Source organism: Lynx rufus, unplaced genomic scaffold (genome assembly GCF_022079265.1).
Source record: "Lynx rufus isolate CCGP_SWC_20201006 ecotype Redwood Valley unplaced genomic scaffold, mLynRuf1.p SCAF_10, whole genome shotgun sequence".
NCBI lineage: Eukaryota > Metazoa > Chordata > Mammalia > Carnivora > Felidae > Lynx > Lynx rufus.
In genome coordinates this window covers 19,770,105-19,841,675 of record NW_025814824.1, presented here as the reverse complement: position 1 = coordinate 19,841,675, position 71,571 = coordinate 19,770,105, and the positions used below count along the sequence as shown (strand labels likewise).

Below are 71,571 nucleotides of genomic sequence, written 5' to 3'. Positions count from 1 at the left end.
AGTCACTCCAGGACCAACTTGACTGATAGGATATGGAGCAGTGGGTGTTGAAGGCCTTGAAAGATGGTAGGCTTTAGATTACTAAAGGGGTGGAGGAGGCATTTTGAAGAGATAGAACACAAGCCAAGATCTAGCAGCAGAAACAAGCCTCCTGTTTGCCAATAGCTAGGACAGCCCCGGCCCTGACCAGGGCTGCAGGAAATAGGGCTTATTATAGGGTGGAGGCTGGCCATAGAGGAAAAGCTAACAAGCTGCCTGAGAAGTTGATTTGCTACCTCGGGGAATCATTTTAGGGTCTTGAGTAGGAGTAACAGGGTGTTCCAACAGGAAGGAGAGAACTCACCCCAGGACTGCTTTAAAGAACACACTCCCCTTGACACTGAGTCAGTGATTTCATTTGCACTCAGCTTTTCAATATCCTGTCTCAGTGGTTCCCATCTTACAGGCCACAGAGTTACGGCAGCGGTCCCCAAAGTCAAGTAAGCGCTGCCTGGAGAATGACTTGCTCCCGGAACATGGCCGCTATCGTGTTCTCATAAGCGTAGACACAGTGTGAGACCTAAAATGCAAATTCACTGAAAAGCAACAGTAACCAGAGTCACCCCAGGCACCAGCCCCGGTGTCACTGGCGCCAATCTTGCCCTATTCAACCGTACTTCAGCCTCCACCAAAATGCACTCTTCAAATAAATAAAATGACCCACAAGCATTTCTAGGAGTTTCCGGGAATTTTGTACCTGTGCCTGCAAATGAGTTCATGCTCTCCAGACAGCCGCTGGGTGGCGCTGCGTCTGCAAGGCTCTGTCTCCAGCTCCTTCTCGCACCCCTTGCCCCAGACCCCTGCAGGGCCAGAAGCTGCAGGATGGTTGGTTCATCGAGAGCAGGGGAAAACTCTGCTTGCTTGCTTGCTTTTGAGCTACCCCTCCCAAAGCGGGCATCTTTGTGCCACACATACTATTTTACCAAGGAATTTTTTTAAGATTTATTTTTGAGAAAGAGAGGGAGCATGAGCAGGGGGAGGGGGATAGAGAGGAGACAGAGAATCCAAAGCAGGCCCTGAGCTGTCAGTGCAGCAGAGCTCAATCTCACCAACCATGAGATCATGGCCTGAGCAGAAGAGGGACGCTTAACACACTGAGTGCCCCACCAGGGAATTTTTTTTTTTTTTTAAACAAAAAGACTATTTCTAAGGTTTTCATTACAGCCCCTAAACTATAAATGACAACCATCGGATACAGGTGGGTCAGGAAGACAAATACCAGGGACAGATCCCATTCTATGCTCATCATGGTCTCCCATACACTGCTGTCAGAAAGCAGATCCTCTTCGACCCAAATGAAATATCAGAGCGTGTGAGTGAAAAGTGTGGGAGGATGTTCACTACAGATCCTTAGTTAGCATGCCGAAGAATACCAGGTATAGAAAGGGTTGTGACATTTCTATGGTAGGATGACAGGGGGCTATTAAAAACGAGGAGGTTAGCTCAACAGTACTGCTATGGAAGATCCAAGGTGCATTCAGTAAAACCAGTCTGTTGAAACCGGTAACCAAAGAGTTAACACGGCAGGTAGGCACAGCCCCACGCTTTTACCCCAATCTGCTCATTCTAGGAATGCAGCATACTACACGTTTCTCCCAGATTCTTGCCTGACACCATGATAGGCAAGTGTTAAGCGTTTTTGCAGATACTCAGGTTTCAAGAAGCTGGCCAGAACCAGTCAGGACCACTGACCTCCTCTTTGAGTACAACAAAATGAAAAACCCTCCCCCTACTTAGTAACTTCCCTTATCTGATTTTGAGTCACACAGCTCCTATCCCCTTCACCCAGACCCTTTTCCACATGCCTTTAAAGATCATGGGGGGCACCTGGGTGGCTCAGCTGGTTCAGCACCCAACTTCGGCTCATGTCATGATCTCGAGGTTGGTGGGTTCAAACCCCACATTGAGCTCTGTGCTGACAGCTCAGAACCTGGAGACTGCTTTGGATTCTCCCCCTCTCACTACCCCTCCCCTGCTCACACTCTGCCTCTTTCTCACTCTCTCAAAAAAAAAAAAAAAAAAAAAAAAGATCCCGGACTCTTCCCCTTCCCAGAGGTGGATTTGAGGCTTACCATCCTGTCCCCTCCTGTGGCTACGTCTTGAATAAACCCCTTCCTGTGTACTTGATGTCTCAGTGATTGGCTTTTGCTGCATGCGTGGACAAACGTGGGTTCAGTTATACAATCAGGAGAGATTAGGCATAATGTGATCCCATTTCAAAACGGAGGATGGTGGAGGAGGAAAGAAAGAGGTACATATGGTATACGTCAGGAACAAAGCCTGTTGTAGTACTGACATTTCCCCCACCCCCATTGCTAAAGCGGAGTGGTTTCTTACTACACGGATCCATTTTAGAACTTACCTGGGAGACAAAGACAAGTGCTAAGAGCCCTCAGTTGGCTGAATTGTCTCCAACTGCTTAAAATCTGGACCATGGGAGGAGAAAAATCTGGCTGAAGTAGGATGTAAGCATCCACCACTTGGGCAAGTCCCATGTAACCCCTCCACGGAGTCTGCCGATAAACCCATGACCAAGATCTAGAACACCAGTGAGGTTTGGGAATCAGGCTTGTGTTTCTTTTGCCTGTTTCTGTGCTGCCTATGAGGTGAGAATAAGGAGCCTAGTCGAAGGCTGCAGGTTTAAGAAAGGACCAAGGAAAGACATTCCAGAAATTGTCCCAGTGGTTACCTCTGCAAAGTTAGATTAGGTACTAATGGACTTTGTTACAATGAACACGTATTATATTCATGCTCTTAACAGCTCTATCTCTTACTAACACTCAGACAGGAATTTGGGTGAGGCAAGTAGGGTGCACAGTTTAAGGAAGCATTGGGTCTCAGGGTCTTGCCAGCTCAGTCAGCAAACGCCCCCATGAGGGACTGCTTGCTTAAATTTAGCACCCTAGCCACCCTGCTGTCCTCACCCCAGTCCTTGCTTTTCCAGTTAACTCTCAGAGCTCTGAATCCCAATTTTTTTTTTTAATTTTTTAATGCCTATTTGAGAGCATGTGAAAGCATGAGCACAAGAGTGTGCAAGCAAGGGAGGAGCAGAGAGAGGGAGACACAGAACCACAAGACTGTGACCTGAGCTGAAGTCGGACACTCAACCAAATGAGCCACCCAGATGCCCCCTGAGTCCCATTTAAATTCAAGCTGGATGCTATCTGCCACACACACAATACAGAGCACGCGGTCATTGCAAAAGTATTTTCATATACCTATTTCACTGATTCTTTACAATAATCTTGGAGGAAAACAAGATAGGTATTGTAATTCCCATTCTACAGATGCAAGACTAGAAAGGTTAAGACACCCATCCAAGGGCGCACTGCTAAGTGGCATAGAACTCAACCCAGTTCAGCTGACTCCAATGATTCCCACCCCCTAGTGTTTCCATGGCACTGGGCACACACGAAAAAAATGATACTGTTCTCGTATCAAAGAGAAGTGAATCTCTGAAGCGAAACGTAACCCAGATATTCACATCTTCCATCAAATAAGGCTGTGCATCCGCCTTGCTCCCTTAGCAACCACAGCAAGCAGAAGCCCATAGAAGATGAAGGCACCCTCCAGTCAAGATGGCCGCACCACCAGGAGCAACCTTTCATGAGGGCTTACAAGCAGGTCCACGGCTGTGGGTTGGGACCAGGTGCGAGCCATAGAAAGTTTTTGCAAGCCTGGGGGAAGGGGTGCTCTGCCCAGGAGACCTTAATCTAAGAGAATCTGAGTTAGAAAAAGCTAACAGGAATGCAAGCCACTACTGGTGGTCAGCACATCCAGTGTTTCTCTTAGACATTAGCAAAAGGGATAATATAGCACCATCAACCACAAACCTAAAAGCTCAGCCAGGTGGCCTGGTGACCTGGAAGTTTGCTTAGGGAGTTAGTTCAGGCAGCCCCTGAATGGCCCTTTCTGTCCAGCGCCGTTTTAGGGTATTGCAAGATCCCAACACTGCACTTGATAAAAATGAAGTCTATCTCTCCCCCCCTGCCTTCTGAGGATTTGATTTTTCTCTGTTCCCAATGGTACTCTTTTAAAACTGAAATAAATAAGAAACCGGAAAAATACTCTGGCTTGCTAAATGTGTGTGTTTCCATTCACGGAGGCTGTATCACAGCTGGCAGAATTCTTCCTGTTCTTGTTTACCTGCTCCTTTAAGAAGAAAAACAACTCATTCCTCTCTAACCTGGGGTTCAAGTATACTGTTTAGCCAAGTCTTTGCCTCCCTCTTCTGTTGAAAAGAGAAATAACATGCAGCAAATCCAAGTTCCAAATTTGAGAAAACTCTTGCGAGGAACTCTACCCTAGGATGTTTACATAAGCTGTGTAAAGTGGCTTTAAAGAGAGTCTGGTATTACAGTGTTATCCATATAACACTCAGATTAATACTTCCAAGAAAAAATAAACTTTAATCAGAAAAAATCCGGGTAAATTGCACACCACCTGGGTAACTGAACAAAATCAATGGAGAGATTCCTTGGTCACTGGACTAAAAGATTCAAGATTGATTTTTCTCCCCTTTTTAGTAAAATACGAAACTCCCCAGCAACCTGAAGTATGACTGGAGGCTTGTAACTTGCAAGAATTTATGCGGCAAAGACATAGCAATTTATCTAAAAACTTTCCTTCAACAGCTATACAGAAGGCTGAATTTGCATGATCTCATCAGGCAATGATTTTTGAAAGCATTATCTTCAAAACTGAGGGGGGGGGGACTCAAGTTTCCTGCCAAGTATCGAAATCTCTTTTTTGTAAACTCAGTTATATCCTAAAATAATCAACTGTGACCTCTTGCAATATTCAGGGATACGCAGGGCACTGTGAATTTTCTAAAGGGCCTCATGCTTCCATAAAGCCATGGAAGATTCCTTTTAAGGGAGTTTTTCTTTTTGAGGCAGATGTCCGTGCACCATGGCCTACTGCTGGGCCCACTTTAATTACGAACTGTTTCCACGGTGGGGTCATCTGGTATCCACACAGTGCTGCTCCTGACCACTACTGAGCATTGTATTAGGCACCATGCACATATACAATGAGTCATGATTATTTTCTTTCCCAGCCTAAGAAACAGAATTTAAAGTAACTTACCTGAAACGGCAGATTAGGTGAGAGGCAGAGCCATGGTCCTAGACAACGGAAACCGGATGTCTGTGCTCCTGAGGGCAATGCCGCCTCTTTGGGTTTTTTTAAGTTTATTTACTTCATCTGACAGAGCGTGAGCATGTGGGAGAGAAGGAGACAATCCCAAGCAGGCTCCATACCGCCAGCACAAAGCCCGCTGTGGGCTTCAACCCACGAACCTCGAGACCACAACGCACGCGAGCCAAAGTCAGAGGCCCAACCAACTGGACCACTCAGATGCCCCTACACCACCTCTTTTAAAAGCTCCTCCCTTACCAGGCAAGAAAGCACACCTGAGACCAGTATTTCTCTGGTGATAAGAATCACCTGGAAAGCTTATCCACTACAGTTTCCTGAACTCCCTGCCCTGGAGATTCTGACTCCTCAAATACCAAGAAACCGTGGTTTTAACAAATGATCCAGGTGATTCTTATCCTGAGAAAATTACGGGAATGGTCTCAGACCAGGGGTCAGCAAGGTAAAGGGCCAGAGAGTATTTTTGGCTTTGTGGAACATATGGTCTCTCTCACAACCATTCAGTTGTCATGGTAATGCAAAAGTAGCCAGAGAAATTTCATAAATGAATGGCGTGGCTGTGGTCCAATATTTAATTTACAAACAACAGGTGGCTGGCTCTAGTTTGCTAGTCCTTATCTCAGACGTTCATGGTGTCGTTAAGAAGAGCCATTAATGCTTGCTGTTTGTCACCGTACTAAGGTTGCTTCTCAACTGGGTGACTGATCCAGTGAAAATCTCCCCAACACCATGAGGCATCACCTACATCAAGAGGTACAGTCAAAGTTGTGTCTTCCCTCCCTCTTCGGGGAGCAGCACTTCTAATGTCGGATGCAGGTTTGTGACCAACTCTGTCATCTCAACTCATGACATAGGGGAAGACATACGTAGGTCAGGCACAGGCCAATAGGCAAAGCTTTCACTTCCGCCTGTTGGTAAGTGCGGTAGGCAGAATTCTCCGATGGCCCCCACGTTTTCCAGCTCCCTGAATACACACCTTCTTCCAATTATCCGATTACACAGGAATTTAAGTGCCTCTCTGCAGCAATTTTGCAGATGTAATTAAGGCCCCAAATCGGTTAATCCATACCTTAAGATATGGAAATCATCTGGGGCGCCTGGGCGGCTCAGTCGGTTAAGGTCCTGGTTCTAAGTTTCAGCTCAGATCATGATCTCACAATTTCATGGATTTGAGCCAACATCAGGCTCTGAGCTGATGGTGCAGATCCTGCTTGGTATTCGCTCTCTCTCTTGCGTGCGCGCGCTCTCTCTCTCTCTCTCTGCCCCTCCCCCAATCGCACTGCCTCTGTCTCTCTCAAAATAAATAAATAAAACAAAAACAAAAACAAAGAAGGAAATCGCCCTAGTGAGCCTGATCAAATCAATTAAGTCCTTTAACCCTGAATCCAGAAGTCATGGAGTCAGAACCAACATGAGAGGAAGATATGACTTGAGGGAAGAGTCTATTATTGGTGTTACAGATAGAGAGGGCCACGAGGCAGGAAAAGTGGGTCACCTATAGGAGCTGAGAGTTGCCCAGCTGATAGGCAGCCAGGTTAGGTGTCCTCAGTCCTACAACCATAAGGAAATGAGTTCTTCCAATGACTAGTGAGTTTGGAAGAGGACACGGGACCCCAGGTGAGCACCGAACCCCAGCCAACACCTTGACATGAACTGGGTGAGACTCCAGCAGAGCAGAAATCCAGCCACGACATGCCTGGGCTTCTGACCTCTAGAAACTGTGAGACAATAAAGTGATGTATGGAAAACTGCCAACTTTGTGCTCATTTGTTACACAGCAATAGAAACCTATTACAGAGAGGCCCAGGGCTTTGGTGCCTCCATGACTGTTAGAGATTTTTAAGTCCAACAATTTCTGGGTTTAAATATAGGTGGATGTGTCCTTTATAGCCATATTCATCCATCAAGCCTGCCTTCTGTGATGCAGGCATGTGTGCACTGCCCACCTTTCAGGAGTCTAGTTAAAGATGCCTACTGCAAGGGGTGCCTGGGTGGCTCAGTCAGTTAAGCGTCTGACTCTTGATCTGAGCTCAGGTCATCCATCTCACAGTTTGTGAGTTCGAGCCCTGCATGGGGCTCTGCTCTGATGGTGTGGAGCCTGCTTCGGATTCTGTCTTTCCTTCTCTGTGCCCCTCCCAACTTGGGCACAGCTCTCTCTCTCTCTCTCTCTCTCTCAAAATGAATAAACAAACATAAAAAAAAAAAAAGGTGCCTACTGCAATGATGTTTATCCAAGATCAACTTGCAGGCTTCTTTCAACACACCTGTCATATGCAAAGCATCAAACCAGGTATTGGGAGGTGGATGGGAGATCAGCGATGAAGTTTACATCTTGGATGAGTGAGGGACAGATGTTTGAAAAAATAACTGCCAGGGAGGCATTATAACTGAAATGTAAGAAAACCGTACAGGGGCTTGGAAAGCAGGACAGTTAATTCCCATCAAAAAAAGATGGGATTTACCTGAGAGGCCACCATCTAAGCCAGAGAAAAGAAGTGCACAGTATTTTAAAGAACTAGAATGAGGTTGTAAGGGTAAAATGTTAGAGATGGTGGGGGGCTTTGGACTATGTTCTTTGGGTAATGGACCCCAAGGGCCCCCAGATCTCTTCCTACATCCTGGTTACTAGTAGCTCTGGCCACCAAGTAATCTTTCAGGGCACCTACTTTTCACTCCTATATCAGGATGACTGATACTTGGCTGAAGCCCAAAAAGCATGTCATGTGCCTGTTGTCCTCTGGGGATGCCCCTGCCCAAAGGCATGAAAGGTCACTCAACATCACAGACCATTCAGCCACGAGTGTGAGGGCCTCTGTCACCTTATACAGCTTACAACAGCCAACAACCTCTTAAGATGTCCCCCCAGTGCAAGACACAGAGGTGGGAGGGCGGGTGGCAAGGAGGGTGTGTGGCTTCATACAATGGAGTTTCTACTGGCATCGACTCCCAAGCAACCTTTTAACAGAGATGTTTAATTGATCTTTATTGAGCAGAACCTTCCCTTCTGCTTATGAAAGAAATGATGGCTCTTCCCCCTGGTTCTGTCTGGAAGACTTAATAGCCCCAGTTTCCTCTTGTAGCAGAGGTACTTAACGACAGGGAGACCATCATAAATAGAGCTCATTGTCCGAGACACAAGCCATGTTCTAATCAGCCTTCACACTGAGATGACTTTGGTTGTGTCTGTTGATTTTTGAAGGGGCTTTTTCCCGGCTGACAAGTACACTGCGCTTGTCCATTCAGGGTCTGCTGACAAATTAACAATGGCTTCAGCAAAATAATCCATAGGGCCTTGCCAAAGACCCTTGAGGATGCCGGAATGGGTATCGATTGGATCCCCTCGTGCAGTAGCTCCTAGATGAGGTCCAAGAGCCCAGCCATAATCATTTGCACACAGTGTGCACGGATACACAATGCGTGTGCGGGTAATGACCACCACACCAAGTCTCGTTAACATCCATCGCCTTGGGGCGCCTGGCCGGCTCTTGATCTCAGGGTCACGAGTTCAAGCCCCACATTGGGTGTAGACAGTGCTTAAGTAAATAAATAAACTTTTAAAAGAATCCATCACCTCACATGGTTGCAATTTTCTTGTGAGGAGCACTTTTCTACTTTCTTAGCGATTTCCAAAGAAACAACACAGTATGAGCTACAGTCACCATGCTGTCCATTACATCCCCAGGACTAATTTTAATGTTTTTTTTTAATGTGCGAGTGGGGGAGGGGCAGAGAAAGAGGAAGACACAGAATCCGAAGCAGGTCCAGGCTCTGAGCCGTGAGCACAGAGCTGGACAGGGGACTCAAGCTCATGAACCATGAGATCATGACCTGAGCTGAAGTCAGACATTTAACCGACTGAGCCACCACGGCGCCCCTCCAGGACTTATTTTATAACTGGATATTTATACCTTTGACACCCTTCCCCCACATCGCCCCTCCCCTGCCTCTGAAAACCACCAGGCAGTTCTCTGCCTGTAGAAGCCCAGTTTCCTTAGATTCCACATGTAAGTGAAAACATACAGTATTTTTCTTTCTCCGGCTTTTTCCACTTAGCATGATGCTCTCAAGGTCCATCCTGGCTTTTTCAGTTGGTATCACAGTTAAACATTAAGGACCATGTTGGTGTTATTACAAAGGTGCTTGTCAGGTGTTGTGGGCTGAATTGTGTCTCCCCGACTCATATGAAGCCCTAACCCCAGTACTTCAGAATGGAACTGTATTCAGAAACAGGGCCTTCAAGGCGGTAATTAAGTTAAAATTAGGCCACTAGTCCACTCTGACTGGTGTCCTTATAAGAAGAGGAGATTAGGACCCAGGGATGCCCACAGAGAAAAGACCGTGTGAGGATGTAGGGAGAAGGTGGTTGTCTGATAGCCAAGATGGGAAGTCTGCAAAGATCCTTCTCACAGCCATCAGAAGGAAACAACCTCGCTGACACCGTGATCTTGGACTTCCAGCCTCCAGAACAGAGCAAAAATAAATCTCTATTGTTTATACTACCCCAGACTGTGGTGTTTTGTTATGGTAACTCCAGCAAACTAATACAGTGCCCCAAAAATGAACATGGAAGGAAGTATGGGACAGCCGGTACATGACAAGCACTGAACTAAACACAAGGCACTATTATTCTCAGCCCCATTTTACAGATGAAGAAACTGAGGCACAGACGGGTTCAGTGAAGTGCCTAAAGCCATATGTCTAGCATGTGGAAAAACCGGAACATGAAGCCACTTACTGGTCTGGGAGTTCTATTTTTCCTCAGATTTCTGCCGGTGGGGTGCCTGAGTGGCCCAGTTGGTTAACCATCTGACTCTTGATTTTGGTTCAGGTCACGATCTCACGGTTTGTGGCTTCGAGCCCCACACTGGGCTCTGTGCTGACAGTGTGGAGCCTGCTTGGGATTCTGTCTCCCATTCTCTCTCTGCCCCTCCCCTGCTCTCACACTCTGTCTCTCGGAAAGTAAATAAATAAACTTGAAAAAAGTTTCTGCCTGTATCTCCCTAACGGCCATCTACAAAACCTTTCAAAACTGGTCTAGGAGGCAGCATGGAAAGCAAACGAGAGGATACCGTGCCGCCTCTTGAGAGGCTGGGGATCGCCAGCTGGGTAGCATTGGAGAGACCAGGAAAGCCGGCTCCTCTTGAAGGCCCGTGGGACGGAAGGAAGCTCCACGTGGGCCTGATGCACTGAGGGCCCAGAGGCAGAAAGGTCTTCCCCACCATGGCGGTCATCCCGAGCCATAGCCCTGCCGGCAAGGGGCCTTGGGCTCTTCCAGGCACGTTGGCTCCAGTGGGCACATATACCTGATGTGGACTCAGAAGTGGCTCCCTCCCTCTCCAGCAGCTATTCCTCCAGAACGAGCAGGGGAAAAGATGCCAGACTGAGAGGCAGGGAAGACTGCCTTCATCCTCCAGGCCAGTTTTTTGACCCTGGCTCTAGTGACAGTTTGAGCTAGATCTTTGTTTGTTGGGAGTGGGAACGGTTGCCATGTATGCTGTAGGATGTCTATCGGCACCCCTGGCCCCTACCGACTAGATGCCAGTAGCACACCACCCACTTGTGACAACCAAAAATGTCTCTGGACACTGTCAAATACCCCCTCGGGGATAAAATCGCACCCATTGAGAGCTTCTCTATCCTCTAAGAAAAAGAGCAAACAGTACTTCCTCAAGACACGACTTCCATCTGTCAGAAAGCTGTCATAATAACACAAGCAAATGTTCTACATCAGTGTTGTTGTAGAGTGCACAACCTGCCCAAATGCACAGAGCAGTCCTCTTCCTCCTCGTTCCCTCTCAAGACTCAAAAGAGAATGAGGCTAATCTGCCCCACACTGCATCATTCCTTTCTATTTCCCATACTTCCAAGACGCTATGAGGAACCTGAGAGCTGACTACACTGTCAAAATTCTAGCTTCCTGACCTAAGCTTGGGGTCGGGTTTGGGATTGACCTTTCTCCACCCTGAGGTAAAGATTAAGAAAATAAAACCCATACTAATCCTTCTGATTTTCTAGTCCAGCCATTAATGTGACAGGCATGAGGTGCTAATAACACTTTTTCTCCCTCATTGCTGAAGCAATAGATAAAACAATTTTATAGCTGTGTTCCCCTACCCCTAAAGCAGGAAGTATTAATTAGGAAATAAAGCAGTGACAGGGTGTGCATTAATAGGCTATTAATGCCTGCCGTGGGTGCCCGGCATGGTCTGAAGCCAAAGGCCAGGCAATTTCCACCGCCCAGTAAGCGCGCTAATAGCCAATTAAAGTCTGTCCTAAATCGGCTCCTTTCTCTTGGTCGGGAGTTTTTTCAATTTAAAAAGTCGTGAAGTTTCCAAGTAAGCATAGGTTTGTTTTAATGCATGCTCCTTCTCTCTTGCAATAAAAGGTGAATCCACCCACAGAGGAGAAGGGGAAGAAATGAAATAAAGAACAGGAATGACAGGGGCTGACCTTCTGACCCTGAAAGCCAACCTTTGACCCTGCCTGCTGGAGGCGAGAGGCCCTTGGTGTGGACTTATTTACGCCACCAATTTCTCCGCTGTGCGTCCCAGCTGCAGGAGGCCAGAAGGCTCACATTCTGTAGGAACGTTTGTCTTACAGATTCCTTAGTTCTGCTGACACCTCGTCTTCTAACAGTACTTGTCTCCTGGTAAAAATCAGAGCTAAGGTAACACAACCTGGGTGTTCACTATGTGCCTGTGCTGTTATCTCATTCAATCCCCATAATAGCCCCTGGGAGATTATGATTATCTCCATGCTGCTGATGGAGATACAGACACAGAAGGTTAAATAATTTACCCAGGAACACACAGCCAGGGGATATGAGAGCCAGTTTTTATTTGTATTTTTATAATGTTTATTTTTATTTTTGAGAGAGAGAGAGAGAGAACGCGAGCAGGGGAGGGGAAGAGAGAGTGGGAGACACAGAATTCGAAGCAGGCTCCAGGCTCTGAGAGCTGTCAGCACAGAGCCTGATGCGGGGGGCTCGAACTCACAAACCCTGAGATCATGACCTGAGCTGAAGGTCAGAGGCTCAACCAACTAAACCACCCAGGTGCTCCTAGTTTTTAAACCCAGACTCTCTGCCTCCAATTCCAGGTGCCGGAAACCAGACCCACAGCCTACAGGTCTCTTTTGCTCTCCTTGACCTGGTGGCACAGGCCTCTTGCCTGTGAGGGAAATAGGTTTCAGAAATCCCATTACAGGGGCACCTGGGTGGCCCAGTCGGTTAAGGGTCCGACCTTGGCTCAGGGCATGATCTCACGGTTCATGGGTTCAAGCCCCGCGTCGGGCTCTGTGCTGACAGCTCAGAGCCTGGAGTCTGCTTCGGATTCTGTGTCTCCCTCTCTCTGCCCCTCCCCCACTCATGCTCGCTCTCTCTCTCGCTCTCTCTCAAAAATAAATAAACATTAAAAAAAATAATACTTCCCATCACAGAAGTTTTTTCAGCAGCAGACATCTGGTGCCGGGACAAAGACAAGAGCCCATCACCTTTGCCGTTACAAGTATGGTCCACGATCTAGCAGCAGGACCATCACCTGGGAGCTTGCTGGGAACAGATCCAGGCCCCACACGAGAACTACTGAATCAGATCTTGCATTTTCACAAGATCTACAGGAGATACAGACAATATTAAAGTTTAAGAAGCACCAAGCTAGAGTCCAAGTGGCCCATCCCTAGGGCCAAGTTCTTCTCTGCCACTCATTAAAAGGAGGAAAAGATTCATTCCATGCCTACTCTGCCTCAGTCACCTGGTACCACACAAGCTCACTGAACCCCCCCCCCACCCCAGGACTACAAATGATACCGAGGGTCAGAGTGGTCAGGCACCCAATGTTCCACCAGAGAACGTGACCAAGGCACACTGGAGCCCAGAGCCCCTGTCAGAAAGGCCCCTCAGCACAGGGCCACAGCACAGCGGCCCAAGCCGTGCGTCAGGACGGCGGGTTCACACCACTCTGCCAATGTCCTCAGCAGAGCACAAAACAAAGGGGAGAAGGAAATTCTTATCATGGAATCTCTGAATTTCGAGATTTAAAGAAGAAAAAAAAATCTTTTTCTGGGCTGGCTAAAATAGTGCTACCAGGGAGTAAAGAGAAGGTGTCTCAAGGCCCTTTCTGGATGGAGAATTTAATACCTATTTATTGAGAACCTCTCTGTGCATTTGCTCAGTACTACATCAAAATGGACTCGTTCTCTGTGCCCTAAAAGCTTATGATCTAAAAAGGCCACAGAAATGGGGGAGACGTAAAAAATGCCAGAACAATGCAACAGCCTTAATCAGACCATCTTTGCTTTTCTTTGCTTATAAGTCACTGGCTTTAAATTTAATATAGTGTCATGTCTTCATTTTTCTTGAAGTTTTCTTAAAAGACCATATAAAGATTTTCTTCCATGGTAAGACTTTTATATTGTATTTTTCTTAAAATGGAGTATGGTACATTTACCCTTCATCAGATGATTGCTTATAACTCACCTTGCTTTATTAAGAACACTGCTAGAGGCTTCTAGGCCCCTAGTAATAAAAATGTATTTTCAGGCCCATTCAAACCAATGAAAATCTGAGTTTGCAGAGCACAAGATAATGAAAATTCTCTAGATCAGTGTCTTTTACTACTTTTAATCTGTTAACAGACCCTGAGCGTCTCAGATGAAAGGTACTCTAGCGTGAATTGCTATCGTTAATAGCATTCCATACAGGTAACTCTTGATTATTCCAATTTCTCACAAATTTGGACACTTTTACTACCTCTATAACATCTCTAGGGGGTGTGAAAGAAAAGAGGCCTGTACAATTTATTTCTCAAAATATACACAGAAATATAATTGCTCATACACAGAGGGAACCTTCTCAATAATGTATGAGGAGTGGTAGGATGTCAATCCCAGAACTCCTCATTTGGAATGACAACACCGGTCTCAAAACGCCCCCTCACCCAAAGTGATGGGGAATCTTAAGGGACCACCAAACCAGAGATGGAGAATTCTAGGAATCTGAGAGGTCTGGAAAATGAAGGTTCCTGACCACCACTTTAAGGCAACAGTTGTCTTCCAAAACTGCAAAAATGGCCCACATGATCTCCTTGTATCCTCATCCTTGGCAAGGTGACTTTATAGCTTCTCCCATGGAGAGGTAGACGCGGTTTCCCCACCCTAGAATCTGGGTTCACCATTTTGCAGGCGATGGCCAGTGGAATGTAGCAGGGATGACGGTGTGCTAGTTGAGAGCCAGGCCTCGAGACGCAGTGTCTACTCTGCCTCCTGGAAGCCCGCCACCACCGTGAGCACAAGATCTGCTGAGGGATGACAGACACGTGGCCCCAGCCCCACTGACAGTCAGTCCTGAGCTGATCCCACAGGTGTGCGAGCAATCTCAGCCATGATAAACTGGGTTTTAAGGGATAATTAACAGCGTACCATATGCTGTATAAACTGTTCTGCAAACAGGAGTGCTGGGTGACTCAGTCGGTTGGGCGTCTGACTTCAGCTCAGGTCATGATCTCACAGTTCTTGAGTTCGAGCCCCGCATCGGGCTCTGTGCTGACAGCTCAGAGCCTGGAGCCTGCTTCAGATTCTGTGTCTCCCTCTCTCTTTGCCCCTCCCTGCTCACATGCTTTCTCTCTCAAAAATAAAGTTAAAAATTAAAAAAATATATTTAAGCTGCTCTGCAAACGTAAGATACTACTTTTTATTTATTTATTTATTTATTTATTTTTAATGTTTCTTTATTTTCGAGAGAGAGAGAGACAGAGTGTGAGTGGGGAAAGGGGCAGAGAGAGAGGGAGACACAGGATCCGAAACAGGCTCCAGGCTCCGAGCTGTCAGCACAGAGCCCGACGCGGGGCTCGAACTCACGGACCGAGAAATCATGACCTGAGCCGGAGTCGGACGCTTAACCCACTGAGCTGCCCAGGCGCCCCAAGATACTACTTTTTAAAAGCATTTTACTGTTGTTGTGAATCCTGCATGGGCATCTTAAAGGCAGCACTCTGGTCAAAGACTACTGAGAGTAAAATACACCGAGCACAGCCAGATTCACGTACGATTTTTATGAATTAGTAGACAATCGTCTGAAGAGAAACAGATTTCGATGAAAAAAGAATCCAAAGAACAAACGAGGGTGAAGAAACAGGTCGGTATAACACCAACCATGCCTGAAGGATAAAATGGAAAGTATATGTTTGGTTCTTTGTATAGTTTTGATCACAAAAGCGTGATTTGATTTGTATATACTTGGAAGAAAACAAAGCATTAAGATTATCTGTTGCTGGTGGCTCAGTCGATTAAGCATCAGACTCTTTTTTTTTTCACATTTTATTTTATTTTTTAATTTTTTTTCAATGCATGTGTTATGCCCAGAATTCGTGATCCCCAAAGACCACTAGGGAGCCGAGTCCGATGTAAAAGCAAAAGAGCCTTTATTTGAGCTAGCTCGAGCTCAATCCCCTACCTGCACCGACGCAGCCGTGAGATACCAGGGAGAGAGAGCGAGTTTCAAAAGCACAAAGGTTTTATAGGGGTCTAGGGGCAGTTGGTGAGGTAATGGCTGTGGCCTCAGCTGATTGGCTGGGGAAGGGTCGGAGTCCTGTTACGCAGGTCGCTGGGCGTGTTTTGATCAGGAAGTTTGAACGGGTGAGCAGGAGGTTACTCAAGGGGAGGAGGCGTGGTCTAGGTGAAGGACACAGAACAAGATGGAGTTGGCAGGCGTAGGCCCGCCCTTTCAATATGAAATTTATTGTCAGATTGGTTTCCATACAACACCCAGTGCTCATCCCAAAAGGTGCCCTCCTCAATACACATCACCCACCCTCCCCTCCCTCCCACCCCCCATCAACCCTCAGTTTGTTCTCAGTTTTTAAGAGTCTCTTAAGCATCAGACTCTTGATTCAGTTCAGGTCATGATCTCATGGTTTGTGAGCTCAAGCCCCGAGCTGGGCTCTGTGTGGGTGCAGAGCCTGCCTGGGGTTCTCTCTCTCCCCTTCTTTCTGCCCTTCCCCTGTTCGTGCTTGAGGACTCTCGCGCGTGCACGCTCTCTCTTTCTCTCTCTCTCTCTCTCTCTCTCTCTCTCTCTCTCTCTCTCAAATAAAAAAATAAACTTAAAAAGAGTACCTGTTGGTTTGCATACTGGCCGCGGCCATGGAGGTCGGGTAAGACAGAGGACAGGGGCAGGCCGCTGCAGACGGACAGGTGTTGGTCTTAACAAGCAAGGGAACTTACGAGGCTGGTCTTGGGCGGCCGCGAGGCAAGAGCGTCTCTGCCAGAATCTTCAGAGTTTATGTTGAAGCCTTAACAGGGTTCAGAAGTTCTCAGCGACATATTGCTCTCCTAAGACTGTGTGCCGCCGTAGGAATGGCTGGCAGGAGGGTGTGGAGCGAAGAGCCTCCGCTGGCCCAGACCCAGCTTGCGGGTCACCTGGGGGTCATGACCTCTCGATGACCTCCTCCAGCAGTATCGACAAGAACAAGGAAAGATACCAGGAAAGATAGCCCAGGGCAGGAATCACTCGCCTCATTATAAAGAATGCCAGGGCAACCCAAGTAGGAGGTAGATACACAAGTCTCATTAGGGCTCGGAAGTAGGAAGCATTTGGGGACTAGACTTGGGCTGGTGCTGACTTCCGTCCCCTGAAGGACAAGGGCAGCAGAAAGCCGGATGGGATCAAAAGAGAAAATGAAGAGGGGCGCCTGGGAGTCTCAGTCAGTTAAACGTCAGACTTCGGCTCAGATCATGATCTCCCGGTTCATGGCATGGGTTCGAGCTCCGCATCAGGCTCCACACTGACTTTGGATTCAACATGGAGCCTGCTTAGGAGTCTCTCTACCCCTCCCGTGCTCTCGCTCGCGCTCTCTCTCTCTCTCTCTCTCTCTCTCTCTCTCTCTCGCTGTCAAAATAAATAAATAAATAAACTTAAAAAAATTTTTTTAAACAAAGAGACAATAAAGAAAGGCAAAGCTATGGGGCACCTGGGTGGCTTAGTCAGTTAAGCATCTGACTTTGGCTCAGGTCATGATCTCACAGTCCATGAGTTCTAGCCCTGTGTCAGGCTCTGTGCTGACAGCTCAGGGCCTGGAGCCCGCTTCTGGTTCTGTGTCTCCCTCTCCCTCTCTTTCCCTTCCCCACTCATGCTCTGTTTATGTCTCTCTCTCAAAAATGAATAAATGTTAAAAAAAAATTTTTTTTTTAAAAGGCAAAGCTGGGTGTGGATCCAAGCACACCTGTCTCAGAACTGAAGCACAGCCCACCTGCTCTCTCTCCCGTTGCCCTTGACCCCCATCCGCCGGTGCATAGACTCAGGGCTGGCTCACTTGGCTGCCCCATCACCTCCCCCTACCTACGCTGTTGTCAGTTCCTTGCCTGCAGTGAACCAATCTCAAGGGACCTAACAGCTGCCAGGGAGGGGTGAGACCACCAGGAGGCAGGGGAGAGAGCAAGATGTCAACGAGGACCATTCGGGCAAGAAAGAAGCCACGCACAGTGAACTGACAGTGGACTGAAGAAGTAGGGTCCAGCTCTGAAGAGCCAAAGAGGGCAGGTGTCAAAACCGAGAAGGGAAGGGGGATGGTGAGGATACAGTCAAGTCCCACTATATGGACATTTAATTCGCATACTTAATACAAATTCTGTTAGATCTGCTCTGAATAAAAATGAGATGAAAATGATCATTTCAGCCACGTCAGTGATTGTACCTCTCATTGTGCAGGAGGAGCTCACGGACAGAATGAGAGGGACATGGGGTGTGAGTCTGCCGTCCTCTCGGGAAACCTCAGGGCTTGCAGGCTCACACCGAAGTGTCTCCCCTTTTGCGTTTTTTTAAGCAGATACCCGCCGTTGCTGCCCCACCACTTGCCTGAATGTGCTCTCCTGGACGCCCGGTGATTTCTCGGTAGATGGGTTCAAAGCTGTGCTTCTCAAGCCTCATCTATGTGACCTGTAAGCAAAGTTACAATCTCACACAGTATCTATCGGGACAGTATCTTCCTCCCTTGGTTTCTGTGCTGGCCAACCCTCCCCAAGGTTTTCTCTCTCTCCCTGCCCTGTCATCCCCTGAGACCTGGTCTCAGGCGGCTCTCTGCCCTTCTTCCCCTACGCTGCCTCTCAGAGTATCTCACCCATTCCCCCGGCTTCAACTACTGTGGAAACCCACCTCCATCAGTCACCACTTGCTGCAGCTTTCCACCTGTGGATGTGACCACCTGTTGAACAGCTCCATTTAAATGTCTCATGCAGGCCCCTCAAACTTACCATGTCCATATTACTCTGTGGCCACTCAGAAAAATAGCCCCCCGGGGCACCTGGGTGGCTCAGTCGATCAAGCAATCCAACTCCTGATCTCAGCTCAGGTCCTGATCTCTGGGCTGGTGAGTTCTAGCCCTATGTTGGGCTCTGCACTGGGCGCGAAGCCTATTGAAGGAAGGGAAGGGAAGGGGAGTAGAGGGGAGGGGAGGGGAGTGGAGGGGAGGGGAGTGGAGGGGAAGGGAGGGGAGGGGAGGGGAGTGGAGGGGAAGGGAAGGGAAGGGAAGGGAAGGGAAGGGAAGGGAAGGGAAGGGGAGGGGAGGGGAGGGGAGGGAAGGGAAGGCAGAGAAGGGAAGGGGAGGGGAGGGAAGGGAAGGGAAGGCAGGGGAAGGAAGGGAAGGCAGAGGAGGGAAGAGAAGGGAAGGGGAAGGGAAGGAGAGGGGAGGGGAGGGAAGGGAAGGCAGGAGAGGGAAGGGGAGGGGAGGGGAGGGGAGGGGAGGGGAGGGGAGGGGAGGGAAGGGAAGGGAAGGGAAGGGAAGGGAAGGGAAGGGAAGGGAAGGGAAGGGAAGGGAAGGCAGGAGAGGGAAGGGGAAGGAAGGGAAGGGGAGGGGAGGGGAGGGGAGGGGAGGGAAGGGAAAGGAAGGAGCCCCAAGACAAACAGTTTGATAGAGCAACTTTCATCCAGTGATGGAAATCTAAAAAGTCAGACGGAATGGCAAGACGGCCCAGAGTCACAGCAGCAGAAGCCACAGTCACCTCATGGCTGGAGGGACAAAGAAGCGGATGGTGTTGCTGAGGCCAGAGCCAGGCTGCCAGGAAGGACCTGAAGGCGCAGTGGGAATGGCTGCCTGGTGGGCCAGGGACTCAGAAGCCCAGCTGCAGGTGCCCCAAGAGAGAAGAGGGCCCAAGGGAGAGTTGCCCTGTCTTCGACCTTCCTCTCACCCTCCAAGCCCCTGCCAACGCTTTCCATGGCTGACCCTGTCTGGAAGAGTTGGCGAGCCAATCTGAGAGACCGGTTGCAGGGGCAGCCCCAGCCCCGAGCACAGCAGTGGAAAGGCAGGGAGCAAACAGGCAAATGACAGCACGGTACCTCCTTCTCCCTGCATCCCCCATCCCGGTGAGTGGGACAATCTTCCACTCTTCACATCACACTTGACCGTCCCTTCCCCTCACCTCCCACATGCAGTGGGAGCTCGTCCATCCCCCTCTCCTCCCCACAGTCACCACCATCACCCACCGTCTCCCATCTCCAGACTCCCCCCTCTGATCAGGACCTTTCTCGAATGCACATCTTGCATCACTATGCTGCTTAACGGCCTACAATGGCTAATGTCTGTGCTTAGGATCAAGTCCAGATTCCATGGCAGGACTTCGCTGCCTCACTGTCTTCCTTCTATGACAAAACTCCTCCACCCACCATGTCCTGAACTTCATGTCCCTGAGTTCCCTGGGGTGGCTTGAGTCCCGGTCTTCACACACGCAGTACATCATGCTCTTCATGGAAGACTGCCCTACCCCCGCCCTCTCCCTACTAACCCCTGATGTGTGGGCCTCCATGGAAGTTCTAGGAAGCTTTCACTAGCCCCCTTGTATGTGTTCCTTTGCACCTGACACTTTCCCAGGTGGTGGGGTTACCAGATTTAGCAAATAAACCATGCAAGTTTCACTGGACTTCTTGTATTTTATGTGGCAGCCCAACTTGGTTTTGCACTTGACCCGGAGTATGACAATTGCACATAAACATTTTCATTTTCCTACCAGGCTCCAAATTCTTTCAGGATAATGATCTTGCCAACACTGTTCCCCATTTTGTTAAATGAATAGGTAAGTGAGTGCCTTGGTGGATGGATGAATGACTTGGGTGTGGGATTTTTACTCAAACTTCTAAAGGACTGGGGGTGCCTGGGTGGCTCAGTTGGTTAAGCATCTGACTTCGGCTCAGGTCATGATCTCACAGGTTCATGGGTTCAAGCCCCACGTCGGGTCCGTCTGCTGTCGGCATGGAACCCACTCACTTCGGATCCTCTATTTGCTTTCACTCTGTCCTTTCACACCTTTCACTCTGTCCCTTCCCTTCTCATTCTCGGTTTTCTCTCTCCAAATACATAAATAAGTTTAAAAAATTCTAAAGGCCTGGACTTCAGACCTAAACAGGAAAGACACTTCAGGTACTAAAAGGAGACCAAGCTGGAGAGGGTCAGTTCTGGGCCAGCCTTTCAGGCCATGAGAGGAAACTGTAGAATGAAGGGGAATGACAAGAGGGCATAACTGGCAATGATGATTTCATGCTTTCAGGCTGCACAGAGCCAACAGACCGACGCCAATTGGTTTGGGGATTGTTCTAGCTCAGTTCTGAGAGTCCTTCACACAGCTATAAAGCTCGTTTTTATACTTCTGCAAAGGTAAAAATGGCGGAAGAGGCCAGAATGGTGGTACCAAGGATAAGATGTCTTATGCTTTTTGCCTTGGGATGGTTTTCTATTAGAAAGCTTAAACCTTGCTATTTGCAGACCCAGTACCCACGGCCAGGTGGGTAACAAATATGACCCCAAAACTGGGCAAGGTAGAAGAAAGGCAAATTAGAGCCTTTCTCACCATAACAAGCAGCATCTACTGGTTCCAGACGTTTGTCACCACACCAGGCCAGAATGTTTTACCCCTTCAAGAAAAGACAAGAATCAAGAATGTTCCTTCTCATGATTTTTTAATGTGGCCATTAATTTAATAATAAGTAGTATATGGTTCAAACAAAACACAACTGAATTTATAACTCTGTATGGGCTTCCAAAACTGAAAAACGCAATCAACATGTATCTCCATGCTTAGAGCCCCTCACCCTGCAAACCTCGGGCAGATGTTGATTCAACTTCCAGAAGCTTCTAGTAGAGAATCAATGCCTAAGACACTTCAGAATCTAGGGAAGCGTTTGCTAATTTGTTCTGGGGTGAAATCTTCTCAGTATCAATCAGGCATGAACGTAGGCTATTTTCCAATGGCTGTCAGTATAGTCATCCCTATGTTTAGTCAACATTTACTGGATATCACATATGGAAGGTTTGGTGGTCCCTTGACAGTGGGAAGAGGCTAAGAAGAACAAGATATGCTCAGGGTTGAAATCCAGCAAGTACACACTCTCCTGCTATATAGTTGTTTACCTACTTATCTACTTCCATCCTACATAGTTCACTGTCACCATCCAAGCCCCAGCCCTGCTGGCCCTCAGACCCCTGCAGGAAAGGGAGCACCCCAGGCACCACAGTGGCCAATGCAGGGTGCTCATCCCGCCCCCTGTGGTTGTGGTCACCTGTGGTTAGCTGGTGCTTTCCTGCAGTCGTCCTCATGTGGTCACTCATATGAACAGCGGCATCATGCACCAACTCTTCCAAAAGAAAATAAAATGATAAATGTTCCCCCCAAAGGCCCAAATGGCTCTTGTCTCTCCCTGACCTCTTTTCTTGATTAACTCCTGCTCTCCCATTCAGATATCAATTCAAACGTCACTCCCCACTTCCCAAACCAGACTGCATCCCCCTGGCAGAGTCTCACAGGTCCATTCCTTTATTTCATATCTTGTACCCAATTATTTATTTACTGTCTGCCTCCCCTACTAGGCTGTGGGCCCTATGAAGGCAACAGAAAGCAGAATTGATTTGCCAAACCGCACAGGCTTCCATATGGTTTCGGTGTGGTTGGCCACCCACCCTACTATTTGGTTCAGGAATGAGAACCTGACTAGGACAACCCCAGCAGAGCGAGCCTGGACACTCTCACTGGGGAGGCGGAAACACAGGTCTGTTGTCATCCCCCGGTCAACCTAAGTACTAAGAGCCGATGTCTGGAACTCACATTGCCACAATATTATCATGAAGCAAAGCAAGAAGGTCTAAAGGTCCTAGAAAGGTGAACCCAAAGGCTACACATCATGGGCCTCTGGAGCAAACCAGACCTGGTGGGCCTTGCCCTTGAATGTTTCAGTTATGTTAACCAATGGATTCCTTCCTTGCTTTTTTTTTTTTTTTTTTTGCCAGTTTAGATCAATTTTTCTATCCATTGTGACCAACAAAATCCTAAATGATACAATACCTTGATTATTTGGCTTGCCCCTGTATCCCAAAGAATGCTCATGGAAGACACTGAATTACATATCCACTGACCAATGTGCTACCAGGAGACGGGAAATGTCTTAAGGGGAAAATGACTGGGTGATAGTCAGCTGGAGCCTTCATTTGAGCAGATTTCTTTAGAAAGTGTGTAAGATTATCCTAGATTTATTTTTTTTTAAGTTTATTTATTTTAAGAGAGAGAGAGAGAGAGAGCACAAGCAGGGGAGGTGCAGAGAAGGGGAGAGAGAGAATTGCAAAGACTCCAAGCTATCAGCGTAGAACCCGTTGGAGGGCTCAAACTCATGAACCATGAGATCATGACCTGAGCTGAAACCAAGAGTTGGATGCTCAACCAACTGAGCCACCCAGGTGCCCCACCCTAGATTTAAATGCATCAAAAATTCAGAAATATTTCCCCCAGTGTATTTTATAGAGTGGTTGCTACCTGAGGTTATTAACTTGCTTACCTGTCATTTCCTAAGAACTCCTAAGGATTTCTGCTTCAACCCCTGGACTTTCACCCTAAAGAAAGTGTATTTTTCAAGCGGGGGAAGGGAACAGGAAAAAATATTTAGCTGGCAGCAGCCTTCTACTCTGCTGAATAAGATCATTATTTTTCCTCCCAGAATGACCTATAACCTCTTATGTTTCTTACATTTCAGCTTCAAGTTTTATTTCTCAGTCATTTAAGATGCTTCCGGCTTTTTACCTGCCTAGATGGAAGCTGAGATTTTATTTTTCTCTTGGGGGCTCTTCTGCTAGGCCAGAGTCTTCAGAAGCAACCTTAACTTTAGGTTGTTATATGGTATCTTTCAAAGTATAATGAGGCTGTGTGGTTCATGATCCGGCTATTAGATTAAAGGTCTGTGTTGCCAAAGCCCTGTACTTCTAAAAATATTGAGATATAAACAAACTTGACTGGACAGAGAAGAAAAGTTCCACAAGTTGGCCCCTATATCCTGATAAGATTTTTTCCCCTTCTTTCCTGGTTCCCCAAAAAGCACACTTTACCCATACTATTCACATTTCCAAAATACATTTGTTACTCTTCAGGGCTCCTGGGATATATATCCCCAGCTGTTGGCTTCTGACTTGCCAGTATACTTTCTTTTGCACACCTTTGCTTATATTTTAGTGTTTTGTTTTGTTTTTCCCTTTGCGAGAGAGAGGAGTAGGTTGTAGAATTACTGGTGGAACATCAGCAATAAATCACTTTACCTTTTCCATCATGAAGAGCAGAATAGTCGAAATAACTCTCCATAAACTACTTACTAACCACAAAGGGACAAATGATAACTTGGCAGTGGAGAAACCTCATGGCACCACCTTAAGCAAGACACCGGTGAGGCAGATAGACAGCAGGTGCCTCTGGCGAGGACGCACGGAGGACATTGTATCACTTCTGCCAAAACAATCATGAGGAAACAGGACAAACTCAAACTGACACTATCATTTTACACTACACGCAGCTTACACTCTTCTCACTCAATAGCATGAAGAACAAAGAGGCCAGACCAAAGAACTGTTCCATATTTAACTGAAACAGACATGACAACTAAGTACAGTGCATGATTGTGGGCTGTTTCTCGGGCTAAAAGAAATAGCTATGAAGAATGTGACTAGAATAACTGGCAAAATTTGAAATATGGACTATGGATGAGTCAACGGTCTCAATGTTACATTTCTGATTCAGATCATCGCATTGTGGGGATAGAGAATGTTGCCGTTCTTAAGAAATCATCGCCAGTTGGAGGTAAAGGGGCACAATGTCTCCAATTTATCCTTAAATGGTTTGGGGAGGGGGGGGAATGTATCTATGGAGAGAGGGGGAATGACAAAGCAAATGAAGCTAAATGTTAATAATTGGTGAATCTAAGTAACACAAGAGTTCTTTGTACTAATCTTTCAACTTGACTGTTTGAAATTCTATCTATCTACATCTATACCTCTACAACTATATAGATATATAAAACAAACGACAAAATTCAAAATAAACTCATCACCCAGTGCAGCAACCTAAACTCCAGTCTATTTCTCAGGCACCATTAGGCAATCTGTATAGAAACAAGGATAGGATACCAACAGTGACCGGGTCAGCAGCTTCATTAATTATGGCCCTGTCTACATTTCTAGTACCACAAAGTATGTTTCATTTGAATAAAATGCATGGGACTTCCTTAAACTTAGTGCTAATTGCTAATATGCTTAAACACTCCAAGTACAAATTCCATACTTCCCCCAGTGGGGTCCAAGGTTGTCAATATTCTCATGCACTAAATACTATAGCCTAATTGCAGAACTTCTGTGCACGCAGAGTTTTTCTAATATGCCCAGGTCCCTATTTTCCTAGAAAATCCAATTTACATCTCTGGGATGTCAAATGCCACAAATACCATGCTGTTGTTTTTATCACATCAAATAAACTATTTTATCCTTTACCTTCTTAAGAAGAAATTCAATAAACCTTTGCTCACTGCTGGCTTTTCTACCTCTTCCCCAATATCTCTTTCTTTTATCAAGCTTTTCCATCCACTCTGGAATAATCCAGAGGTAATTAGAACTTCTTACCTTCTTTAGGCCCAAAAGGAGCCAATTTATCACAAACTGTCATGGATTCCAATTCTAAATTACCAAGAGTCCAATTACCGACAGAGGCAAGGAATCTTCTTTCCAATTAAAGTGATTGATTTCTTCCCAAACCCAGTAGCATTTCACTTTTTAATTATGTTCATTCTGATCAAATGTGAGAAAATTCTTCCTCATTTTATTTTCCTTCCAAAGAACACATTACAACAAACATTAATCATGAAGCCAGACCAGCTAATGCCTTCGGCAGAAATGAACATCTCATCTATCAGTGGGTCTCGTCCATTTCATGGGTCTTAGTGGCGCGTTCACCTCCAAAGGAGGTGGGGGCGAGAGAATTATCATTTGTTACATCGCATAGTTCACCAAAGGGCTTGTCAAACCTTCCAGGATCAGCTACATTGTGATGAAGCGGCATTGAACATTCAGATAAACATACAGTAGCAGGGGAATGAAGACTGGGACAGAACATGAATTTTGTTTCTCGTGCGAAGAACAGAACCACAGTGTTGGAGACCAAATAGTGTGCGGAGATAAACACGAAGAACATGGGAACGATTTTGTTTTTTCTCACTCAAGTGGCATTAGAATGATTTAGGTATGGGCAAGAATTTTGAAGGAGAAAAGTAAAACTCCAAGTTCAGTTTGGAGTGAGTAGACTTTGGAGCATCTGGAGGAATGTGAGGCCACTATGCCTTACAGATTGACCAAGGTCTGAAAGAAACTTGTTTTATCTGCTTTGCTTTTAATCTTAGAGGGAAGACCAGCCAGTTCTGGTTCCTGCAGCCTGCTGACCCGGGAGCCTGCATCCCCTTCCACCGCTCTCCACGTGCTAAGCAGGTTGGCATCAGTTCATTCACTTGAGACAATACAAAGGGCAAGGTTTTCACTGGACACACACCTCCCAGCAATCGGAGTCCCAACAAGTCGCTCCCCTTGGCACTCATACAATGCTGTTGTGACCATTTCCCAAAAGCGTTCACAGATTTAGAAGAATGGGTCTGGGAGCCCTCCAAGATTTTAAATCTCCCCATTCAACCGCACACCTATTGGATCAGCTTAGCGGAAAATGGATGTTGTACCCTAAGCTTTAAAAATAATCCATGTATGTAAGATTGTACCTTTGCCTTTACTCCAGGTTGTTTGTGAAACTCAGGAAGACCGATACGACCTTCATTAAGACTTTTCATTCCTTAAACAGACCGTTGTTGGGTCCCTCCTAAGGGGAAGGATGCCGGTGCTGGAAGTAGAGACAAGGCTCCTTCCACAGTGCTCTACGGGGAAAGGGAGATAAGCAGATGTCTCAGGAGAGAATGCAGGTGTGTGATGGGATAAAGGGTCACCCTTGTGAGAACAAAGGAAAGGAGCATTGTTCCAATGGAGGCACAAATAAGGCAGGAACTCTAGGCCATTGTGTATGTGTCACAGCGTGGGAGAACGAATGCACGGACCATTCCAAGAACCATAACTGTAAGAAAGACGAGGCCAGGCCAGATGCTGCAAAGTTACAACGCCAGACTGAGAACCCTGTTTTTTTTTTTTTTTTTTTACCTACCAGGGAGGAGCATGAGGGGAGGTAATACTCCAGCTGGCTGTGCAGGGGTGGGGGCTGGGAGAGAGGAGGCTGCAGAAGTAATCCGCCAAGGGCAGACAGCAGAGCAGGCCACAGCAACAGGAGTGGATAGAAGTGGCCATGAGGGGCACATGGGTGACTCTGTCAGTTGAGCATCTGACTTTGGCTCAGGTTGTGGTCTCACGGTTCGTGAGTTCAAACCCCACACTGGGCTCTCTGCTGTCAACCGGTTGGTGCAGAACCCACTTCGGATCCTGTGTCGCCCTCTCTCTGCCCCTCCCCCGCTCGCACTCTCTCAAAAAATAAAACATTAAAAAAAGAGAAGGAGTGGCATTTGGGAGACTCGGGATTTGTACAAACCACAGGAACTTACCGTCATGAAAGTATGAAGAAGGTGAGGCAGACGCTGAGCACTATTCCATGTGAATACCTGAGTGGCCTCCATGGGCTGGCTGGCTCTCACTATTTAAACATTTCTTATAGTTATTATTCATATCTTGCACTGAGCTCTCGTTTTAAGCTCTTAAACATCTCTGGGACAAGTGGGGGAATTATTTCAATCCTTCTTTTTACAGCTGAAAGAACTAAGACCAGGGAAGCTTAGCCCTGACCAGGGAACCTCAATAACCCAACCTATTGGTGCAGAGCTGGGATAAGAGATCAGGAGTCCCTATTACACAAACCAATGAGACATAGATCACTCAGAACAGTCCTGCTGGCATGTTTCCGCCCTCCATGTGACAGAGTTCATAGACCTTTATACCAAGAGCTGTGCTGTAAGGTGGTTTCCTGATAACGTCCATTCCAAAAGCCAACGGAAAGCCACCAGTGCATGGAATCATTAAAAAAACAAAAAAACAAAAAAACAAAAAAAACAAAAAAACGGACGCACCCAGGTCTCAGGTCTTACACCTACATACCATTGGTGGAACTAAATTACCCTCATCCGATGCTACTTTCACACACAAGTTTTTCCATCATAAATTTTTTAACAGAACAATGCGCCTAAAAAGCAGGTAAAGTGGGGGCGCCTGGCTGGCTCTCCGGGTTGTAAGTTTGAGCCCCAAGTTGGGGGGCTTGAAAAAAAATCAATAAATACAAAGCAGGTAAAGAAATTCACTGACAAAGGTTTAGATGTTTTAAGACTTTAATGTCCTCCACATAGTCATGAGAAAATACTGACAACGGATAAACAATAGGGGAAAAGACTCTTCAGCAAAGATCTTCCGGAACTCACAGCATCACTGGTCCAAGACTCTAAAGAGAACCGTCAAGTGAACAAAGGAGAAGGGAGTTTAACAGAGAATTTTAATTTAACAGCCTCCCTGAAAAATGAAGAGCAAAGCCACCAAGCAACCTTCTCTTCTCCCCACTAAAAGGAACGTAAAAGGGAATTTGGGAAATTTGAAATCTTGCAAAGCAGTTTTTTTAAGAGGGAAGAGAGAGGGGAGGGACATACCGTTGCAAGCATAACGCATACTATGTGAGATCGATGATTCTAAGGTCTCTACATGCATCACTAGGAACCATATTATTAGAAACATGTTGCATAGAATACAAACTATTGGGTATTAAAAAACACACCTTGCTATATAAACATACAGTATATCACTTTTATCTCTTTATGAGAATAACAGTATAAAGAAAGATCCCCAGTTTGCCTTTTAGCCTAGAACCCCTAAACACTCACTACCTGGTCAGTGTGGACTTGGAAGTAACAGGTGCAGAACCCAGGACACCCCTCTGTGTCATTCTGTAAAGGATCAAGATTCAGCACCTAGAGGTCCCCACCCAGCCTCCATGCCTTGTTTTTGTGTTTCCAGAAAAAGTAACTTCAATTTGCATAACTGAGTCCACAGGCAAGTTTGAATACTGAGATCTAGCCAGGAAAAGTAGCAGCAAGGACAAAATCAGCTGGAACTCACTAGGAAAGCAAAAGGTTTTTAAAATGCTTCCAGTTCAAGTCAGAATTAAGGTGGTGGCCGTTAAGTCTCCCCAGCTTTGCACAGCTGTGGACATGTTGCTGTTCTTTGAAAAACGAGATCTATGATAAGCATGTTCACCCGAGAAAAATACCGTGTCTGCTAAGTTTCCGTCGTCATTGCCGAGTTACTTTCAATTTTGTACACTGTTCAAGGGCAGAGTACACACTGGTTAAGATGTGTTCACAGCTGATGCATCTCCAGAAAGTTCTTCATGAAGGCAGCCAGCTTCTGCACATCCTCAATCGTGACGGCGTTATACAGAGACGCCCGGATGCCTCCCACAGACCTTGAGGGACCAAAGATGCCACCATGAAGAACAAAAGCATCCAATTTAGCATCAAGACAACCGTCTTTCCAGTTCCCAGTCACCGGCTCCTGAGACCGACGCAGCACCTGAGGCCAGCATGCCCAACCTGTCACCTGAAAGCCTCACAGATGGCCAGGAGCTTCAAACCTCTCATCATTAGGAAATTCTCCCAAATGCAGTGAAGGACCATCAGACTCACACATGACCTAGATTAACTCAGCTACCCATGGGCCTGCGGGGTAGGGAGGAGGGGGCTAGCAACCACTGCAGGACAGATGTCTCACCTCCCGTGTGGTGAGGACACATTTTTTTCATAGAGCATGCAGGACTTTCTGATGCCCAGCAGGAGCAAGAGTGATCCTTTCTCACCAGACATGAGACGGCAACCTCTGTACCATAAAGGTCATCTAACACATTTTTAAAAGTAATGTTGACAAAAGCCTGTAGAAGTGGCTCCACCATGCACCCAGCCAGGGAATCATGCTAAGGGCTCTATAAGCAAGAGGAGAGGGGCGTCTGGCTGGCTCAGCCAGTACAGCATGAGACTCTTGATCTCAGCATAGTGAATTCGAGCCCTGTGTTGGGTGTGGAGATCACTTAAAAATAAAATCTACGGGGTACCTGTGTGGCTCAGTTGGTGAAGCGTCCAACTTCAGCTCAGGTCATGATCTTCCCGTTTGTGAGTTTGAGCCCCGCATCCGGCTCTGTGCTGACAGCTCAGAGCCTAGAGCCTAGAGCCTGTTTCCGATTCTGTGTGTGTCTCTCTCTCTGCCCCTCCCCCACGCGTGCTCACTCTCTCTCTCTCTCTCTCTCAGAAATAATAAATGAATAAACTTAAAAAAATAAATAAAAATTTTCAAAAAAAAAAAAAAAAAGGAACATTACACCAGTGACCTGAGCTTTTGATCTGGAAGCATACTCACCTATGCCCTTTCAAGGAGATCATATTGAGTTCGAGAGCTTTATCGAGAAATCTTTTTTCTAAAGCATCATCTCCTTTGGCATTGCCAATGCGGAATGGAATATTCATCTTGCTTCTATTCTGGGGCTCCACCGGACATCTGAAAAGCATGTTTATTATTCCAGCTACTTTTCCAAAATGTGCGACAGCCATTAACAATCAACAGAAAAATTGTTTTAAACATTTTGTCATTACAATAGAAGATTTAAAAAGTCTGCCCCAGGACATTTTATAACTTTTACTTAAGGAGATCATTCTTGCATATGGAACAGTGAGTTAGCACTGCCTTGTATGACTTGTACTTACTTTCCATGAGCCTTAGTTTTCTCACCTAAATAATGGAAATAACACCTCCATTTCAGATTAGTTGTGATAGTTCAGTGGCACAACATACATGGAGCTTCCAACATATGGCAGCCACATGACAATGTGACATTGTTTCTCTACAAGGCTAGAGAGAAAAAATATGTCGGTCCTAAGAGTGGCTAAAAAACTTAATAATAATGAACAGCTTTTGAATCACTTGTCAACACTGATTGTCCCAAGCCGTGTGACCTTGAGTAAGTTACTAAACCTCTCTGTTGTGCCTCACTTTCCTCATTTATTGAATAGTGGGAAGAGTAATGGAACATACCTTCTAAGGTTGATGTGAGGATTGAGCCACGACTTATAGGGAGTTTTTGAGGTATATTGAGGTATATTTTTAAATGGCCACAAATTCTCTAGAGCTCTCCCAGCAAGAACGGGGTCTAGCTCTCCACACCTTTTGAATCTGGGCTGGCCTTGTGACTTGCTTTGACCAAGAGACTGCAACGGAAGTGGTGCTGTGCAGCTTGCAAGGGGAATGCGGCCTCCATAGCTGTCCTCTTAAAACATGGCCACCATATTAGCAAGCCTGAGCTAGCCTGCTGGAAAGAGGCCCAGGTAACAGCCAGCACCAACTCCTATACATGTGAGTGAGGTCATTGTAGACCACTGGCTCCAGGTGAATGACCAGATGACCTTGAATGAATACACGTCCCAAGTGAGAGTGGCCGAAGAACCACCCAGCTAAGCCCAGCCCAACCTACTGACCCAAAGTCATGAGCAAAGAAAATGGCCGTTGCTTTAACAACTGTCTTGCCTGGTCTGGGATGCCAAAACAGATAACTGATACAATCCAAAATAGTGCCTCGAACATATTAAACTATATAAGTATCAGTTAAATTCAACAAATTCATCTTTTTATTCCCAGCACCTTGCTCAAGACTCATACAAACTCTCAAAAATGAAATGATGTGTGAATTTTTATCTAGGAAAGTTTAGAAATTTGACTTCAGTTTCTGATTTGAAAAATAAGCAGCCAAGATTAAGTCCCATTGACAATCAAAGGAGACAAATGGAAGAGCTGACATCTAAACCCAGAATAAAAGAAGAGTCAAATATGTAATAACCCCTTCTCCATTTTCAAGCTCATCCTGTTTTGTTCTTACACTTCCACAGGGTGTGATTCATTAAAATTAAACAGCAAATAAAAGCAGTGTGAGGAGGCCCCTGTTAAAAGTTATGCTCTCCCCTAAGGGCACATACATAATTCCTGTTAAAGTTAATAAGAGTCAAGTGCACACCCACAGGCAGAAGAGACGCCAAGGAGGGAAACCAAATATCCGGTAATAGGCTTTGAGCCCGAATTCCACGCACCCCCCTTTCACTAGGTGGTAGGTTTCATGGCTGACATTTAAATTAAAAATTCATTGGCTACCCTCTTGATATTCTGCTGCCTCAGGCTCCCAACAGGAGGGTCCAATTATAGCACAAAGCACATCTAATTTAAGAAGAGAAAAATATTAAAAGGAGGAAGAATGAAATATCTTATTTACAGTTCACCCCCACCCCAAATCTACCCCATTCTATTGTGAAAGCAGATGGCAGCAGGAGAGCCATGCATTGGCACACAAGTCGTTCCCTCGAGCCCAAGAGGGTCTCTGGCGTAAGGCTCAAGAAGGGAAGCAAAGATTAAAGGGGATTCACTGCCCCCATCTGGTGTGATGGCCGTATAGGGAATTAAAAAGAACAATGGCTCGCAGAGGAGAACAGAGTGGGAACACCAGAAGGTGGAGAGACCTGCTAGAAAGCTCTTACAAAGAGGTTTCCTGCTTGGAAGAATGAGGGCCTGTGACTAAGGCAGGGGCACTGGGGAGCCTCAAGCATGGGGGGTAAACTCAAATGCCAACAGGGGCCCCGCTGTCATATAAATGAGAACAGGTCCATAGCTCACACCAGCACAAACTCCCTTTGTTACCTAACAAATGTGACTGCCCTGTTCTTTGCCTCCCCAGGGAAATATGCTCCTTCTTCTTCTTGAAACACATGGTCCTCCTGACCGAAGTCCCCCCCACCAGCCCCACTCCACTGTCAGGGACACATGGGTTATGAAATAAGAAATCTGGAGTCGGTTGAGCGTCCAGCTTTGGCTCAGGTCATGATCTCACGGTTCATGGGTTCAAGCTCTGGTCAGGTTCTGTGCTGACAGCTCAGAGTCTGGAGCCTACTTCGGATTCTGTGTCTCTCTCTCTCTCTCCTGCCTCTCCCCCAATCATGTTCTGTCTCTCTCAAAAATAAACACAAAAAAATTAAAAAATGAAGAAATCTGGATTTTTAAAGATCTTCCCGTATTCCGATATCGGCTTAAGTTGTGTTTTAAACACTCTGCGAGGTGCCCCTGGGTGGCTCAGTCGGTTGGGCCTCCGACTCTTAATTTCGGCTCAGGTCATGATCTCGCAGTTTTAGGAGTTGGAGCCCCGCGTGGGCTCTGCACTGGCGACACAGAGCCTGCCTGAGATTCTCCTTCTTTCCCTGTCCCTCCCCCGCTCATGCTCTCTCCTTCTGTCAAAAATAGTAAAATTAAAATTAAATTAAAATAAAATAAAATAAAGTAAAATAAACGCTCTGTGAGCTTTACAAAGCATTGTTGTGGGCTGCACTTGGCCACTGCTCCCCCGTGTGCAATCTGGGGAGTTACTACTGAATTTCGGAAGCTAGCAGAAGGTGTCAAGGCTGAGAGAGCTAGGGTGGGTCCTGGTAGGCAGGGTGTAATCAGCCGGGTAATCCCAGGACTACAAAGATTTAAGGAGAAACTCTAAGCAGTGCTTCCCACTATGTCTATGGTAAAAGTGCATGTGGGAGGGATTACTGAAAAAGCAGTTCCATGGCCTGATAAATTTAGCAAATCCTGCAGTCACAGGGTTAAACCAGTTTCTTGACTCCTACTAAACTTTCCGGAGCCTGTCATGAATTTCATATGAATTTTAAGCTCCCCGCATGATCAGTTCCTATAGGGATACAGTTTTCCTCAAATGCATGCGGCTGAGAAACCCTTTGGGTCTCTGGGATTAGAGCTCCAGAATGACCCCTAAGGAACATAAGGACTTCTCAAGGTTCCGGAGCGGACCAGGTGGGGCAAAGGCACTGCTTCAGCAATCACCCACCTCACAGAGGGGGTGAGGGTTGGCAGGGCACAGGACGTGAGCTTCAGCGATGTCCTTCTATGAGGAAGCTCAGAAGCACAGGGAGCAAGGAAAAGAACGCACCCGGTGGGACAGAAGCCTGCAGAACACCATCACGAGGCCTCTCTTTACTGCCAGATTTTTTAAATGAAGCTAACTTTAGGGGCGCCTGGGTAGCTCAATCAGTTAAGCTTCCCGACTCTTGATTTTGGCTCAGGTTGTGATCTCATGGTTAGTGGGATCGAGACCTAAGCTGGGCTCTGCACTGGAGCCTGTTTAGGATTCTCTCTCCCTCTCTCTCTGCACCTCCCCCACTCAGCCTTGCTCTCTCTCTCCCTCCCTGTCTCTCAAAATAAACATTATTTTAAAGTTAATTTTAAATTTCTATACAACTTATGAAAATCTAGAGTCAAAATGCAGACATCTACCATCCCCTTCCCCGAGACGGCTACCATCAGTAACCTGGTGTGCATTCCTCAGCATCTTTTTAAACATACAAATGTGTGTGCAGACATGTATATGTACGTTGATATGTGTATATACATACCTATGCAGGGCTTACAAATATACATGTTGTGGTTTTCTAAGTGAAATAATACATGCATCGTCCTTTCCTACACTTACTTTTTTCTTCTATCCCAATGACAGAACGTGGCCAGCCTCCCACGTCTGTTCACACAGACCTCCCTCACCCTTCTCACCGCACTCGTTACCCGATTAGGATGGACCCTAACTTCTTTCGTCACACCCCTCTTGCTGGGCATGCTGGTTGTCTACAGATCTTCACCTAACAGCACTGGACTTGCAGGGACCAAATTAGGCATGTATCTGTATCCACAATTAGGCACACCTCTGTATCCACAAAGAGAAAGGACACAGGCATCTACTTAGACGTAAAACTCCTTGGGCAGAGAGCGAGAGTTTTGAATTCTGATGGGTGATGCAAACGTCACTCCAGAAATATCCAAATTTATACTTGACACACCAAGTGCGTTCCCTTGCCTGACGTTATCAATCTTTTTAATTTCTGCTGATCAGAGGGGAAAAACAAAATCTCCTGATTATAATCTGCATTTCTTAAGGAGGTTGGCATTCATTGCCTATTAGCCAGCTGGGTTTCTTCTGGGTCACTGGCTCAAACCATTAGCAACCACCCCATTTGTATTTGGTTATCGTTTTCCACTTGTGGGCTCTTGCCAAGGATAGTCACTTATATCTTTTGCTACTGCACATCTTTTCTCATGTCTGTCATTTGTTTTTGTTTTCACTCTATTTGTGATGTCATGAGCTGTGTAAATTTTAAAGATTTTCACGTAATTAAGTGTCTTTTATTTCATGGCTTCTGAGTTTTATGGCTTGTTTAGAAAGACCTTCTATACTCCCTATACTTAAACTCTCTCCTATATTTTCTTTTGGTATTTTTATTTCAGTTTCTTGCATTTAGATCTTTTGACTAATTAGAACTTGTTTTTGAGCATGGCATGATGCAAATATCTAACTCTACAATTTGTCTAAATGGATTACAATGCTTCAAATATCAAAACTTTAGAAAGTTTCGAACATTCTTCTCTAATTGAAAATGCAATTCTCAAGTAGGAGCACCTGGGTGGCTCAGTTGGTTAAGCTTCCGACTTTGGCTCAGGTCATGATCTCACAGTTCTTGAGTTGAAGCCCTACATCTGGCTCTGTGCTAACAGTGTGGAGCCTACTTAGGATTCTCTCTCATTCTCTCTCTCTCTCTCTCTCTCTCTCTCTCTCTCTCTCTCTCAAAATTCATTAATTAATTAATTTTAAAAAATAAAATGCAATTCTCAAGCAAACATGGACAGCTTCTGGCCTTGGCTCTTCCACGGACAGTAATACTGTCTGTCCCTACCACTGCCACACTACGTTAACATGGATGAGTTTTAGGAGACTGTACATTAACATTACATTTGATTAATGTAAGTATGTTATTTTTTAAAATTTGCAGCGATCCTTTTGCATTAACTTGCCCAGATGAGCATCTGGATTTACTTGTAGATATGTTATCATTTTTGTGGCTACTACAAATGGGATCTTTTTACTTCATCACGCTTTTCATTGTTATTTCTGGAGTACAGCAAAGTAATCAACATTTACATATTTAGCTGTAACTAATCACAATTCTGACCTTGATCATTTCTAAGGTTTTCCACTGATCCCTGCATTACGAATAGAGAGTCACAGTCTATGAGTTTTGTAGTTTGCCTAGTGTAGTAGTTAAGGACCCTGGCCCCAGCGCCCCTGGGGTCCTTAATGTGCATATCCTCAAGTGCATATCCTGGCTTGCTCCCGCTTCCCAGCCGCCACCTTCACCTTCACCTGTCTGTGCCTCTGGAAAACAGGCTTACTGTCTGCTTCATGGGGCTGTGCTGTCATAAAATGTGTACCTTAAAGCACCAGGGCTCTGCCTGCTTTGTTCTATGCAAGTGTTATCACTAGACCCATCCATGCTCCCCTCTTTCCTAAGGTCTGATCCCCAAAAGAAGGTAACAAGAAAGGGGACCTCAGGTCTGGATACAGATGCCTTCACTTGGACATCTTTATAATATCAAAATTAGTATCTAATATATAGTGAGCACTGTGTGTCAGGACCATTCTAAGGGCTTCCCATAGTAACACAAAATAATAATATTAGGAACTAACATTTTTTAATTTATTTTTTATTTTTTTAATGTTTACTTATTTACTTTTGAGAGAGAGAGAAAGAGAGCAGAAGCAGAGGAGGGACAGAGGTAGACAGGGAGACACAGAATCCGAAGCAGGCTCCAGGCTCTGAGCTGTCAGCACAGAGCCCAACACAGGGCTCAAACTCATGAACAGTGAGATCACGACCTGGGCCGAAATAGGATGCTTAACTGACTGAGCCACCCAGGCGCCCCAGGAACTAACTCTTAAGGAATTTTCCCTAGGTGCCAAGTACTTCTTCCAGGGCTTTCTATAAGGTCACCCATGCTAGAACCCTTCTTCTGAACCCTTGTTATATATTCTTTATTCACATGGATTTTCATTTACTTCTCACAACAGTCATAAGAAGTATGTACCATTAGGGCACCTGGGAGACTCAGTTGGTTAAGTGTCCAACTCTTGGTTTGGGCTCAGGTCACAATCTCACGGTTTCAAGAGTTTGAATCCCATGTCAGGTTCTGCACTGACAGTGCGGAGCCTGCTTGGGATTCTCTCTCTCCCTCTCTCTGCCCCTCCCCCACTGCACTGTCTCTGTCTCTCTCAAAATAAACAAACTAAAAAAAAAAGTATACCATCATTACACCCAATGTACAGATAAGGAGACAGAGTCTGGAGCAGTTAGGTCATTTGCTAATAAGTGGCAAAGAGGGGTTCACTGTCCACATGGGCTCAAGTCAGCGTCAACCAGCACCATGTGGATGGTTAGACTATGTAATGAACTCAGGGACTTCAAAGGCTGACTTTTCTAGTGTCAAAGTCCATGCCAGGGTCACTGGCAGAGCTGGTACAACCCCCTAGAAACTGCCCAGAACCATGTTCAGTAATGGGCTGCCTTATGAGTTGGGGGAAGCCAAAGCGGAGGGGGGAACAAAAATAAGGAGCTAGAGGTGGTGGTAAGTGACAAAGTCTAATTCTAGGCTATTTGGTATCCTTCTTTAAAATTGCTCACCTCCCTCGGGGGCCATATGTCTATAGCTGAAAAGACAAGCAAAGAAGTTCCTGAAAGTCCAAGTGAATACAGGAAGAGCTAGTAAGCACCCACTGCAAACACTGAGCGGGGAGCAAGCAAAAGGCCGCTTGACTCCAGTAACAGGGTCCCACAAGAACGTCAGGCGCCAGGATGACATTTTCTGGGCAGGCAGCCCAGGGCGGATGGAAGTTCCCAGAAAGAGGTTTACTCTGAAGATGAAAATTCCGGGTCAAGGTTGTGCATAAGTAAATGAAAAGTGTTAGGTGGGAAAGTGACCTGATTCCTCAGGAAACAACCCGCGTGCCATGTTGGCTTCAGCAGGCTGTCTTCTGGGAAATGCCAGGCTGCGTGCTTGGAGTATAAGAACCTTGGGGGAAAAAGGAATTCTGGGGTTTCTCAGTGTTTCTCTCCTATGCCTTGTTTTGCTTCTAATTCTCTGGATTCTTCCAGAGGCATTATCATTCTTTCTGTCTTCTCATTTCATGCCTACACATCTCCTTAGAAATAAATGGAGCCAAAAGCTAATAGAAAATTTGGTCTCCCCTCCACAACAGCCAAGTGCTTTCACTCACATTTAGGTTCTGAGCACTGTGGGGGTCAGGAAAGATACCTTATTCTTCTGTGTATCCCAGGGCCTAGAACAAGGTTAGCCCAGAGAAGTGCTCAGGAAAATTTACTGGATGGATGGACGGATGGATGAGCGGGCATGTGGGTCATGATGGGATGGATGGATGGACGGATGTGTGTGGATGGATGATGGATGGATGGATGGATGGATGGATGGATGGACAGGTGTGTGGATGGATGATGGATGGATGGACGGATGGGCATGTGGGTCATGATGGGATGGATGGATGGATGGATGGATGGACAGGTGTGTGGATGGATGATGGATGGATGGACGGATGGGCATGTGGGTCATGATGGGATGGATGGATGGATGGATGGATGGATGGATGGGTTGGTGGGTGGACAGATGGGTGGTTAGAAGGGTAGGTGGGGGGGGTAGATGTGTGGATAGGTGGATAGGTGGATGTGTGGAAGACTAAACAGGTGGACTAAGTGTGTCTTCAGACCTTTCCAGACCTTCTTTCTCATTCCAGCACAACCATCCCCTCTAGGCAACCCACTCTTAGCTCCCCAAACACAATGTACTTTCTCCCCTCAGTACCTTTGCGGGGCTGGGCCCTGCCTTCCTAAAAATTCCTAAAAGTACTTTTGCCCTCCTCTGACTAACTCTACTCATGCCCAAGGTGCAATCAAGCTCATTCAAACCCCCCCCCCCCAACACCTGCAGGCAAAGCATTACCATCTTACTGCTCCAAGCTTATAGTAACTATCACTGAGCCCTTGGCTGTGAACTCCTCGGATCATCTACCAAGCCCCCAGTCTGTACTTGGCTGTTGTGCAGAACCAGAGTAGACAGAAAGCACAACGTGCACACCTCTCCCCAGACCACATGTGGGGGAGAAACCTAAAGGCTAAGGCGTCCATCCAAACCCAACTCCCCCAGGGCCTGTGGCTAGAGGGTCACTGCATGCCAAGAACTCACAGGAACAAGCCAAAAGCATTTTAAGGACAGAGGGAGCAGTAGCACGCTGCTTTATCCTACCTACTCCACAAGTACACCCCCACCCACCACCCATGGGTGGTCAGGGAGAAGTATTAAAAGTTAGGCCTAAAGCATCGTCTTGTCCATCTGTCGTGGCACACTGAATTCTCAAAGAAGAGTATACATTCTCTAGTTCCTATCAGTCAGTTACTATCATGGAACCCAAAGAGTAACAGTCACTGAGGAGGTCTCAGGCTTGGTAAATGAGTATGTGTTTATGTATATGCATACAAATGTGTACACACAAACATACATGTATGTGTGTACATGTACATACACGCAGCATAAAGTCTCCTACACCTGTATGCCACCTGGAAGGGGGGGGGGTGGACGCAAACGAAAACACCATCTATTAAGCTCCCTGTGTGCCAGGCACTGTGCTAGGTGCTTCACATTCAGCATTCTGGTGAGAGGTCTATGGTAGGGGACTGGATAGTGGCCCCCCAAAAGGTAGATCCATGTCCTAACCCCTGGAAAAAGGGTCTTTGAGGATGTAATTAAGTTAACGGTCTCTAGGTGACAGAAAGCATCTGGGATTATCTGGGTAGGCCCCAAATCCAGCAACCAGAAGCGAGGACACACCACAAAGGTGAGGTCAGAGACTGGGGTGATGCACCATAGGCCACGGAATGCCTGCAGCCACAAAGAATGGTTCTTCCCTGGAGTCTCTGGGGGGAGCAAAGCCTTCCTGATACCTTGCACCTCAGGCCTCCAGAACATGGAGAATGGATTTCTGTTGCATTAAGCCATCGAGTTAGTGAATCTTTGTTCCAGCACTTCTAGGAGACGAATACAAGGCCCACACGTTTTCTCTGTCCCTCACAGGAGCGGGTCCAGTAGTCAACACACATTCATGAATCTTCTGGTCACCAAAATGTTTTTTTGGTTTTTTAAATTTGTTGTTTGTTTTGTTTTTTGAGAGAGAGACAGAGTGCAAGTGAGGGAGGGGCAGAGAAAGAGGGAGACAGAATCTGAAGCAGGCTCCAGGCTCTGAGCTGTCAGCACAGAGCCCGATGCGGGGCTCAAACCCACAAACCGTGAGATCATGACCTGAGCTGAAGTCGGTGCTCAACCGACTAAGCCACCCAAGCTCCTCAGTCACAAAAATGTTTAACTAGAAGTCTCCTCATTCACAGACTGCAGGCCCGGGATTGGAATATGTGTCCTATAATAACGGAAGCAGTGAACTTCTAAAAAGGTAGGCGACCCGGCTGAGGGGATCAGGAGTAGGTGTTTATACCAAGGGCCTCCAGTGGAGTCCCTACATAAAGGGGAGCGCTTCCAGCAAATCTGCGTGATTTTTCCCAAGGGATGTACCAAGGATGCAGACAGTGGGAGAAGGGGTCTGCCCCAGGAAGAACTGAGACTCTTCCCCAGGAGAGATCTTTGGTGTGAGAAACATCACCACCCCCCGGGAAATAGGTCCCTAGGCCTGGGATTCCGCAGGTGGGGCTGTACAAGGGGAGAACCCACCTGCCTCCAACTGCTGGGGCCCATGACCACCCAGCTCACTGGCACTTCAACATCAAGAAAGGGAAACGTGTCCATTTCTCAAAGGCACACGTCATATACACGTGTGAAAATTCACAAGAGGCAAGGAGCACCCGGGTGGCTCAGTCAGTTTGGCGTCCGACTCCAGCTCAGGTCACAGTCTCACGACTCCATGAGTTTGAGCCCCACATCGGGCTCGCTGCCATCAGCACAGAGCCCACTCTGGATCCTCTGTTCCCCTCTCTCTCTGCCCCTCCCCCTCTTGCATGCTCTCAAAAATAAATGAAACCTTTTAATTAATTAATTAATTAATTAAAGAAAATAAATTCACAAGAGGCAAGATGTGAGAGAAAGTCCATCAACTTACACGTAGAATCCTTGCGAATTATCAATGATGTCATAAATCATCTGCGATTTGACGGAGCTGAGGTTCTCCATGGCTGCTGCACCGCCGTTGTTCTTGATCCACTCCAGGACCAAGCCCATGACATAGATGCTGAAATAAAGATTAAAAACAAAGAAAATCCATCTAGTTCAGCTTTGCAAAGGTGGAAAGACATTCAAGCCAACTGTTGTTTTGCGGCAAGCATCCTCCCCACCCCCACCCAGTTAACCCTTCACTTCCTACACTCACAGAGCCCATACTTCCCATAATTTGTACCATTCAATCCTTTATTTTGTATTTCTCTGGGCCCACGATCTGGACTCTATGGTTATGAAAGACCTGAAGCACAGTGTTCACTTTCTCTACAGCAGAGCCCTCATCGGGGGCCCGGGGCCCCCACCTGGAGGGAGAAGTGTGGTATGGCACTAGGAGCAGGGGCTCCGAGTCAGTCTTGACTCTGGTCCCACTGCTGCCACTAAGACTACCCAGGATTAGTCACCTTGGAAATCCAAACCCTGGCTTTCCCATCTGGAAAGAGGGATACCTACCACCCTATGCTGGACACCTGGCATTTCAGCTGTCCCAATCTTCCTAACCCCACGCCCACCCAACGGGCAGACCCAGCAGGGTCCCTTGTCCTCTGGTCTCAGAGCTGGGCAGGGGACCTAACGGGGCCGATCAGAGCCCTCCCTGGGATTCTCTGACCTGGGAGTGAGGCCAAAGAGGCAGACCTAGCGCTGGTCAAAGTGTGAGACTTGAGTAAGAACATGTGACAGAGACTCATCTGCTTTCCAGCAGAAAGAAGCAAGGATCAGAAACGGAGAGCAAGTGGGGTGGGATGTGTGTCCCTGGTTCCAGGAGGAGCCACTGCACCCCAGCCCCTCCTGGAGCTTGGCAGTGTTCCTCTCTGAGCCAAAATGTCAGCTCGGCCACCTGTGAGACATCGGGGCTCGAGGGGACCTTAGGAGACAGATCGGGTGAAGTGCTTAGTGCAGCGTCTGGCACGTGGCAGGTAGGTGACACAAGTGTAGTCAACAGCATCTTCATTACGAAGTGCTCATAACTGCACTGAACACACATGTTGAAGAGCAGTGGATGGTTTCCCAGTGGCCTTCTGAAAGCCCATCTCTCTCTTTTTTTTAAGTTTATTTATTTTGAGAGAGAGAGTGTGTGTGTGCACCAGAGGAGGTGCAGAGAGAGAGAGAGAGAGAGAGAGAAAGAATCTCAAGCAGGCTCCGTGCCTGAGCCACCCAGGCCCTGAAAGCCACCCTGAAAGCCCATCTCTTAAAGGAGCAAACAGCTCCGTGTGCACCTCACTGGAAGTTTGTGGGGGCAGGAGCACAGGTCTCCAAGGGAAGAGATACCATCTACTTGAGCTGGGAATATGCAGATCAGCTCTCGGCTGTGCACTCTCCAGGAGTGGAAAAGAGGTCCCCACCAGGGATCTGTGCAAACCAAGTGGCCAGGAGTCAATGCCCAGCAAAGATCTGGGGTGCTAACCCCTGGACAAGAGCTGCCTCGTTCATTAACACCACGGGTCTGTTACCACCGTGACAGGTTGAAGAGGGAGATCACTGGATCTGGAAAGCACTCTAATGGCCAGAAGCTTGTCCCAGAGGAAGCCCAAGGCACTAACTGGCTCATTCACTGTGTCAACCTGGTAGGTAGAGGACCCCAGTGTTTCCATCCCCAGAAGTTAGCAGAAGCCAATGCTGGGCTGCTCAGTAGGCAGTGGGCAGACAGCAGCCTGCACCCACAGACATGTAATAGCCTCTCCAGAAGCTTCCCCAGCTTGAGGAATGAGAAACAGTAGCTAGTGGCAAAAAGGGAAGAGAGAATAGAGTGGAGAACAGCCCCTGAGTAATTTAGAGCCTCAGCTGCAGCTCTGTGGATAATGACTGAGAAAGCAGAGGGACAAAGTGGAAAGAAGAAAGGCAGAGGAGTGTATTCCAACATCTATTATGGGGCCAGGCAGCCTGCTAGTTGTTCCTTCTTTTCTTGATCACAATAATCCTGAGGTCAGAGCTACCATCATCCCATCTTACAGATGAGGAAACTGACGTTTGGGGAATTTAATTTGGCTAATGTCACCCATGCAGTGGCTGATAAAGCCAGGATTGCAACCCTGCCTAGTCAGACTCCAAAGCCTGGGCTTTTTTCGCAGTAACCAAGGCATCTGGTTTCGTAGGGGCTCCAGGACCCTCAGCCACTACCTCACCGGCTAGTGGGGCAGCCAGGCTGGCACCAAAGCTCAGACACAGCTGCCCGTGCGGCTGCTAGAGCAGCTTCACAGCACACCTGTGTGGATGTGTGTGTGTTCCAGATAGGACGCTGCCCGCCTCCCTCTCTCTCCGGAAAAAAAAAGGGGGGCGCCTGGGTGGCTCAGCCAGTTGAGCAGCCGACTTTGGCTCAGATCATGGTCTCACGGTTTGTGAGTTCGAGCCCCACATCGGGCTCGCTGCTGACAGCACGAAGCCCACTTCGGATCCTCTGTCCCTTTCTCTCTCTGCCTCCCCCCCCCCAACCCCGCCCCGGCTCGCTCTCTCTCAAAAACAATAATATAAACATTAAAAAAAAACACAGATATGACAATGCCCACCCACTCCTCTGTTCGGTGACCCGCTCTAGAACTCCCTTCTAACCCCAAACTCACTCTCCCACGAACCACAGAAGCACACCCCACCCCATGACCCAGGCAAAGCCACTGGTGCCTATTCACTGACCGTACCCTTCCAAGGCCACATTTCGCTTTCACCTATAGCTTTGTTATCCTAGCGTTCCCTAGCTGCTTTCTTGCTACTCAAATCCAAGGCTGCATGCAGCAAGGTCCACAGTCCCAGCCAGTTCTTGGCACCAACACACTGCCCTCTCCGTAGCTGTCATGCTCAGACTCAGTGCTAATCTTAATGGGATCTGAGCAGGCGCTCGGCAGAAAGCCCTCCCATCTTCCATGCTGTCCCAGAACCGGCACCTGGAGCCTCGCCTATGAAGCCTCAGGATGAGGCAGACCGCTCGGAAGGAAGCGGGTTCTCCCTGTGGCTTCCAATTCATTATCAACTCAAGCTTCTAGCCCCACACAATCCAAACTCTTCAAACTATAGGGACCCTAAATGTTCGGTCTCAATTCTCCCCATTAACCAATTTAACATGCCTGATTCATGCCTTCACTTCTAAAATGCCACCTGCATCACACAGCATAGGTTTACCATCGAAGCTTGTCTATTAAGTTACTAAATAAATCACAGTAGATCCATTCTGTGGAATACCACTGGAACACCATACAGCAATTCAAAGAGGGAGGGGAAGGCAGGTATTTGAGCTTATATCGCATAGCATAGTGTTCGTGGCAGATTGTGGGGTAGAAAAAAAATTCACAGAATAGTCTACAGGGTAAAGTCCCACTCACATAACTAAATACAGCTCTGTATATCTGCATATGCCCAGTTAAGGGTCTGTCGGGACCCACAACGAGCAGTGAATAGTGGTTACCCCGGCCGGTTCTGCTCACTTCAGAAATCTTTGCTAGGAACACGTTAGGTGGTTCAGTTGGTCAAGTGGCCAACTCTTGATTTCGGCTCAGGTCATGATCTCAGTTTGTGGGTTCAAGCTTCGCACTGGGCTCTGCACTTACAGCGTGGAGCCTGCTTGGGATTCTCTCCGTCTCTCCCTTCCTCTCTCTCTTTGCCTGCCCCCCCCCGCCCCGACGCCCTTTACCCGATCTGAAAATAAATTAACTTAAAAAAATAAAATTATTTAAAAAAAAGAATACATGTTAACTTTTTAAAGCAATACAAATACTCTCTGTGCACTAAGGCTTAGAAAAGCACACCAGAAATCCTCAGAAAAACTCTCCCTGGCTGTTTGTTCTGAAGATTCTAACTGCAGAAACTCATCTGCTTCTGGGGCTCATGAGGAGCAAGGCTAAGGCCCTGGGCAGGCCCTCACTCCTACTCTGGTAAGAGAGGCGGCCTTGATTAACGGGGTTATTTTCTTATTAGTTACTTTACCTCATACTACAGAGAAAAAACAAATATATACTTACAGGGTCAGAGAACTATTTGTGGGTACAGAGGGAAGTGTGTGTACCGTCTTGCCTGTGCATTCACTGGGCTTAGTGTGATGTATTAAAGGGTTAAAACAGAAGGCCCACGCGATCCTTTATTCCACCCTAATTCACAGCTCAGGGCTACAGGCAACTATGTGAAGCGTTACTCAGCCCAGTTCACACAAAATGCCCAGAGCCAATGGTCATTCAGCTCTGATTTTAAAAGGAAAAAAAAAAAAAAAAAGGCTTCTTTTCAAACAACTTGGGGCCTTTTCAAGGACTTCCGTGTGATTCAAAGCTCAGGAGTCTTCTGCCTGTCTTATCGGCTCACATTCAAGGATCGGGGAGGGCATCTGGCACAAATCTTATCTCTAACTTGGGGTTTGTTCTCACTGCGCGAGCTAAAATTTTCTAACCTTGAAGGTTGTAAGTACCAACAAATGAACTAAGTTGGTTTTCCAAGCCATAGATTTACGGTAATTGGTCAATTGAACAGACTTTTATTTCTCTCCTGTTCTCTTCTTTCAGGGTAAGAGAAAGGACGGCAACTTCCAGGGGGTCTTGGTCAGAACACATTTGAAACCGGTCTTTCTCTGCTACGTTTACACTATTCTAATCGAGTATTAATGATTCTGCCCCTCGATGGTCTCAGCACTGTTCTGATCTGCCCAGAGGGAAAAGTTTTGCCCCTTTTCTGCCCTTGTTTCTGGTTCAGCCCCCTCTCCTGAGGCAGGAAAGCTCTGGGGAGGCAGGGACGGCCCTCCTCCACCCAATGTAACCCTCCTCCAGGTGACCAGGTGACCAGCTGAGGTGACCAGCTGAGCTGACTGGTCAAGGCCCAGGCTGAGGCCTGCTTGGAGCTGGTAGGGGAGGGACCCTACATGAGAGTCACTGAAGAGTCCTTCTCTGTGTCTCTGGGTCTGACTCCACACACTGTTGTCTCCTATCATTTTGTCATATTTATTAGACAGACTGACCTGCTTTCTCACTGTTCCCACTGACTTTTCACCCTAATGTTAACAAACAAACAGCATTTTAACATATTCATTGTATGTTTTAGAATTTGCTTCTGGTAACTCTTAGTTACCAGAGAAGGTGCCAGAGAGTGTGCCCCCCCCCGCCCCCCCCCTCCCCCCCCCCCCACCCCTCCGGGCTGTGCTGTGATCTGAACTTGCCAGCTTTCAGACCACATTTCAGGACAGTGTTCCCCCCACCTCCTCCTGGAGCCCACGGTGGTCTCTGTCTCACCCTGAAAGACCCACCTGATGGCGAGCCAGGCCTTGGCCCCACCTTGTAACAGGGAAGACAAACACCACCTGTCACTGTGCAGCCTGGCACCTAAGCCCCTTCCCCAGGCTCCCCTGCACCTGCATCCTCACCACTCGGCACTTCCAACTTGTTTCCAACTTGGCCAGTGATCACTGGCGCCTGGAGCTGCCTGGAACCCCAGAAATAGGACCGATGGACAAGAGATTCAGCCCCACTGTCCCCACCCTTAACAGGCAATTGAGAAACATTTTCAACCAGGGTGAAACAGAGTGGGGTTTAGAAGTGACCAGGACAGTAACCACTAGAACACCCCATTCCCCAAGGAAAACAGGAGACACAAATTAGCTGCTGTGCCCCCGTCAGCGGTGCAGAAATCCAGTGGAAATTTCCATCAGAATTTTAACTTTGAGGGGCACCTGGGTGGCTCAGTTGGTTAAGCGTCTGACTTTGGCTCAGGTCACAATCTCACAGTTCATGAGTTCGAGCCCCACATCCGGCTGTTTGCTGTCAACACAGAGCCTGCTTTGGATCCTCTGCCCCCGCCCCCCACTCTCTGCCTCTTCCCTGCTCATTCTCCCTCTCTCTCTCTCTCTCTCTCTCAAAATAAATAAATTAACCTAAAAAAAAAAAGAATTCTGGGGCACCTGGATGGCTCAGTCGGTTGAGCATCTGACTTCAGCTCAAGTCATGATCTCATGGTTCATGGGTTCCAGACCCACAATCGGCCTCTGCGCTGACAGCTCAGAGCCTAAAGCCTGCTTTGGATTCTGTGTCTCCTTCTCTCTCTGCCCTTCCCCTGCTCATGCTATGTCTCCCTGTCTCTCAAAAAGGAATAAGTGTTAAAAAATTAAAAATTAAAAAAAAAAAGAATTCTAGCTTTGAGAAAAAAACGCTTTTCCTTCCTAGAGCCAATTATGTAGAAGATTTTCTAGAAGCAGCCTCTATCAGGAAGAACTCAGACAAAGTCCCAACTCAGAGGGAAATGCTCTCTGCGCCAGCCTGAGCCTGCCTTTCCACATGCTCTTCTGAAAGCACTTTCCCCCCAGAAAATTCCATGAGCGGAAGAGCTGGACTCCAACAGTGATCTCCTAAGACGAATCCTTCAGACACAAAGAAACACACACTGGTAATTTCACCTGTGGAGAACACTTAAGGTACAGGGTGAACCCACCCAAGCTCTGGAACCAGGCTGTCCAGGTTCCAATCCCAGCTGTTCCACGACTTACAAGTATGGCCTTTGCTTCTTTACTTGCAAAATGGGAATAAAAAGAGTATTTACCTCCTCGGGTGCTTGGGAGCACTAAAAGGGTCATACAAATTAAGTATCACCATTCTATATCATACATGGCCTGAAAGGTAATCCATAAATTCTGGCTTTTCCCTCCCCTGCTAAAGCTCTGGGAACTAGCAACAAGAGAAACAGTAATAATACAGCAGCTAACATTTATAAATTACCATGTGCCAACCACCAAATGCGTTTTATATGTAAGTAAGTAAATCAATCAATCAATCAATCCTCACAGCACTATCAGCAGGGTACTATTATTACTCCTGGAGGAACCTGCTACACAGACAGGTTAAGTGACTTGCCCAAGATCACACAGCTAGTAAGTAGTAAAAATCTCCCAGGCAACTGTTAAATCCTAGGTGTCACAAGATTTTCACAAAATATCTGAGGCTTGGCGTTAAAAGACCATGGGGCAGGGGAGCCTCACTGTCCCTGAATGTGCTTTAATACACTTTTCTCACTTGGCTAATAGGAAGCCAGGCGTACCGGACAAGCACAGACTGGGTGAAAAGCCCAAGCCAGTATGTTCGCTGCCTGGTGGCCAGCTTTGTGCAGGCCCAGCAGGGAAAGAAAAGAAAGCCGGGGAGGCCTGGCCTTTGAAAGTCCTTTTCCAAAGTTTCATGGAAGCTTCCAAAGCTTCATGTTTGAGATGCACACCTGCCACTCATTTGCAGAGAGCTTTTGGGTTAATGGTAAACTCCTAAGGCTATCAAGACCTAAAAAGGGCAAGGAAAACTGATCTAACAGTGCACAGGGGATAACAGAGAGAGGTGAGCTGGGCAAAGAATCCTGATAGGATGTCTGAGCCATTAGGTCACTGGCTAATGAAAACGTGCTCTACTTCAGAAAGCTACCTCCCTCCGCTTTGATGGGAAAGAGTGAGACCTCCTCCGTCAGTCCCCGAGGCCCCCGAGCCACGCCCCGGAGCTAACCTGAAGCACGGAGGCGTGTTGTACAGGGAGCCATTTCCAGCCTGCACTTTGTAGTCCAGGACTGACGGGCACTCCCTGAGGGCGAACCCCAGCAGGTCATCACGGACGATCACCACCGTGACCCCGGCAGAGCCTACGTTCTTCTGGGCACCCGCAAAAATGACACCAAACTGAAAAAGAGAAGGCATGCTGTTTTAGATACACTTGGTCATTTTTCATAACCGTATTCAAATTTCCCAATGTCTTTCTAAAGTATGAGGAAGTGATTCTATCCTAATCTTGCTCAAAGTGCATTCTATTCTCTAAAGGCATCTCTGCCTGGGAGAGTTCAGAGGCCTGCAGGTTACACATGTCCCTGGTCCCACTCACCAGCAAGGGGCCAGCCCGAACCAATCACTACAAAGACCTTATACGTATTCCTATCACTGTATATACGCCCTTTCTACACCAAGACCAATATTTAAAATGGGCCTGGGTGGCTCAGTCAGTTGAGTGTCCCAACCCTTGGTTTCAGCTCAGGGCATGATCTCACAGTCCCATGAGTTCAACCTCCCCGTCAGGCTCTCGCTTGGGAGTCTCTCCCTTTCCTTCCCCACTCACACTGCCTCTGTCTCTCTCAAATAAATAAATAAATAAATAAATAAACCTTTTTTTAAAAAGTATAAAAAAAATGGGGCTAACTGTTCTTGGTAACCAAAAGAAACACAGTTTTGAATGCATTCGTGTTTGTATAAAAGGACAATCGGAAGATGTTGAGAAATAATAGACAAGCTGCCTGAAAGAGAAGAAAGTTTAGGCAACAGATGTTTAAAGGAACTTCAGAAAATTTTGTCACGTAAGATCCAGAATCCTCTCCCACATCCTCCCATGAACGCTTTGAACGCTTTATAAATATCAAACGCCATCCCAAGGATAAGGAGGGAAGACAGCCGGGCCTGATAGGGAGTACTTTATAGTTGACACTGTTTAGAATTGCCAATGCGCGGCAACTGGTCATAAAAAGTGGATTATTCACAGAATGTGGTATAACCGCACAACGGAAGATTATTCAGCCTTAAAAAGGAATGAAGGTGCGACCCCTGCTACCGCGTGCATGACCCCCGAGGACATTTTAAGTGAAATGAACTTGACACAAAATAACAAATATTGCCTGAATCCCCTTCTATGAGGGACCCGGAAGAGTCCAATTCACAGAGGGTGGTGGCTACCAGGGCCTGGGGGATGACTGAGCAGCATTCCAGCTTGGGAAGACAAAAAGTTCTAGAGACAGATGGTGATGCTATTTGCACAACAGTGTGAATGTACTTAATGCCAGTGAACTATATACTCAGAAATGGTTAAGGTGGTAAATTTTACGTTATGTATATTTTACCGTAATTTTTTTTTTTTAAAGGCAGGCTACCATTTAGTGAGTTTGTTTTTAAATGCTTTAAAGGGGGCGCCCGGGTGGCTCAATCGGCTGAGCTTACAACTTTGGCTCAGGTCATGATTTCATGGTTCGTGGGTTCGAGCCCCCATTGGGCTCTGTGCTAACAGCTCAAAGCCTGGAGCCTGCTTCAGATTCTGTGTCTCCGTCTCTCTCTCCGCTCTCCCCTGTTCACGTTCTGTCTCTCTCCCTCTCAAAAATAAAATAAGCATTAAAAAAAAAAAAAAAAAAAAAGGAAATGCAGGGCGCCTAGGTGGCTCAGTCGATTGAGCATCTGACTTCGGCTCAGGTCGTGATCTCGCGGTTTTTGAGTTCAAGATCCGTGTTGAGCTCTGTACTGACAGTTCAGAGCCTAGTGAGCCTGCTTCAGATTCTGTGTGTATCTCTCTCTCTGTGCTTCCCTGGCTCGCACTCTGTCTGTCTCCCTCTTTCTCTCAAAAATAAATAAACATTAAAAAAAAAAAGTAAATGCTTTACTTTTTGCACCCGCTGGTTGCATTCAGCTGAGTGCTGTGCTCCCCCGTCCACCCTGGTGTGCCACTAGGAAAGGCTATATGCCCTGTTGATGCTCTGGGAGTTGAGATGGGCTCACGGCCAGGTGCAGCTCCTTCACACATCCCCTGAGCTTGGATAATCTGCATTTTCCCTGGAAGACAGCAAGCTACTCCCACTGCGTTGGCCCAAACACTTCCTAAGAGGGACCCTCGAAGGCAGATAAACTCCCCGAGGACTCCAGTGTGACCCTGTGAAGCAATCATTAACACAGGGTAACATCAAGACGTAAGCATTCGGACAACCCACAGGAAATAAGCAACAGTCGGCCCATCGCTGTGAGCTGCCCTGGCTTCGGGGTCTCTGCTGGCCCAAGACGCTCTGGGCCTTTCCGTGTCCTGGTACGTATGTTAAAATGCTCTCACGGAATCCGAGACACTGGGGTGCCCCCGCCAGGCTCTTTTACACTCTACCTTGGAAACATCCACTGGCTTGGATAGGAAGTTTGAGGACATGTCACAAACCAGCACTGCTCCCTCGACGTCTGGGATAAAGTCAAACTCCACTCCGTGCACAGTCTCGTTGGCGCAGTAATATACATAGGAGGCATCGGGGCTCAGCTTCCAGGTGCTTGGATCTGGAATTTCTACCACAGAAGAAAAGGTGGAGACTCTGGACTTTCATTCTGCCTTCCTTGTGTAGATGGGACTGACACACTTCCCCTAGCAGCAAAAGGCTCATCCCAAAGCCCTCCCAAGTGAAACCACCCTATCCATCTTGCATTATAATCCCCATCAACAACCTAAAAAGATTATGAATCCCACCCCTTTGACAGTTATTGGGGGTAACTCATCTTCAAGAATGGTGTGGTGGGTATTTGTCGAGTTTTTTCTCATTACCCAGCATCCATCTATCCTATATGTCCACTGAGTTTCTTCGTGAGGCCCCAGCCTCCCCAGCTCAGCCCACGTAGCTCCAGTGTGGCCAATTCCACTTGCAGTCACATGACTGATTGGGAATGGAACACAGGAGACGTCAGACTCTAACTGGAAATGCTTGAGCAAAGGCACTGAAACTTGGGAGAACAGAAGGTCAGGAGCATCTTCTAAAAGGGAATATAGCTTTTCTGACTGTGGAGCCACCACAGAGGAGACGAGGGGAGACACCAGGACCTGCAGGCACTTGTTGGAGCCCTTGACCAAGCCATTCCTGAAGCCAATCGGCCTCTAGGTTTTCAGGTGAGAGAATCTATGAATACTCTTTCTGTAGCAGCCAGTGAACAATCTTAACAAGTACAACCATCTAGTCTGAATGGTACCAAACCAACTATTGACCAGAAGAAGGAATTAAAAACTGCTGGTTGCCCTTGGCGGGGGTAACCTGATATCTAAGGAGGGACTACCCACCCATCAGCATTTGTCAGCATTTCATTATCACTGTTGAACTCAGATCCCAGCACTTACTCGTGTAACTCCCAAGTTTGGGGTGGACGATATTCACGGTCCCAAACTTCTTGGCTTCTTCGGCGGCCTTAGCTGACCAAGATCCTGTCACCACATAGTCGGCACACCTTCCTGCTTTCAGGCCAATCAGGTTTAAGGGGACAGCACTGAACTGGCCAGACCCACCTCCTTGCACAAAAATCACCTTGTAGTTGTCTGGAACGGCTCTGGGCAGAAGTACATGTGATGGTAAACAGAGACACACAGGGCGCAAGAATGAGTGATGCTCTCTACCAGCACTTTACCCTGGGTGGATATACTACAAGAAATATGGTAAAGTCCCCCCCCCCCCCCCCCCCCCGCAGCTTTGCCTTCCCCAATCCAGTCACTTATCTATTCCCTCCTTGGACAACCATTATCGGGCTCTGTGTGGAAGCCTATGGGGAATGTTTGGAGGGAAGTCAGTAACACCCTGCTGGTCATCTTCCTACCACTCTCAGACTACATGGTTCAAGGGAGGCCAACCCTCGCTCCAGCAGAAGAGCTCATGACCCGAGCTGGCCAGTGGGGTTTGGTTCTGAGACCTTTGCTCAAACTTCAGGAAAAGGGGAACGCTTTCTACTGAGGGAAAGGATAAACCGGCTAATCCTACAACCCCTGGTGGCCACCTGGTGAAGCCAACACCTAAAAAAGCAGAGCCAAAAGATGAAGATAAAGACCTTCCTGAACATCACCTAAATCACTCCTTCACTTTACGGTTACACACGGTAACACACCCCCTCTTTCACTTAAGCTAAGAGCTGGGCATCTGTCACTTACAACCAGAAGTCCTAAAAATAGATATGTGCTGGTCCATGCTATGAACCATTCGGACGGTGATAAGGATCGTAGATAACGTTTTAGGCCTAAGCATGTAATCACATACGGACATACATCAAGACTAACAGGGGGGCACCTGGGTGGCTCATTTGGTTAAGCGTGCGACTTCAGCTCAGGTCATGATCTCAAAGTTTGTGAGTTCGAGCCCTGCGTTGGGCTCTGTGCTGACGGTGCAGAGCCTGGAGCCCACTTTGAGTTCTGTGTTTTCCCCTCTGTCTCTGCCCCTTCCTCAGCCCACCTCACACTCTGTCTCTCACTCAAAAATAAATAAACATTAAAAAAAAAAACAAGACTAACAGGGAAATTTCTGGACTCCAGCATAGAAAATGAAGATGATGGTTGGAATGGCTCTAGGCAGTAAGAGAAGCCCAGCTCCAGAGGGACTAGACCATGGAAACTGGACCCAAACCTTTGAGTAAGGTCAGAGCTTAGAAACAGGTATATGGAAGGCAGATGGCTACAGACAGGTCCAGCACCAAGGTAAGAACCAAAGGGCAGGGCAACCCGAGAGGGTCCTGGGGAATGGGTGCTGTGCAAATATCTGGTCCTGAACTATGTCTGCCTGTGATCATCCAGTGCCTACTGCCAGGTCTCATTGAGAGGTTCTAAACATGAGGTTCTCAGCAGCTGAGAGGGTTCCAGGTCTATGTTATTCAGATGCCAGACAGATAAGAAGGCCAACACCTGGATGGAAGGACAGCAGATAGAGACAGAGCAGACAGGGGTACAAGGTAGGCACTTGGTTAGAATAAAGGACAGGCCCATAAACTGAACTGAGAGTCCAGTCCCAGGAGGCTCACAGCCCACATCTTCTGGGGCCAAGGTTCCATGAAGCACAGGATTATGCTGTGGACAGGACACAGGACCCAGCAGGCAGACCCGGTGAGTGAAGTCACGTGAACGATTACTGGTTCTGACCACTCGCATTGCACTGGGCTTCTAGGGGCTCCTCACAAAAGTGTCCCCAAGCCTGCCCCATCTTGAAGCATTTCATCAAGGCAATTTAAAAGGAAGTAGTCCATATAATTCCAATCTTGTTAACGAAATAATGCAAACATGAACCCTAAAATGTTAATAATAATTACCTCTGACTGATAGGGTTATGGATAGTTTAATTCTATCCATAGTTTAACTATCCAGTAGTTTAAATTCTAGTTTAATTTGTGATATTCAGGTTTTCCCCTAAACTTTCTACCATGAACATGCACCAGTTCTATGAGCAGAACGAAAATGTGGATTCCCCCCCACCCAAGATTACCATATTCATAACGTTTATGTGAATATGTATAGATAATATATAAATCTCTCATTTAAACAGCAATCTATTTATAAGTAAGGTTTCCTCTGGGTAAGGAGAATGGTACAGATAAGCTAAGAGGGACCACCTGAGAAGTTCCTGGAGTGAAGAACTCTTAAAATTACCCAAAAAGTTTGCAAAAGATGAAGTTTCTACAGAGATTCTGATTCAGCTGGGCTAGAGAGGGGCCCTGCCCTTAAATTTTTTAATACCTCCCCGCAGCCAGGTGATTCTGACAGGTGGTCTGAGACCCACATTTTTAAGAGCCAGTAAACTAACCAAGATGACCATTTCTTTGTTATCTAAATCCCTATTAAGCCTGAAAAATCTTTCTTAGATATAAAGATTCCAAATCTTTGGAAACACCACATAAAATAAAAACACACAAACACAGGAGAGCAAACAAACAAAAAAAGCATGATGTACTAATTTAGTGACTTTGGGAGAATCTTTAAAAGATTATTTTTAATTATGAAATATTCTTAACACACAGCAGAGTAAATACTATAACAGACACCCAGGTATGTGGATTATCGAACAAAAGTAACGAATTTGGTCTTTAAAATTTTGAACTTACAACAATTCCCGCACAAGATTCTCTGTGTTGTTAATAATCTTGGCAAAATCTGATGACCTGTGGCTCATTTCTGTGGAAGGAAAGAAAAACAAGAAAACGCAGTTCCAGTTCAAAACCAAATGAACAGAAGGAACTTTAGAAGCAAGTGCACAATTTGCAAATAAAATAATAACGGGAAATTGCAGTGATTTTGCAAATTGTGGGCCAAGGCTCACTTAGTTTAGGGGAAAAATCCAAACTGATTTTCCAATTGCAAACATTTGAGCCTTACAGCCACAGCGGAATGATTTTTCAAGTTGCATGCTCATTAAATGAGCCATTTACTAATTCATCCTTCCGTCCCTGCGATTTCTCACAAACACGAACCCGTGCACAAAGGCTACAAACAGCAGCACAGGCAGCAGCAAAGGCCCAAGAACAGCAGCACAAATTTCCGCACTGCGGCTCTCATTTCACAGAAACCCACGTATTCGTCCCAAACCCACAGGAACAAAATTTAATAGCAACAAGCATGCAGTTAACCCTATGATCTCTTAATACTATGTGGCCTTTGGAATTACCTAACAAGAAAAAGGACATTAAATTTTCAAGAGGAAATTTTTAAATTCCAAGGTTCTCTTCCTCAATAATGTAAGAGAAACTTAATGAAATTATTAACGCGCAAGATCTTGAGCAAAGGCTTGTAGACCTTTAAACATTTACTGAGTTCATTTGTAAGTATAGCCCAGGCTGTACAATGAATGTGAGGCAATACTATAAAGGTTCAGAGCATGGTGAGGCATGTGATCTCCGATGGTATGAACAGCAAAAACCAACCATGAAAGGGTAAGCGGAGAGGCGAGAACCCCTCACCAGCATGGGTACTGATTTCAAAACTGCTTCCATCAATCATGCGACCAAAATTACTAAAACTTAAAAATAGATCTACAAAGGCCTAAAGGAAGACCGAGGGGAAAAAATTCGAGGCTTGATGCATTTTAATCAGTTTCCTTTGGAACCTGGATATTCAGAGTCAAAAAGTAAATCTTACCAAGAACACTAATCCCAATTCCTTTGTAGTCTAATAATTCCTTTTGTATCTCTAACAATACCTAGGAAAAAACAAGAGAAAATAAAATGATTTGGATATTCTGTGCAGAGGACACCCTCTGGACATCAAAGAGAGGGAGTCCACCCACAGGGTCTGTGAGGTCCGGAAGCTTCTGTCGTGCCCACGGCCAATCCCCTTCCTCCCATCCACCACACAGAGCCCTACTAATGCAATTTACACACAAGTTAAGTGTGAAATTATGTAATGCGATTGATGTTAAAATACAGCTTTTCTGGGGCACCTGGGTGGCTCAATCAGTTGTGCGTCAGACTCTCAGCTCAAGATCTCATGGTTCATGAGATCGAGCCCTGCATCGGGTTCCACACTAATGGCACGGAGCCTGCTTGGGATTCTCTCTTCCTCTCTGCCCCTCTCCCACTCGCTCTCTATACTCTCTCTCTCAAAATAAATAAAAATAAACTCTAAAAAAAAATACAGCTTTTCCAAAAGCATGAATTTATTTAGGTATAAAAATTCATCTGTATTCAAAAAATAAAGTTCAAATAAAGAATTTTTCTGATGACAACCCTCAGCTGTCAAGATAAGACCTCTGGGAAAAAACGGACGTGCTAGAAAATATCCCCTCCACTATCACATTATTCACTCTGAAAGCAGAAATATAACAAAATGCATAAAGTTCTGGGTTCAAGGAAAAACAAAAAAAGTCGGTGAGGCTGAAATTAAACTGATAACTCAATTTTCCATCTTTTTAGTCTTAAGGTGCTCAAATGGAACAGGGTGGGTGTGCGGGAATTAGGAAGAGCCTGCTGTGAATGAAGGGGCTCCTGGGTGGCTGTTGGTTAAGCGCTGGACTCTTTTTTTTTTTTTTTCAACGTTTATTTTTATTTTTGGGACAGAGAGAGACAGAGCATGAACGGGGGAGGGGCAGAGAGAGAGGGAGACACAGAATCGGAAACAGGCTCCAGGCTCTGAGCCATCAGCCCAGAGCCCGACGCGGGGCTCGAACTCACAGACTGCGAGATCGTGACCTGGCTGAAGTCGGACGCTTAACCGACTGCGCCACCCAGGCGCCCCAAGCGCTGGACTCTTGATTTGGGCTCAGGTCCTAATCTCACCGGTTCCTGAGATCCAGACCCCTGTTGGGCTCCGAGAAGCCTGCTTAGGAGCACGTGCTCTCTCTCAAAATAAATGAACATTTAAAAAAAAAAGAAAGAAAGAAACACCTGTTGTGAAAGATTAATGGTCAGGGGAGGTAATGACATACCGACAGAGCCATGAGGGGGATATTCCTATCCCCGATGCGCAGATGAGTAATATCAGCCAAGGCTCTGAGGGCTATGCACCTGGCCAGCCCTTTGACCCCTCTCCTAAGATTACTGCAGTCCCTTAACCACATTCTACCTTACAGGGACAACTGGGCGGGGGAGACCCAATTTACCACCAATCCCAAAGAGTCAGGAAATGGGGCATGGCTCACCAAACCTTACAAAACACAGCTGGCTTGGGGGGAGCCCCATTGATGTTTTGTTCCTCCAAAGTAAGTAAAATGCAAGTAACTACACACTGAAAAAAAAAAAAACAAAAAAACACCAATCCTTTATTTATTTTTCTTAAAGAAGGAAGATAAAATCCTATCAGAGATGAATGTTAAAGTGTGAAATGACATGATATCTGGAATTGGCTTTATTGTTTATTAATTTTTTTTAATGTTTAATTATTTTTGAGAGAGAGAGAGAGAGCTACAGAGAGCAAGCGAATGGTGGGGGCAGAGAGACAAGGAGACACAGAATCCGAAGCAGGCTCCAGGCTCTGAGCTGTCAGCACAGAGCCCGATATGGGGCTCGGAGCCTAGTACCATGAAATCATGACCTGAGCCGAAGTCAGACATTCTACTGCCTGAGCCACCCAGGCGTTCCTGGAATTGGCTTTATTATTTTTTTTTAATTTTATTTTTTAATGTTTATTTATTTTTGAGAGAGAGAGAGATACAGAGCACAAGCAAAGGGTACGGGCAGAGAGACAGGGAGACACAGAATCCAAAGCAGGCTGCAGGCTCTGAGCTGTCAGCACGGAGCCTGACATGGGGCTCGGATCCAACCAAGAACCATGAGATCACGACCTGAGCTGAAGTCAGACGCTCTACTGACTGAACCACGCAGGCGCCCCTGGAATTGGCTTTAAAATCATCACAGAGCCTGTGGGGAGTAAGAGCGTGCTGGAGGAGGGAGTACTGAAACAAGCAAGACTGGCAAAACGTCCACAGAATTCAAAATCCTCAGAGATGGGTCCATGGATTTCACTGTATTATTCCCTCTCTACCTTTGTGTATGTGCAAACTGTCATGAAGTACAAAGAAAGGGGAAAAATGCCCTGAAAACATACATTAAACAGGTGAGATAAGCCCTCTGTAGAGGCTTCCTGCCATCAGAGGTTTCCTCGAAAGACAGAGGCTAAAACAGGATGGTCATAAAACAATCTAAACTGGAGTGTAATTTGTCTAAAAAAAAAAAAAAAAAACTTTTTGAGAGAGAGTGCGCACGCGCACAAGCAGGAGTGAGGGGCAGCAGGAGACACAATCTTAAGCAGTCTCCACATTCAGCGCGGAGTCTGATGCCAGGCTCCATCCCACCAACGTGAAATGATGACCTGAGCTGAAATGAGTCCGATGCTCAACGGACTGAGCCACCCTGATGCCCCTGAAAAAAACAACATTTTAACAATAAAGAATTAAACAAAAGTTTCCTTTGGCAAGGGCGGGGTGTGGGGGGAGCGGGTGTCAAGAATTTGTCATTGTTGGGACACCTGGCAGCTTGGTCAGCAAGCATGACACTCTTGATTTTCAGGTCGTGAGTTCAAGCCCCACTTTGGGTATAGAGATTACTTTCAAAAAAGAAAAGAAATCATAAAAGCTAGCATTAGAAAAAAGGATTTGTCATTATTCTGTAAACTACCGGATGCTTATTAGCATTGGCTGAACAAATAAACTTTAGTGAATCCATCTTTGAACTCCTGTTTAAGACTGGATTTCTCACAAAACAGATGAACACCGGAGAAGAGAAATAAAAATAAAACAAGATAAAAACAGAGAGGGAGGCAAACCATAAGAGACTCTTAAATATGGAGAACAAACTGAGGGTTGCTGGAGGGGAGCTGGGTGGGGGGATGGGCTAAATGGGTGAGGGGCATTAAGGAGGGCACTTGTGATGAGCACTGGGTGTTATATGTAAATGAATCACTAAATTCTACTCCTAAAACTAATACTACACTAAATGTTAACTAACCTGAATTTAAATAAAATCTTGGACAAACTACAAAAAAAGACTGGATTTCTCTTACAGACGGTATCCCCTTAAATGAGGTTATAACCCAAATCATTACAAAGAGTTTTAAAAGACTTCTACCCCAAAATCATGCCCCTCTACCCCAGTGGAGTTTCTTTAGCTGCAGAGTACAATCGCTTTTGTGGGTCACAACTAACTTTTTTAAAGTTTATTTATTTATTGGGGCGCCTGGGTGGCGCAGTTGGTTAAGCGTTCGACTTCAGCCAGGTCACGATCTCGCGGTCCGTGAGTTCGAGCCCCGTGTCGGGCTCTGGGCTGATGGCTCGGAGCCTGGAGCCTGTTTCCGATTCTGTGTCTCCCTCTCTCTCTGCCCCTCGCCCGTTCATGCTCTGTCTCTCTCTGTCCCAAAAATAAATAAACGTTGAAAAAAAAAAATTTTAAAGTTTATTTATTTATTTTGAGAGAGAGACAGCGAGCGGGGGAAGGCCAAAGAGAAAGGGAGAGAGAGAATCCCAAGCAGACTCTGTGCTGTCAGCACAGAGCCCAACACAGGCTTGAACCCACGAACCGTGAGATCATGACCCTAAGCGGCTATCAAGAGTCAGACACTTAAAGGACTGAGCCACCCAGGTGCTCCTCACAACTAATTTTTTAAATGAAATAGAACAGACTAGAGTGGAATAGAATACAAAACTATGTATGTTGTAGTTATTTAGGCCAAATATTTCATAAGACCTTAATATAAGGCTTTCATTATAATTATATGCATGTATTTCGTCATTTTGTAAAATATATTTTCCATTGTGGTCACAGTCAACAGTAAAGTTTGAAAACCTTCTCTAATCCTAACAATTCAATCAAATCAAAACACATAAAAAGCAACATCTGCCACTTCCTTCCACCCACCCCCTCCCCCACCCAGAGAGGGCATCTGAGGGCAAAAATCTTCCCAGGAAAACAATAATTACGTTACTGATGATCACAACTGCCATTTTAAAAAATGCATAAAGAAACTGCACAAGGAGGGGTGCCTGGCTGGCTCAATGGGTAGAGCATGGGACTCTTGATCTCAGGGGGGCCTGAGTTCGAGCCCCTGGGGGTGGGGAGAGATTACTTAAAAAAAAAAAAAAAAAGAAAGAAATTGCACAAGGAACAAATAGAAGATTCCAAAACAGAGAAGGGACAAAGGTGAGGCAGGTACAAGAAACGTTTGCACAGCTCTGACAGGGAAGGAATCTCACCTAAAACCGACTGTAATAGGTGAGAAAAAACAAGCCCTGTTCTCTCAGCTACCGCGAGCCCTGCCCCTAGAAATGCAAGAAATCCTTTCCCTTCTAAAATTGTAAGATTCTCTGTTCGTACAACACAGAGGAAGCTCTATCCCGGGGAGATTTCTACTCTGTTCAACAATAGATAATTGTAAAGCACTTGGCTATGCCTCATGTTGCAACAACATATTATCAGTCATTCTGGTTAGAAAAATAAAAATATAACAGCAGCGATAGCAGTTTGTCAATCAAGGCAAATCACAAACGGCCTTCTTCACAACTGGGGAGTGGGGGGGGGTGGTGATGAGGAAAGGAGGAATGGGTGTTGGGGGAGGAGCTGGAAGCTGGCTTGGTGCCTAGGAAGGCAGGGAGTCAGTTCCACTTGGACTTGAAAAGTCTGGTTGTGGCCCCAGGGAGAATTCAATCATCCCATTTCCTCCAAAACAAAGTGAAGCTAACTGGGCAAGCAGCCCAAAGCCTAACAGAATTTGAATACTCGAATGCTTTTAGGAAACAAGCCAGTTAAAAAAAAAAAAAAATCTACGCGTGGAACAGAGCTGAAATAAAGGTGGCGGGGGGGGGGGGGCAGCTTCTCGAGGGGAACAAGGAAAGGGTGGACTGAAGGCTTTCAGATTTACATTTCTGAAAAGCAACGTTCCCAAGTGCCGGCTAATCCAAACACTCCTTACGAGGAGGGGTCATGCGCGGGACTCCAGTTTGCCATCCCCTCCAGTTAACGCGATCCTCATTCACCATTCATTCAAAGTATCCATTCACAGATCCACTCGGCACTGCCTGGCTCTCAATGCCGGCCGGGCAAGGCGAACGCAGAGATGAGAGCTCTTGCCTTCCCGCCGCGCCCCGGGGCCAGCCCAGGAGAAGGCACAGCACCGGAGTCTGCAGGTGCGCCGCACGGGCGAGCCGAGTCGTGCACGCCGCGCCCAGGGCAGTCGGCGCCAGGGGCAGCTGTAGAAGCAAGTCGCCGAGTTTCCTTTCCCCCAGATGCATTCTTCCAGAAGCCCACTTGCGAGGGATCCTGAACTGGGCATGCACTCTGTTGCAGAACGCTCGGAAGACTCCGAGTCGGGAGAGGGGATCCGAGCGCCCCGCCTCAGAGATACACTGCCAACCGCGCGCGCTCCCGCCCGCACCGCACTCTCGGCTCGCGCTCGTGGGGACTTACCGAGCGCGGCAGCTTGGCAGGCCCGGGCCCGAAGTTGACCACCTGCCTCCGGGCGCTCATGATGCGGCAGCGCAGGAGGCGAGGGATAAACGAGAGAACTGACCGCGTGGGCAGCGCAAGTCTACTGCTGGCTCAGACCTTCTGCCTCCTCCCAGCGCCCAGTCGGCGCCCCCATTGGCCCGCGCTGTCGCAGGCCCTGCGCTAATTGGTTCGCGCTACGGGGCTCGCATCCCCATTGGTCATGCGCCTCAGCCAAGGCCCAGGAGCAGTTGCTCCTCCTCTCGTCTACTGTCTCAGCTCCTCTCTTTCTGATCAGTGCAAGGCGCGCGGGAGATTGCACCAGCCGCCCAGCTCGGCAGAGTGCCCGCCCTAGGATCGTGGGCGGCGGGAAAGGGCTGCCCCTGCCAATGTGGGTTCGTGCTTCTGCGGCCTGGATCCGGACCGTTTCCGCCCTCCAACCGCAGCCCCTCTCTCTTGGTCGCACTGGGAGACGTGGAGCAACTCCTTCCCCAATCCAACCACTTCTTCACCCGCCCCTGGTCTGGGCTCTGATGCATGCTTCAGAACCAGCGGTTACTAATTCACGAAACTTTTCTAAGCGCCCCCCACCAGCCCCGGATGCCGCATTGGAGAGGCAGGGCTCTCAAGAATGGAACTACAGGGTGAAGGATGGACGGACGGGAGGGGGAGTGCGGGGGGAGGGGGAATGAGATTCCTTGCATGGGTAGATGGACCAGGGGTTCCTGCAGAATGAAAGGATGGAGCGGCCAAGCACTCGAGGAGGAGAACTGGCCTGGGAAACCTGGATCCCCGCCCCCCCCCCCCCACGCAAGTCCTTTCAAGTTGCTGATTCTCCATTTCCTTTTGTGAAAAGAGCGAGTACGAACCTGGCATTCGCTCTCAGGTTGCACCGGTGCTGACAAGCTGTGGGTTTAGAAACGTGAGGAGATATTAACGGCAATGCGAAACCACTAGGGAGTCAGTGCAAGCCTAGGGAGAGGCCCAGAGTCAGTCTGCAGCCCAAGCCAAGCCGGGCGCCAGGCCAGCGCTGCTCAAACTTTTCCACAGACGCATCCTTCTCAAAAGAACTCCCGTGGAGACCCGCATGGTGTTCTGAAACAGGGAGGCCCCCCTTCCCCCACAAGAAAGACATTTCTTTGAATTCTGGAATTTCATTATTTTTTGAACTGCGAAGTCTGCTTTCTACTCCATAATTTAACCTAGTTTCTTTGAATACAAAGAGTATGTTACCAAATCTTTGAGCAAAATTAGTGCTCCAGGAATACACACTGGGGCTTCCTGTAACACCACCCACAGGGGGACCTACCGCCCCATTTGAAAAGGCTTGTAAGATGACTGTTTTTTTTTTGGCTTTTGTTTGTTTTTTGTGGTATGTGGGTGGGATGGGGCTGGGGGTGGAGGTCCTGCTTTGGATTTGTGAGTTGGAGGGCAAAATTTCTAGAAAAAGCTCAAATGAACAAGGCCACTGCCTTCCACAGCACCCTCATTTAAGAAATTGAAAAACTGAGTAAAAAGGTGTGAATCTCAGTCCATAAACTAAGACGTGCAAGAATAGTCATTTATCCATTATTTTATATAAAGACTTATCTGTAGACCCTGAGCAGCCAATCCACTGAAGGAGTGGGGGAGGTGGCCTTCCTCCTTCCTGGAGTCCCTAACCACAGGGATTTACACCGCCCTGCGGTGTGGGATGGAGAGGGGAGCACCCAGCCATTTGGTCTCCATCCCCCCAAATTTGGCTGAGTTGTCTCCACTATTCAGGTTTATATGGCTGCTTCAGTCAATTAAACCACGTCTGTGTCCCACAAGGAACACAGGAAATTCGGGTGGGCTGGAGGTGGCGATCATCCTATCGGCCGAGACAGGCCCCGAGGTCATTCTTTCTAGGGCTTTCCAGTTTCTGAGATGATATTACAGGGAACTGAGGCACACAGACCCTCTGCCCAGGCAGGTACTGCTGACCTCTGGCTCTCTCTCTCTGTCTCTCTTCCTCCCAGCCCAAGGGAATCTCTTTCTCATTCTAGAGAGAATCCACTTCTTTCTGTTTCTTCCTCACACGCTGGGCACAAATACCTTAATTCTGCATCACAAATTCCAGTGTATCCTGGGCCACTTGGGAATAGAAAGGTGGTGGTGAAATTGTGGTGAGTTGGAACATGCCCACCCGTTTGTGCAGGAGTTGCACAGGCCCACCACACGTTCCTGCTTTCCTTCCATGGAACAGAGTCGTCGCCAGGAAGTGGCGGCCCAGCCAGTCTCCTCATTTCCCAGCTCTCCTTGCGTCCAGGCAGATCGCGTGCCTGGGTCCCATCAGTGGAATGGAACCGAGGATGTCCCTTTCCGGGGTGGGGAAATGGTGTGTTTCTGCACTTCTTTTCCCCACTCCACAGGCTGAAATCAGAGACTCTACGGTCCCCGGAGATGGTGGAGACACGGAAAGGAAGGATCTCCATCCAGTCTCTGTATCACCGACTCCGGGCTTATTCACAATCGAGAAAGTATCTCTTCTTTTGTGTCGTGCCACTGAAATCCGAGGGGCTTTTTGTTCTGGTGGCCCATGTTATCCTAATTAATACCCCACTCTCCACACGACAGCTGCAGCTCAGGTCCAGCTGTTGTTGCCAAATGGGCAAAGTTGATGGAGCTGTCTTCCCATTTATAAGGAAAAACCAGAAACCCAGATGTTGATGTGATGTTTTCCAATTTTTAAACGTCTCCGAATTTAAATTTCAGAACGCACTGTACAGGTCAATATTGTTAAGGGGTCCCGCCTAGATTCCCTCCAGGCCTGATTCAGCTTGCTGGCCATCAGCTCTCCTTCTAACGACTGCTTTACAGTATTCTGCCGCATAATTCCCTCCTTCAGCGAGGAATACACTCTGCTCCCTGCTTGAATGAGAGAATGAGAAAAGAAAAAAAACACTGGGGAAATGTAATTTAATCTCAAAATATCCCTCTGTCACCCTTGCCTATCTTGCAGCGTAGATGTATGAAGACAGCCCAGGGGATTCCTGCATTTCAGGAGGGCCCCTCCCCTCTTAGTAGGCTCTCACTGAGGTTAAAAGCAGCTTCTTATTTTTTTTTTAATTTTTTTTAACGTTTTATTTATTTTTGAGACAGGGAGAGACAGCATGAACAGGGGAGGGTCAGAGAGAGGGAGACACAGAATCTGAAACAGGCTCCAGGCTCTGAGCGGTCAGCCCAGAGCCCAACGCGGGGCTCGAACTCACGGACCGCGAGATCATGACCTGAGGAAGTCGGCCGCTTAACCGACTGAGCCACCCAGGCGCCCCAAAAGCAGCTTCTTTATGAAAGATGTATTTTGCAAATGTCAGTTTCACAGGTGTTATTTCTTGAGCCCTTACTGTACATATGTGAATGTGCCACTATTTCCAGTCAGGTTGGCCATCCCATTTAGAGGGGAAGGAGAAAAGGGGCGCCTGGGTGACTCAGGCAGTTGAGCATCTATCTGACTCTTGATTTCGGCTCAGGTCATGATTTCACAGCTCATGAGTTCCAACCCCGAGTCAAGCTACACGGTGACAGAGCCTGCTTGGGATTCTCTCTCTCTCTTCCTGTCTCTCTCCCCCACTCAGGGGCTCTCTCTCTCTCGCTCTCTCTCTCTCTCAAAATAAATAAACACACTTTTAAAAAAAGAGGGGAAGGAGAAGAGAACTGAACAGAAAAGAAACCTGTTGGGAATGAGAGAAGACTATTTTGTTGCCCTTTTCTGTAGTTGGAGCTGAAGATCCTTTTCTGTTATTACTCCTGGAGGAAATGAGGGACAGGACAAGGGACTCAAACAAAAAGTCAAAATCCTATAACACTCTTCATTCTGACCCCAAAAGGTGGGAAAAGTTACTCACCCTGCTTACTTTACGACCTCAGTTTATTCCCTCTCCCTACTTCACTGCATTTTAAAAATTTGTGATAAAACATACATAACATAAAAGTTACCATTTTAACCATTTTTAAGGGTACAGCTCAGTGGCATTAGTACATTAAGTGTTGCACAACCGTCACCACTGTCCATTTCCAGACTTTTTCGTCTTCCCCAACTGAAACTCTGACTGTATCCATTAATCAGTAAGTCCCCACTCCCCTTTCCCCTAGCCCCCATAAATCACCGTTCTTTCTGTTTCTATGCACGTGGCTGCCCTGAGTACCTCTCATAAGGGGAACACGATGTGGGAAACAAAGGCAAAAGAAAAAAATTAAATTTCCTTACAACTTTACAAGTCCTTGAGACAGGCAGAATGACCTTGCTCTAGGAACTCAGCAGTCTGGATGTTGACACTTTGTTAAGGGCAAAAGGCAATCTTAGCTTAACATTATCCTGACCTCCAGATTCTTGTAAGTTTCTTTTAACATATACAAATTCCTCTGGAAACTTCCTTTATCTCAAATCCCTCCAAGATACATGTTAGCAACCATTCTCCAAGCATATGGACCACTAATATACATATGAATGGTCTCATGACTGAGGTTTCATTAGACAGTAACAAATGACCTTTTCCTAACAACAGCTAGCCCCCTCAAGGTCCTGGAAACATTTCTTCCAAGATTCCTTAGAGACTTACGCTATCCCTAACCCTCTCCCAACTTGAAAGTATATAATCAGTCGTTCCTCACAACCCCAGTGCAGCTCTTTCTGCCAATGAGTCCTATCCCTGTGCTTTTAATAAACCGAAGACATCTCAAGAATTCTTTCTTGACCGTTTCTGCCAAACCCCAATATTTCCACATCTGAATATACAGAATTTGTCTTTTGTGACCAGCTTATATCACTTAACACAATGTCTTCAAGGTTCATCCATTTTGCTTTATTTATTCTTTTTATATATCTTTTTTAAAGTAGACTTTATCTTTAGAGCAGTTTTAGGTTCACAGGAAAATTGAGAGGAAGTTATTTTTCCTCTACCCCATCCCCTACATATGCATAGATGGCTTCCTCTATTATCAATAGTCCCCACCTGAGTGGTAAGTTTGTTACAAATCAATGAACCTATGTTGACACATCATTGTCACCCAAAGACCAGAGCTTACATTAGGGCTCACTGTTGATGTTGTAAAATACTATGCATTTAGACAAATGTATAATGTTGCATATCCACCCTGATTAGTATCATACAGAGTAGTGCTCTAGTCATCCCTCTGTCTCTCTCTCTTTTTTTTTTTTCATTTTTTTAAAGTAATCTCTACGTGTAGGAGCTCACTTACAACCCCAAGATCAAGAGTCACATGCTCTACTCACTAAGCCAGCCAAGCGCCCCCTTTGTCTCCCTTTTTGAATGATCAGTATAGAGAGCATTCTACAGCAAAGTTTGCACCAGTAAAATCTCTAAGGGAGTCATTTTAAGAGAAACATTCTGTATGGACCACTGGGCATTCCCCACAGGGGACTGCACACTCCTTATATCTCCCAACATCCTAAAAGGATCCTGGTATGGAAAAGGCATCAGGATTTTTTTTAAACCTGACAATGTACTTATTTCACTACTTTTTTGTGTGTGTGTTTTGTTTTGTTTTGTTGTGTTGTGTTTTGTTTTGTTTTTAAGGAAGAGAGCAACCCCTTGACACCATCTGTCTGATGTATAGACACAGTATTCACCACACCCAGCCGGACTGCCCCTGGTCATGTACCTGTGCAGTTTTGGATTAACACTCTTCACCTGGGCTGCCTCACCTGGGTTCCACATGGAAGCATGAAAATGGGCCACGGAGCACTTGTTCAATCAGCTGTCCAAAGTCTTCATGTGCCTATTATAGAAACCATCAAGTGTCTTTTAGAATGGCTTTTGCAGGGGCCCCTGGGTGGCTGAGTTGTTAAGCACCTGACTTTGGCTCAGGTCACGATCTCACAGTTTGTGAGTTCAAACCCCATATTGGGCTCTGTGTCTGCTTTGGATCCTCTGTCTCTCTCTCTCTGCCCTTCCTCCTTCATGCTGTCTCTCAAAAATGAATAACCATTAAACAATAAATTTTTTAAAAATGTAGAATGACTTTTGTAGTGTTAATAATCTGGTGGTGGTTTTATTTTTTCTTTTTATTTATTTATTTTTTAATATTTTATTTTTAAGCACTCTCTACACCCAACATGGGGCACAGACTCACAACCCCCCCGATCATAAGCCACACACTCTACCCACTGAGCCGGCCAGGTGCCCCTCATTTTAAATTTTTTTTCCTCTTCGGGGGCCAGAGCAAATACAAAGACAAAGGAAGGAGCTAGAGCAAAGCCAGGGATAATGGGGGCAGAGTCAGTGCAGGACTTGGGACTTCCTGCTTCTGACCCTGCTTTTTCTTATACCTCAACTAAATCCCAACTCCAACATACACTGCCTCAGAAATAAATGATGACCATCATCTAATTTATTTACTGGCCTATGTTTGGTATAGAAAGACAGCAAAGATTAATAAAAAATAACAAGAATTGAAAGCTGCATAGGTGAACCATTTCTGTAATCCTAGAGATGAAACAGAGGAAAGGACAGATGGGCAATGTGGCTGGAGGGAAACAACTGGAAAACATGGGAAGGCCAGTTTAATAGATCGTGGTTTATGCATGTGGTGAACTGCTATACCACTATTACATGGAATGCACACGAAGACTTTTTATTTTATTTATTAAAAAAAAATATTTAATGTTTACTTATTTTTGAGAGAGAGAGAGACAGAGCATGAGCGGGGGAGGGGCAGAGAGAGAGAGAGAGGCAGAGCTAGAACAGGAAAGGGGCAGAGAGAGAGGGAGAGACAGAATCTGAAGCCGGCTCCAGGCTCTGAGCTGTCGTCACAGAGCCCAACGCGGGGGCTTGAACCCATGAACCGTGAGATCATGACCTGAGAGAAATTAGATGCTTAAGCAACTGAGCCAGCCAGATGTCCTGAAGACTTTTTATTTTTGAGAGAGAGAGAAAGAAAGAGAGAGCGCGCGAGCTGGGGAGAGGCAGAGAGAGAGGAAGACACGGAATCTGAAGCAGAATCTGAAGCAGCCCAACGCAGGGCTCACAAGATCGTGACTTGAGCCAAAGTCAGAGGCTCAACTGACTGAGCCACCCAGGCGCCCCGCAAAGACTTTTTAATAACACAGGAATACGCTCAGTAGGAAAAATCAAATGAAAACAAAAGCCACTTGATATCACTTCAACCATTAACCATCTCCATTCTTCAAACATGATTCCCCCATTTAAAAAAAAAAAAAAAACCCTGCCTCCTTGAGGGGGGTCACAATTCCTACTCAAATTTATACAACAATTTATAGTCCCAAACCAGAACGTTAATAAATGCATTCAGGTTCATTTATTCATTCCACAAATACTGTGTTCCTACCATGTACCACGAACAATGAGGCATATTCCCTGCCTCCTGCAGCTTCTGGTGTTTGATAAATTTATAGAGAATCTATTTATATTTGGCAAAAGTCATCAGCTCAACAAGGCCTTCCATAATCACCCTGATAACATTGAAACCGCCCCATCCACACCTGGGGCTCCTGCTTACTCTTACCTTGTTAACATTTCTCTTGTTTCCAAAACAAGAATCACCTCTAACATGCAATAGAATTCATTCATTTATTGTTTATTGACGTGTATGAAGGGAAGGAAAAAGTCTCTGTCCTTCAGGATCTTCCAGCTGGACTAAGAATTAAATGGATGTGAGACCAATTAACAGAAAAAAACCCAGAGATTTTATTTTTTATTTGTTTTGCTACATGCTCACGGAGGACCAATAATGAAATTGAGATCTAAGGAAATGACTGAGGCATGCAGTTTTTACACTTTCTAGACAAAAAGACAATACATCTGTGAGGAGTTGACAGGACAAAGAAAAGTTAACTTTGGGAGCTTCGGTTAGTAGGGAATTCTAAACAGGATTTGGGCTGGGGGAGTAAATCAGTAAAGAGTAACAAGGTTGTTTATTCAGCCTCCTCTGTTCTGAATTGCCCGTCTCTGGTGAAAAAGATGTCTCTTTACTTCATGGTACAGGGAGGGTACCTTTCATAGGGAGAGTTATTTCCTGCTTTCAAGGGGACGGAGGGGGGTCTGAGTGTCTTCTGGCACTTAAGAAACTTTTATTTCTGGGGGCGCCTGGGTGGTTCAGTCGGTTGAGCATCCAACTCTCGGTTTCGACTCAGGTTCATGAGTTCGAGCCCCGTGTGGGGCTCCAAGATGAGCCTGGAGCCTGCTTGAGATTCTCTGTCTCCCTCTCTCTGCCCCTCCCTCCTGCTTGTGCGCACGCGCGCGCTCTCTCTCTCTCTCTCTCCAAGTAAATAAGCATTTTTTTCAAAGAAACTTTCACTTATAATAATCAATATTCCACAGTGGCACATTTTGCGGCAGGCCTACCCGTGGCCCCTGCATGTCTAGTCTGTGTGGTAGAATCCAAAGTCTGTGAATTTGCTAATACACCTAGATCAGTGCCTAGTCTAGGGTAAGCTACGAGGATTTGTGCACTGAGAAACTCAATTTGTAAGTACTCCTGCATATACTGGGACTCCTGGGTGGCTCAGTCGGCTGAGCATCCGACTTTGGCTCAGGTCATGATCTCGCAGTTCGTGAGTTCAAGCCCCGCGTCGGGCTCTGTGCTGACAGTTCAGAGCCTGGAGCCTGCTTTGAGTTCTGTGTCTCTGTCTTTCTCTGTCCCTTCCCCTGCTCACACACTCTCTCTCTCCCCCCCGCCTCAAAAATAAATAAACATTAAAAAAATAAATACTGTATATACTATGATAATTTTCCTAAAACAAAAAGGTCTGTTGAGGTCTCTACCTCTAGAGACAGAAAGCAGCTTGCCTTTAGTAATGAATTATTCCTCACCCCATTCTGCAAGGTTTCAGAGAAGGTTATATCTTCCCTCATTGTTATCTTCAGTTTCTTAGCAAGTCTATTGGACCTCCAAACTTTTATCTATTCCATCCACTTCTTTCTGTCTTCACTTGCCTACCCAAGCTCCCATGCTCTTTTCCAGACCTCTAGACCTGGGCCCCTTGCATTCACTCTGCCCCCTTACAGTTCATTCCTCAGACAGAGCAACAGTCATCTTTGAAAAACATATATGAAGTAGATCGTGTAACTTCCCTGCTTAAAGCCCTTTAACAGCTGGCCATTACCTTTAGAACAAAGACCAAACTCCTAACAGGCCCACAAGGTTCTACCTGGCCTGGTCCTTGGTCACCTCTTGGCTCAGCATTTGACTTGCTTCAACCTCCCTTTCTCCGTCAGTCCCAGGACCCCCTGGAGCTCCTTCCCTCCCCGGCATTCTCTGGCCTCCCCCAGGCTGGCTCTGCCTGTCCCTCAGTCTACAGTTCAGACCCCACCTCCTCAAGTCTTGCCTGGCCACCTTATCAGCATACCCTCCAGTTCCTCATCACTTTATTTCCCGGGCTGTCTCTCTCATAACTTGCCAGGCTCTGAAATACTCGCATACTTACTCATTGTCCCCCCCCCCCACTGCCGCCCCCACTGGAACACATATCCTCTGAGAGCTGAGATCACACCCACTGTGTTCACACTGTAGCCCCAGCATTAGCATTAGTATACGCATGGTAGGTATTTTCTGAGTGAATGTCTGGGGCAGGAAGAATAATTAACAATGATGCTGATAGTCTTTGTCACTGGGAGAAAGAAAGGATACCTATTATTGCTCTAGAATTTTCTATAGTGAATATTAAACACTTAATAATTTTTAAGTGAGTTATCTTTATTTTTTTAATTATTCATTTATTATATTTTAGAGAGAGAGTGTGTGCGAGCCAGGGAGAAGGGTAGAGGGAGAGAGAGAAGCTTAAGCATGGAGCCCAATGTGGGGCTTAAGAATCTGAATGTGGAGCCCAGTGTGGGGCTCGATACCACAACCCTGGGATCATGACCTGCGCTGAAATCAAGGGTCTGACATTCAACTGACTGACCCACCCAGGCGTGCCAAAGTTGGTTATTTTTAAAGAGTGGGGTGAGGAGAGGCATTAGACCATGAGAAGGTCTGGTGAGCCTGGCACACCACTTTGCAACGTGGTGACTGCTGAGGCCCATCCTGCCCCAGGCGTGTGCAGAGACTGGAAGGCTCCTTCTCTGCATCGAGTATTGACATGTCGCTGTGCAATTAGAATTCTAGGTTAGGGTTTTCACTGGTGAGCAAAGCTGCAAGTGGGAGATTAGCAAATCCCTCGCTCCTGTCCAACAGGCACTGGATCTGATTGCACTTCTCTACCTGGGCACAAGCAGCCAAAGTTCACAGCAGCCCTTGGTGAGTTGCAGGTTGTGGAAGGGATGCGTGTTGTGGGGGAAAAAGAGGGGATAGGGGAGCTGGGTGGAGACAGAGTACCCACAGAGCTGGAAGGAATCTTGGAACGTCATCTAGAATTATCCACCCACACATTCTGAGAGCCAGCCTCTCCCAAGCATTGTCCTGGGGCAGCAGAGAGGAAAATTACTTCACCTAGAAATCGCACAAAGTCAGTCCCAGATGGCCTGCACAAGGATTGGGGTGGAGGCTGGCAGAACCCGGGAATGGGATAAAAGAATAAAAATT

At 46.7% G+C, this 71,571-nt stretch overlaps 1 protein-coding gene across 2 annotated transcripts; it reads right to left on the bottom strand.

Moving 5' to 3' along the window:
• Positions 1 to 27,829: 27,829 nt before the first annotated feature.
• Positions 27,830 to 61,111, bottom strand: PSAT1 (phosphoserine aminotransferase 1). 2 transcript variants are annotated; one of them, XR_006966225.1, is made up of 10 exons: positions 61,027 to 61,111; positions 55,274 to 55,334; positions 54,244 to 54,313; positions 51,512 to 51,717; positions 50,522 to 50,694; positions 48,131 to 48,300; positions 40,579 to 40,707; positions 29,907 to 30,044; positions 28,768 to 28,962; positions 27,830 to 27,948 (listed from the first exon to the last, which is right to left on the bottom strand). XR_006966225.1 is itself a non-coding variant. In XM_047102514.1 (9 exons), exons 1-9 carry the CDS (start codon positions 61,084 to 61,086, stop codon positions 28,857 to 28,859), a joined length of 1,113 nt encoding a protein of 370 aa, XP_046958470.1. In that variant the 5' UTR covers positions 61,087 to 61,111; the 3' UTR covers positions 27,830 to 28,856. The 2 variants fall into 2 exon arrangements, 1 of the variants encoding a protein (XP_046958470.1); XM_047102514.1 differs by having other exon boundaries at positions 27,830 to 28,962.
• Positions 61,112 to 71,571: the final 10,460 nt, after the last annotated feature.

What these genes read in the sequence shown, in the direction of transcription:
- PSAT1 (XM_047102514.1), bottom strand. Translation starts at nt 61,086, where the DNA reads ATGAGCGCCCGGAGGCAGGTGGTCAACTTCGGGCCCGGGCCTGCCAAG. An exon ending in AATTGGGATTAGTGTTCTTG is followed by an intron (nt 54,314 to 55,273) that starts GTAAGATTTACT and finishes TTCCTTCCACAG; the next exon opens with AAATGAGCCACAGGTCATCA. An exon ending in CAAACTTGGGAGTTACACGA is followed by an intron (nt 50,695 to 51,511) that starts GTAAGTGCTGGG and finishes CTTCTGTGGTAG; the next exon opens with AAATTCCAGATCCAAGCACC.